This window comes from Nicotiana sylvestris, chromosome 6, assembly GCF_000393655.2.
Source record: "Nicotiana sylvestris chromosome 6, ASM39365v2, whole genome shotgun sequence".
Classification (NCBI taxonomy): domain Eukaryota; kingdom Viridiplantae; phylum Streptophyta; class Magnoliopsida; order Solanales; family Solanaceae; genus Nicotiana; species Nicotiana sylvestris.
In genome coordinates, this window is record NC_091062.1 from 79,999,934 (window position 1) to 80,072,022 (window position 72,089).

General features: G+C 40.0%; 2 protein-coding genes across 5 annotated transcripts; both read right to left on the reverse strand.

Moving 5' to 3' along the window:
• Positions 1 to 20,404: 20,404 nt before the first annotated feature.
• On the reverse strand, positions 20,405 to 25,258 carry LOC104217203 (alcohol dehydrogenase-like 6). The gene is made up of 10 exons (XM_009767385.2): positions 24,948 to 25,258; positions 24,738 to 24,874; positions 24,084 to 24,130; positions 23,299 to 23,621; positions 22,968 to 23,050; positions 22,792 to 22,867; positions 22,626 to 22,687; positions 21,219 to 21,314; positions 20,962 to 21,123; positions 20,405 to 20,847 (listed from the first exon to the last, which is right to left on the reverse strand). Exons 1-10 carry the CDS (start codon positions 25,000 to 25,002, stop codon positions 20,731 to 20,733), a joined length of 1,158 nt encoding a protein of 385 aa, XP_009765687.1. The 5' UTR covers positions 25,003 to 25,258; the 3' UTR covers positions 20,405 to 20,730.
• A 385-nt stretch (positions 25,259 to 25,643) lies between these two features.
• LOC104217215 (uncharacterized) lies at positions 25,644 to 36,475 on the reverse strand. Of its 4 annotated transcripts, XR_011400625.1 has the most exons (6): positions 36,291 to 36,475; positions 33,664 to 33,751; positions 28,734 to 29,089; positions 26,225 to 28,553; positions 25,966 to 26,025; positions 25,644 to 25,829 (listed from the first exon to the last, which is right to left on the reverse strand). XR_011400625.1 is itself a non-coding variant. In XM_009767414.2 (5 exons), exons 3-4 carry the CDS (start codon positions 29,078 to 29,080, stop codon positions 26,225 to 26,227), a joined length of 2,676 nt encoding a protein of 891 aa, XP_009765716.1. In that variant the 5' UTR covers positions 29,081 to 29,089; positions 33,664 to 33,751; positions 36,291 to 36,475; the 3' UTR covers positions 25,645 to 25,829. The 4 variants fall into 4 exon arrangements, 3 of the variants coding, with proteins under 3 accessions (XP_009765716.1, XP_009765702.1, XP_009765737.1); XM_009767414.2 differs by lacking the exon at positions 25,966 to 26,025 and having other exon boundaries at positions 25,645 to 25,829; XM_009767400.2 differs by lacking the exons at positions 25,644 to 25,829; positions 25,966 to 26,025 and having other exon boundaries at positions 26,064 to 28,553.
• Between the last annotated feature and the right edge of the window lie 35,614 nt (positions 36,476 to 72,089).

A 72,089-nucleotide genomic window follows, 5' to 3' on the forward strand; every position in this document is an offset into this window, starting at 1 on the left:
CCGGCCGCGCTCCCAAGTCAAAAATTACCTAAAGGGGCTAACCAAACCATCAGAATTCACATCCAAGATCATTTACTAAAAAGTCAAACCTTGGTCAAACCTTTCAAATTTAAACCTTCAAGCTGAGAATCATTCTTCCATATCAGTTTCGATTAACCTGAAAATCAAAACCGACGATTACATTAGTCATAATACATCATACAGGGCTAGTCATGCCTGAGAACTGGTGAGCGAAGTGCAGATGCTCAAAACGATCGGTCGGGTCGTTACATAAACATTACCCATGATATTACGAACTCAAATATATAATTTATTCTCAATTTCATAATCAATTATGTGTTAAAAACTCATTTTTAAAGAACTGATATTGTTAGAAATCACTTACATTGTGATATTGATGAAAATCCCCCACAAGAGTGCTCTCAATTTTGTCAAAGACCAAGTGAAAATGAGAGAAAAGGGAGCTAAGACCTGTATTAAAATCATGTCTGCCCAGTTCTCCCTCCTTCGCGATCGCGAAAGGTCCCTCGCGGTCGCGAACACCAACTACCCATCTGAGCAAATTTACCCTTCGCGTTGGTGATCTCCTGGTCCCGTTCGCGATGAACCATCTCCCAGCCTTCTGCATTCGCGATCACCCAGTCGCGTTCGCGAAGGCAAAATGCCTTCCAACCCAGCTCAGCTTCTCCCTTCGTCGCGTTCACGAAACTATCTATGCGTTCGCAAAGAAGGACTAGATCCTCCCTCGTGTTCAAGGAGAGTAAAATCCCAGACCTCCCACCAGGCTTCTTCGTGATCACAGGACAACCATCACAATCGTGAAGCACACCAACATACCAGCAAATTTCAGCCATTTTAACTTTGCTCTGGGTGGTCTGAATCACATCCGAGCAACCCGGGGCCCCATTCAAATGTACCAACAAGTCCATTAAAGCATCGAAACACATAAAATAACATAAGAACCAAGAACCGCACCTCAAAACCTAATTATTCAATTTCTAGGCTTCAAACTCATTTCAACTTACTTTGAACACGACGAAACATACTTAAACAACTCGAAATGATGCCAAATATTACTTACAAGTCACAAATAATAATACGAAACTATTCCAAGGCTAAAAATTCTTAACGATCACCGATAATACCAACATCTGCTGCAAATCAAACTTAGGAAATTCTAAAACCTTCAAAATGCTAACTTTCAACAATTAAGCGTTGAAACGCTCCCGGTTCAGCCGAAACTCGATCCGAACATACTCCCATGTCCAAAATAATCATACAAATCTATTGGAATCTTCAAATCCTGATTCCGAGGTCGTTTATTAAAAATATTGATTCAAGTCAAACTTGTTCACCTTAGGCCGCTATTATGGAACTAAGCGTCCCGAATTCAATCCGAACCCTTCCAAAATTAAACCAAATATCCATGCAAGTCATAAAATAGTAAGAGCACATACGGGAAGTATTAAATAGGGGAATGGAGATATAAATAGCAAAACAACCGATCAGGTCATTACACCTTTATTATACAAATTAAGGACTTGGCTATGTTGCTTCATGGTTATCTTGTTATTCTCCCGGATTTTAGTTATTTTGAAAGATTTGGTTGTGTTATTTGAAAATATATGGCTGTTATTTCTCTTTATTGTTTCTTTAATTATTCCTCACACTTCTTCATCTTGAATTTCACTTTTTATCTTACTTGTTATTTCACTTTTTATCGTACTTGTTATTTCACTTGTTATCTTATTTTCTATTTAACCTATTATCTTTACTTGATAGTTAACTTTTTATCTTACTTGTTATTGCATTTGTTATCTTACTTGCTATGTCACTTGTTATCTTACTTGTTATATCACTTGCTATGTCACTTGTTATCTTACTTGTTATATCACTTGCTATCTTACTTGTTATTTCACTTGCTATCTTACCTGTTATTTCCACTTGTTATCTTATTTGTTCTAGCTCTTGTTAATTCTGTATTTATTTAGCTGCACAAGTTTATAGAGTACGTATTTTGTCTTAGCATAGTCACTATCAGTCGGGTTAGGATTGACACTTATTGAGTACACAGAATCGATTGTATCATACTATACTTCTACACTTCTTGTGCAGGGCATTGGCCCTAGCGGCATTAAGAGGAGAGCGTAGCTTGGACTACAAGGAGACTCAAGTTAGTACAGCATTCTGTTCCACAGTCCTTGAAGTCACATTTCCATCATTTATATTACTGTTAAATTATATCAAACAGTATTATATTCCTTTCTGAATATGTATTTAGTAAATATCTAGAAGTTCATATACTCGGTGACATCAAATCTTAGGAGGCTATTTTGACAGTTGTTTGGTTTGGACTCATTATTTATTGTGAAGATTTTACTTTCATTTATTATATCATGTTGTTATATGTTAGTTTTATACCTCTTATTATTGTGAAGTGTTGGCTTTACTAACAAGTAGTGTTAGGCACCATTACGATCCCTTGGTTGGGATTTTGGGTCATGACATAATCACATTACCCCCAGACCATGTGTAGCTTCTGCAATAGGGTTCTATCAGTTTGATAATCTCAGTTGGTAGAGTGAATATCTGAGCTCGATACGAATGAATTCCAAATAATACAGGTTGGACCAACTGAAACCTTCCAGGATATGATAACTTCTTTGTAGTCTATGAAGATATTTTAGCCACTATCTTTGTGATAAGAGGTTACCACATGGTTAATTTCTTTGCATCTAGTGGACTCCTAGATATTTAAATGGACGCTCACCATAGGAGCGGCCCACTAACTGAAGTATTGCCTCATTTTCCATGTTGTCCATCTCACCTGATTATATTTAACCCTTTGTTAAGTCGGTTTGCAGCCTTGAGGCACATTTGAATGTAATAAAGCATTTATGTAACTTCTGACAGATATAAGGTCCATTTGGCAAAAATAGCAGGTCATCAACAAAAAAATTTGAGTGATATCCAGCTTCCCACATCTCATATAGAACATGTATCTCTTCTCATGGTTCAACCCCTTAAGTAGTCTACTCAGGTATTCCATAGCTATAGCAAAGAGAAAAGGAGATGTTAGGTCTCCTTGTCTCAAGCCCTTAGCGGTATTAAAGGGTTCTAGTGATTCACCATTGAGTAGTGTGGAATAATTGACTATTTTGACATAATTCATTTTCCACCTAATAAACTTTTTAGGAAATCCAGTCTTTCCATAACTTGCTCTAAATATACTCACCCCAACAAAATCATATACTTTTTGTAGTTCTACCTTTCTCATACATATGATAAAAATACATTTTCTATTATAGGATTTGACTAGTTCATGTGCCAATATAATATTATCTACTATTTTTCTTCCTGGGATGGATGCAGCCCATTTTCCCGAAATAATATGACTCATAATTTTTTGCAGCCTGGTAGTAATAACTTTAGCAATCATCCTGTACAATACTATGCAATAGGATATAACATGTAGTCTTCATTGTACCTAGATTTGTAACTTAGGTAGCAAAGTGAGTGTAGTGCAACTAATAACTTTGTATAATATCCCTATAATAAAAAATTTATTAACTGCATCACACACTTCAAGTTTGACAATGATCTATGTCACGATCCACAATCCCACAAAAGGATCGTGATGGCACCTAACCCGATCGCTAGGCAAGTCAACACACAACAATAACAACAATAGAATCTAATTATTACGCCATTTACTATTTTATCATATAAATAACAATACAAAATAAATCAGAATTTAATGACAGAATTACATAATCAATTACAAGGTCTAAACATGATCACAAGTATATGGCCAATTTTGAGTCACCCTTTTAAGATTAATTTATTTATACTTAATAATTTGCAATAAATATTTTCAAAATATTTTCCAGTAATAAATATGTAATTATTCAAATTAATTCAGTATTAGTTTCAAAATTAATCATTTAACATTAGTATTATGTAATTATAAATATATTTACTATTTTAAGATTTGCAAAAAGTAATTTCTGTACGTAAGTTCTATAGTTAATTCCATAAATTACTTCTTAAAATAATTAATTAATTTGCTATTTCAATAATTCAAAGTTAATATCCTAATGAAGTATTTATACAAATATTAATTAATTATGATAATTAATAGTTTTTAACAACTATAATTTTTTACTGCATTTTATTGAAAATTATCAAGTTATTTAACTTAATTTTAAAAGGGAATTAAAGACAAAATGCTACAATTACAATTGTTAACTAAAATGTAAAGTGGTTACCATTTAAATGATTTTTAGCCCAAGTACAGGGCCCAAACGGAAATGGCCCAGTCCAAACAACCACATCTCATCTCTATTGGCAATTCAAGTGATCCCATTTGCACCAATCATAACGTGCCTTGTCACCCGTCTCCATCACTCACAAAACAAACACACCCACTTCTAAGACATTGATCCATCTGATCAACGGCTCATATTTATTCTCTAATTTTCCATTTTACTTAAAATACCCATCCCCAAAGACTCAATCTTAACCGTCCAAAATCTTTTAGTCCAACGGCCATAAAAAATTCCCCTAAAATGCAAAATGATTGAATTATCAAGGTCGTTGATCATTAGATCCAACGGCCCAGCTCCTATCTCTCACTCTTAAACCTAGAAACTACCCCACTACCTTAAAACCCTAAATCATTGTCATATCACTCAGTCGCCTCACCTCCCCCTTTCCTCTTCTTCTTTCTTCTCACTCGAACTCACAGACCCATCAATCATCCAAAACTTGCACAAAGTCGTGCAAGGTCATGAACCCATCAAGAAATCATCCATCCTATCTTCCTTTGTCCACGATTCTCGCTAAACTTTTCCCTTTTCACCGATAAAATTTGAAATCCCCAAAAGTTTAACCCTAAACTCAAAGACGAAAGATCAATTCGTCTAGTTTATGTTATGCTCTCTCAAATCCAAGCTCAGAAGCTCACCTACTTTGTCCCTAGGCTGTAAGATCAATGATTCCTTTTCTGTTTTCACTGATTAAATTCAAAAGCTTTCAAGTCTGAAAACCCTAGCATGAAGATATAACTTCAAGTCGTCTAAATCCTCTCTCGCTCCGTCAAATCAGAGCATGCATGAAGATTTTCAGAGGGTTCATTATGAGGATTCTTTACCTAGAGGTTAAATGTAGTGACCTCTGGGTTTTAAATATAATCGATGGTCCTCAGTCTTCAACGATAAATCTCCCTTCACTCAGGTAAAACTCAACAGTGAATATCTCCTTTGTATTCTGATTTTTAATCGATTTGCCATCACCATTACCATAAGTCACTCTCCACTATCCGATTTGAATTCTCTGAACCTTAGAGACTTAATGGCACTATAATAGAAGCCTTTAATGTTCACACAAAAAAACCACCTAACAAGAGAAAAATCATGATCCTACTATCTAAGAGAAATACAAACAATGAGAGGTTTAGGATTCCAAGCCTTAAGTTTCTCACTGCTTTTATTTTCTTTTGCCGAGTTCTATCACTGGTCTAAACTTGAGGTGTATACGGTAAAATCGGAGGGTCCAATTTTTCGTCGTTACGATGCCTCTTAAGCTCGTCGTGAAGGCTTGGAACCATGTTCGAGTTTCATCCCTCGAGGGCCATCGATGCTCGACCTCGGAGCAGTACAGACCGACAGCTACGGAGAGAAAGTGGGGAGTTCCCAAGGCACGTAAATAGGGCTGATTAAGTCTAGTGGGCTAGTTCAAAAATGAATCAAGGCATTAGCTAGCTGTACCATCTTTATATCTTTGTAATAAATGCATTTTGTACTATGTTGGGATTCCCCCTCATATATAAAGGGGATCCTTATCATTTTGTAAACACTTGTTGCTCAATACTAAATATTCAAGAACATTCTCTCTGCTCTCTAACACATTTTCTTGATCTCATCACTTCATTTATTACTTATATTTATTGTGTTCTATTTATTATTCTTCATTTATTGCTTATTATTGGCCACAAAGACCCATCATTGAGTTTATTATAACTGTTTGTCTCCATCGACCGCCCTCGGAGAACATCGGACTCGACCCCGAGGCCTCGAATAAGCAAGCTCGTGGCCTCGATAGACAGCGATTCAGTTTGGTTAACATCTTGTCTTAAGCTCTTATCTTGATTCCAAGTACTTCACTTAGCATCTATTGCCTTAACAACTAGCATAAAAATAGATCACGTATTTTTAAAACCACAAAATCAAATTTAATTGTTATTACCATTTTCAAGGTAAACAGTTTGACGCCCACCGTGGGGCTAAAAATAATAGTGATTATTTTCTTGCTGGTTTTACTACGTAACGCAAGTTATCTTTCATACTTTTTCTTGCCCAAGATCTTTGATTTCAGGTCAAAATGTCTGACTCGGTAAACAACAATCTTGAGAACCATGGAGAAAATGGTGTGGATGTTCCAGGTGTTAGTGTACCACCACGAAACCTTGAGAACGCACCAGAACCAATTCCCGTGGACGTGGTCTCACACGATGCTCAACACGTCGATGTAAGCTACCACACTAACAGGAGCGTGAACCAAGGAGACCAACAAGAAGCTCAAAAAACCCCAGTTGGGGAAGAACAGGAGGTTAGCCTTCACGTTATTTTCGAAATGTTGCAGGCACAACAACTGGTGATTGCTCAGCTGCAAAGTCACCAGAAAACTCCTAGCATGGTAGCACCGGGGACGGCTCCCCCAGCCGAGAAGGTACCGGAAAGATCAAGCAATAATGGATCGGTAGCCGACCCCGCCATCATAAAGATGCACGAGGATCTCACAAAGAGGATCGAGTCGGGCGAGAAGAAGATAGAAGCCAACGACAAGAAGGTAGAGACCTACAATTACAGGGTCAATCAAATTTCGGGCGCACCCCCGATTCTAAAAGGGATAGACTCGAAGAAGTTCATGCAAAAGTCGTTCCTGCAGGAAGGGCCCCAAAATCCATTTCAAAGAAGTTCAGAATGCCCGTGCTTCTAAAAGACAACGGAACCTCAGACCCCAACAAGCACGTCACTGTATACACTTGCGCAGTGAAGGGCAACGACCTAAAGGACAACGACATCGAGTCCATCTTGCTAAAGAAGTTTGGGGAAACGCTCTTGAAAGGGGCCATGATATGGTATCACAACCTAGATCCTAACTCTATAGACTCATTTGCATGCTGGCGGACTCTTAAAGCACATGTTGGTGCCATCAAAGTAGCTATAAGGAAATTCGACGTCTTCAAGATGAAGCAGAGGGAGAATCAGATGCTTTAAGAGTTCGTATCTTGCTTTCAAATGGAGCAAATGGAACTGCTACAAGTCTCCGACAACTGGGCAGTGCAGGCCTTCAATCAAGGTTTGAATGAACGAAGCTCGGTAGCTTCGAAGCAGCTGAAACAAAATCTGGTTGAGTATTCCATCGTGACCTGGTCGGACGTTCACAACCTATATCAATCGAAAATCAGGGTCGAGGATGACCTACTAGGAGCCCCTTCGGGCTCGGTATACCCAATCAGGCTTCTGGCGAAGGAGCCGAAGCTAAACAAAGAAAGGTACCAGCCATAAACCGAAGACATGAGAAATGCCCTGAGGCGCAACATACCCCTCAATGATCGAAGGATGGACCGTGGCCAGAATCCTCTGGGACTCGTCAATAGAGCTGGGTTCGATAGTCATACAGGGCCAATGGAGGCACCTCGCTTGTTAGAATACAACTTCAACGTCGACGCATCAGACATCATGTTCGCCATCAGTAAAATCAGAGATGCCAGGTGGCCCACGCCTATGCAATCAGATCCTTCGCAAAGAAATCATAACTTAGTGTGTGAATTTTACAACACGCATGGTCACAAGACCGAGGATTGCCACCAGCTCTGAGAAGAAGTAGCCCGACTACTCAGTAAAGGTCACCTCCGAGAATTCCTCAGTGACCGAGCCAAGAATTAGTTCCGGGAAAGAGTGGTGACCAAGAAGAACGAACCAAATGAGCCAAAACATGTCATCCACATGATCTTGGGAGGCATCTATGCCCCCACATGAGCCCATGATGAGAAGAACAAAAATATCCATCACCAGAGAAAAGCAAACTCGGGGTTATATACCCGAGGATGCTCTTATATTCAGCGACGATGACATCGAGACCTTGTCTCAGTCTCACAATGATGCATTGGTAATCTCTTTCCTTGTAAATACATTTCATATTAAATGTGTACTTGTGGATCCAGGTAGTTTGGCCAACATTATCAGGTCGAGGGTGGTAGAGCAGCTCCGACTGCTTGACCAATGTGTACTTGGGGTTGTCCTCAGCCTTGAGGCTGTACCATGAAAAGGGCATCTTGGGTTTCACATTCACATTAAAGTTCCTTTTCTCCATATCCTGGTCTTCCAAATACATTGTAAGAAAATTCGGGAAGGGGTGTGATTTGTCACCCTCATTGACCATCCTAGTGATCACCCTAGACATGACATTCCCGACATTGATCAGGAAACCCGCCATAATAGCCGCCACCAATATCGCCCGAGAGACCGACATGGAGTTTTCATGGGTAGTAGGGTCCGGCCTGCTGCATACAAAAGTCTCCCACCCCTTCGCCTCAAAGTTTAGGGTTTTCCTCAAGATTGTAACTGCTGATGTCAACCATGCTGGGGTGGTGCCCGGGAGAGCCAAATGTGATGCCAACCATGGACGGGCTGCCTCATCAAGTGCCAACTTCTCCAAGTACAATGATTCATCTTCCTCATTAAAGCCTAGGTATTCATTTATTATCTTCCCATCAAACTTCACTTTCAAGTTTCGCACTTTAGTCACTTTGGTATCCCTCTTGATGTGGGAGGCATTGGCGTAAAACTCTTTGACTAAATGCTCGTTTGCCTCTGACACCCTGCTAGTGAAGTAATCCCACCCCACTCGTTTATTAAATTGTTGCTTCACGTTGGGGTTGTGCGGCAGGAGATCCCTCTCTATGAACTGGTGCTTATGAATAAGTGACCTTAGAGGCCACCATTCCTGGAACTTGTGATAAGCCAGCTCACTAACGAACCGCTTTTGCCACACCTCGGGGTTTCTAGTTCTCTCCACACCCCCGGGTTGGGGCACACCCCCTCCCTCTTCATCTGGTACCCCAGCATCTACATCCTGTCCAGGTGACTAAGGTATAGGTGAGGTTGAAGCTGAACTATCACTGCTCTCTGCTGAGCCCTCAGAAGACTCAGAAGAAACATGAACTGAAGTACGAGCAGTATGAGAGTCGGGAGGCGTGGGTAAATCTCTCAACCGATGCCTCTCTAGGAAGTCGGGTACATACTCCAGCACTGAATCAAACTCTGAAGCCTCCTGGGAGGGCAGGTACTCACTTCCCTAAGAATGGGAAGCAGCTCTATTTGCAGCTCTGATGAGTTTTATGGTTTCCCCAATTGCTTTCCGAACCATTAGGGTCAATTTAATCATGTCTCTTCCCCTACCCCGGGAGGACTCTGCTATACCCTTTTGTTTGTCACCACCTCCTCTAGATTTAACCTTTGTCTGCAAGTATTAATCAGTTGAAACTTGTTAGTGCAAAGACTAAAAGAAGCAATGCAGGAAAACAGTTGACAGCGCAAGACAAAACAGCAGACTACTGACCGCGAAAAATGCATGGCGGTCGCGAAGGCTGCACCGCGGACCGCAAAAAATCAACCGCGGATCGCGGAGAGGTGGGATTCAGACTACCCACTCTCTAATTCAATAGCACCGCGGACCGCAAAAAATGAAGCGCGACTGCGGTAAATGCACCGCGGACCGCAAAAAATGCCACCGCTGACCGCGATTATCAAGACTTGAAAATCTCTCAAAATATAGATGATCGCGGACCTCGGAAAAACAACCGCGGACCGCAAAGGTCAAATTTGGGCTCAGCACCTAGGGTTTCAAATTTTTTGTGCATTTTATCATTAATCAACACATTATCAATCCACTAGGTAATTAATCACCATTTCTGACTAATTAAAACCTAATCTAATTAACATTATGGAACACTAAGTCAAAATTAAAAGAAAAAAAGAAGAAGAAGATATAATAACTATCAATTTAAAGGAAAATTAAAGACTAAGGGTTGATTAGAATTACCAGATGTGAAATGTGAAACAAATTCAACTCAGTTCCTGTGTTTGTGCAAGTTAAGGCGTGAGTGAACAGTAGTTTATGTCGATTGAAAGTGTAAAGGGCTAAAAGTGTAAAAGGGGGCCCTGAGGTTCTATTTATAGACAAGCCCTGGGGCCCACTTATTCGTACCTACCGTGGCTGCGATAAATGCACCGCGGACCGTAGTTGTGAAACTCAGAAGGGCTGTTGCTTTGTGACCACCGTGGACAGCAAAAAATCCTTTGCGACAGCAGTAAGCCACCGCTGACCGCGAAATAGGCACCGCGGCAGTAGTTGAAACTTCAGAGAGCCTCCACTTTTGACCTTTTAGCACCACTGACCGCGAACAATTTTTACCCCCGCGATAAGGCTATTGCAGACCGCAAAGAATGGAGCGCCGCCGCGGTCCAAACTTCAGAGAGTGCCAAATTTTTCCATATTAGTCCTGCACTGCATCAAACATGCCTATACACATCTCACAACTAGTTAGTTCAAAAGCAAATCCTACACTAAGAAGAAAATCAAATAAAAACAAAAAGAAAAACACATGGGTTGCCTCCCAAGAAGCGCCTGATTTAACGTCGCGGCACGATGCAGGTTACCATCAATCACTTGAGATGGATCATTTCCACCATGTGGTTGTCATCAAACTTGCCAAGATAGTGCTTGACTCTGTGCCCATTAACTCTGAAGATCTCACCATTTTTGTTTTTCAAATCAAGAGCACCCAACGGAGTCACAAGCACCACTTCAAAAGGTCCACTCCATTTTGATTTAAGCTTTCCCGGAAGTAGTCGTAACCGTGAATTGAATAAGAGACCAAGTCACCCATTTCGAACTCCTTGCCACGAGCATACTTGTCATGAAGGTACTTCATCTTGTTCTTATACAAGGACGAACTGGAGTAGGCATGAAGCCGGAACTCATCAAGCTCATTAAGCTGCTTTACCCGAAGATTTGCTGCCACATCTCATTCAAGATTTAACTTCCTCAAAGCCCACATGGCCTTGCGCTCTAACTCAACTGGTAGATGGCAAGCTTTCCCAAACACCAACCGGTATGGAGATATACCAATCGGAGTCTCGTAAGCAGTCCTATAAGCCCAAAGAGCATCATCCAATTTCTTTGACTAATCGGTCCTATTTGCATTGACCGTCTTTGACTATATACTCTTGATCTCTCGGTTGGAGACTTCAACTTTCCCACTAGCTTGAGGATGGTAAGGGATAGAAACCTTGTGATTGACGCCATACTTTGCAAGCAAAGTGTCAAATGACTTATTGCAAAAATGAGACCCTCCATAACTAATGATTGCTCTAGGAGTGCCAAACCGAGTAAAGACACTCTTCTTGAGAAAGGCCACAACACTCTGGGCCTCGTTGTTGGGTAAATCCACGGTCTTAACCCACTTTGAAACATAATCAACGGCCACAAGAATATACGTGTTGCCACAAAAGCTTACAAATGGACCCATGAAATCAATGCCCCACACATCAAATATGTCAACCTCGAGAATAGTGGTGAGAGGCATCTCATCCTTCTTTGAAATTCCACCCGCTCTTTGACATTCATCACATTTCTTTACTAGTTCACTTGCATCCTTGTAAAATGTGGGCCAATAAAAATCACAACTTAACACCTTTGAAGTTGTCCTCGGCCCACCATGATGACCACCGTAGGGAGAGGAATGAAAAGCATCCAGAATACTCAATTGCTCCTCCTCCGGAACACATCTCCGGATCACACCATCATTACAGATTTTGAACAAGTACGGCTCATCCTAGTAGAAGTCCAAGCTATCCCGTTTAAGCTTATTCCTTTGGTTAGAAGAGAGCTCATACAGAACAATACCGGTTATAAGAAATTGGCAATATCCGCAAACCAAGGCATATGATTCACAGACACAGAGAGGAGTTTCTCATCGGGAAATGAATCATTAATCTTGAGGCCATCACAGGGCCTCCCCTCCTCCTCCAAGCGGGACAAGTGGTCCGCCACTTGGTTTTCACACCCTTTCCGGTCCACAATCTCCAAATCAAACTCTTGAAGCAATAAGACCCATCTCATCAACTGAGCTTTGAAATCCTTCTTCGTCATCAAGTAGCAGAGTGTGGCATGGTCGGTATGAACTATCACCTTGGCACCCATGAGATAAGGCCTAAACTTCTCCATTGCGAATACAATAGCCAACAACTCTTTTTTCGTCACCGTGTAATTCACTTGAGCATCATTCATTGTTTTGCTTGCATAATACACCGGGTGAAACATCTTATTCACTCTTTGACCCAAAACCGCTCCTACCGCAACATTGCTTGCGCCACATATGATCTCAAAAGGTAATCTCCAATTGGGTGTGGTAATAATGGGAGTGGTTGTCAATTTGTACTTGAGGAGTTCAAAAGCTTTCATACATTCTTCATTAAACACGAACTTGGCATCTTTTTCCGATAACTTGCACAAGGGGTTCACTAACTTAGAAAAGTCTTTGATGAATCTTTGGTAGAACCCCGCATGCCCAAGAAAACTTCTAACCCCCTTGACTGAAGTAGGAGGAGGAAGCTTTGAGATCACTTCAATTTTAGCCTTATCCACCTCTATGTCGTGCTTTGAGATCTTATGACTGAGGATAATGCCCTCCTCGACCATAAAGTGGCATTTTTCCCAGTTAAGCACAAGATTGGTCTCTTCACACCGGGCCAACACCTTGTCAGGATTCTTCAAACATTCATCAAATGAGTCACCCACAACATTGAAGTTGTCCATGAACACCTCCAATATGTCCTCCACTATGTCAGTAAATATGGCCATCATACACCGCTAGAATGTAGCCGGTGCATTACACAACCCAAATGGCATCCTAGAAAAGGCAAAGGTACCATACGGATACGTGAAGGTGGTTTTCTCCTGATCTTCCAGAGCAATCAAAATCAAGTTGTACCCAGAGTACCCATGCAAGAAACAGTAGAAGGCACGCCCAGCAAGTCTATCTAGCATCGGGTCAAGAAAAGGTAATGGAAAGTTATCCTTGCGGGTCACTTTATTCAGCTTGTGATAGTCCATGCACACCCTCCATCCGGTGATAGTCTTGGTGGGAATCAACTCATTTTGTGCGTTGGTAACCACGGCCATACCACCCTTCTTTGGTAAACATTGCACCGACGAAGTCCAAGAACTATCCGAGATGGGGTAAACAACCCCTGCATCCAACCACTTGATCACCTCCTTTTTCATAACTTCTTGCATAGCCTCATTCAACCTCCTCTGATGTTCCACAGAGGGCTTGGCATCTTTCACAAGAATAATCTTATGCATGCAAAAGGCGGGGCTTATCCCCCGAATATCAGCTAAAGTCCATCCAATTGCCTTCTTCCATTTTTGGAGCACTGCCAATCTGGCATCTTCCTGCATGTTAGTAAGACAAGGGGAAAGAATAACTGGCAAAGTTGAACTAGGGCCTAAGAATTCATACCTGAGGTGTGGAGGAAACGCCTTCAACTTCAACACGGGAGGTTCCTCATTGAGGGCTTTGTTGGTGGAGTCTTCCTATTATCAAGATCCAAAGAGAGCTTCCAAGGCTCATAAGAGTAAGAGCCAATTCCATGTAAAGTATTGACACACTCCACCCGGCCTTCATCCTCATTTATATCAAGGTTCAACAGTACCGCTTCTGGAGGGTCCTCCACATTGATCATTGCATTAGTATCATCAACTATCACTGCCGTGACAAGATCCACAAAAGAGCAAACTTCAGTACTGTTGGGCTGCTTCATTGACTTGCAAACATAAAAGACCACTTTTTCATCACCCACCCGGAAGGTGAGTTCCCCTGTTCCACATCAACTAAGGCCTTCCCAGTTGCAAGGAAAGGTCTTCCCAATATGATCGGAACCTCATAATCAACCTTACAGTCCAAGATCACAAAATCAGCAGGCAAAATGAACTTGTTTACCCGGACAAGAACATCATCTACAATACCAAGCGGCCTCTTCATAGTTCTATCTGTCATTTGCAACCTCATTGAAGTAGCCCTCGGTTGCCCAATACCCAAAGTTTTAAACACGGAGTAAGGCATCAATTTGATACTTGCACCCAAATCGCACAATGCCTTTGCAAAATTAGCGCTCCCAATGGTACACGGGATGGTGAAAGCGCCAGGATCTTCAAGCTTTGGAGCCATCGAGTGCACAATTGCACTTACTTGGTGAGTCATTTTGATGGTCTCACAGTCCATGGATCTCTTTTTAGTCACCAAGTCTTTCATGAACTTGGCGTAACCCGGCAATTGCTCAAGAGCTTCCACCAAAGGAATATTGATTGATAAGCTCTTCATCATGTCAATAAATTTTCTAAATTGGTTCTCATTCTTTTGCTTTGCAAGCCTTTGAGGGTAAGGTAGAGGAGGCCTTGGCAAGGGATCCTTAGCCTTGGGCACTACTGTTTCTGGTATGTCTATTACGTGTTCCCTAGATGGGTTCACATCATCTTGGGTCTCTACCACATCATCATGAACATCAATCCTCACTTTTGCATTCATATTCTCTTCTCTCACTTGCTCATCAACTAAAGGAACATCATCATCTTGCACTTGAATCTCATTACTCACAATTTCCTTTTGCTTGGAGGTATTCACATCACCACCTCGACCACTTCTAGTAATCACTGCCATTGCATGCCCGGTGTTGTTCCCACCCTTCGGGTTTACAATTATATCACTAGGTAGAGCCCCCTTAGGGTGAGTATTCAAAGACTGTGAAATCTGGCCAAGTTGAGCCTTCAAATTCCGGATTGAAGTATTATGGGAGGCCAACTGGGCATCGGAGTTGGTGTTCTTCTTCATCATTTGTTCAAACATCATCTAGATCCTTCCCATCTCATTGTTTGACGAGCTAGGACCTTGGGACGAAAATGAAGGTGGGATGTTTAGTTGTTGATACATTGGAGGCCTTTGAAAGCCTTGCCCCCGATTCCCTTGATTGCCATTGTTCCAACCCCCTTGGTTGTTGTTTCCTCCCCAATTGTTGTTGTTGCCACTCCAGTTACCCTGATTGTTCTGGTTGCCCCAATTTTGATTGTTGTTCCCCCAGTTGCTATTGCCTTGTTGGTTTTGATTCCCCCAATTTCCTTGGGATATCCATTGTTGTTGTTGGTTAGGGGTTGCCCATTTGTCCTTGGTAATTGTTCACATATTGCACTTTTTCATTTTGCTCATCATAACCCTTATCTTGATTGAAACCACCACTACCTTGGTCATATTAATCCGGACTACCTTGACCTTGTTGACCTCTTTGTCGCCTCTTGTTGACCATCATGTTGACACTTTCCATAGCATTTACTTTTCTAGGAGCTTGAACCTGCTGCAATTGCGCTTTCGCTTACTGGTTCATTGTGGTAGTTAACTCTGCTATTGCCTGGCCATGATCATGGAGCTCTTTGTGCAAGTGGATGACATTGGGGTCGCCTTGTGGCACATTGGCTCGACTCTGTCAAGCTGAGGAAGCATCTGCCATCTCATCCAATATCTCACACGCTTGATCCCTCAGACTCTACCAAGCTTGTCCGTGAATCGTGAGACATAACATTGTACTCGCTAGGAAAGCTTAGAGCTTTGATACCAACTTGTCACGGCCTGAATTTCCCACCGTCGGGACCATGATGGTACCTAACATTGTACTCGCTAGGCAAGTCAATGTTACATAATATTTTACCTTTTGCCTTTATCTGTTAATAATTAAAACTTAACTAAAGTAAACCAATGGAAATGAATGAAGAAGAACAGAGTTTAAAAGATTATATTTATGCTAATAACAAAAACCGAAATAAATTCCACCCAGAACTGGTATCACAACTCACGAACAGTCTACGAATACTACAAGTATTGGTCTAAAAGAAAAATATACATCTATCTCGGAGGAAAAGTAAAACAGAATACAGTAAAGGTAGAAGGGGACGCCAGGACCTGCGGATGCCTGCAGGACTACCTTGAGTCTCCTGTGGACTGAATATAGCAACCTCGAACTCTGATCAGCCACTAGCTCCGAAATCTGCACAGGAAGTGCAGAGTGCAGTATCAGTACAACTGACCCCATGTACTGGTAAGTATCGAGCCTAACCTCGACGAAGTAGTGATGAGGGTACGGCGGGGCATCATAACATATACAACATGCAACAGTTTATACTAAAACGGAAAGGACATACAAAATGAAATATAACAGAAACTTGCATTAAATGAATATGGACACCAGCCGCTCCATCAGTACTCAGCTATAACCAATCCTTAGGCGGGTTTCAACATCTCAGTAATGAACTTCAACAGAAATGAATGCTAAAACAATAACTGATGCGGCGTGCATCCTGATCCCACCATATAAACAATAACAGTATCAATATTCACCCTTATTACTCCTTGTTGTGGCGTGCAACCCGATCCCACCAGTCTACCCTTATTACTCCTCAACACGTATCACCATTATTCATCCTGTTGCGGCACACAACCCGATCCCACTTGTCCACCCTTATTACTCCTTGTTGCGGTGTGCAACCCGATCCCACCAGAAAATCACATTCACCCTTATTCCTCCTGTTGCGGCGTGCAACCCGATCCCTATATATATATATATATATATATATATATATATATCAGCACCATATCACAAATATAAAGACAAGTGTTTCACAAGTTAACTAAAATCCTCCACAACACTTATACCTCAATCCACACAACGGAATATCACTACGATTAAAACTACACACACGGAATATCACTACGATCACATTCACCAGTTAAAACTACACATCGCAACCAACCAAAGTATGCCATGAAGCACCAATAAACCAATATAAGCCAAAAGGGTAATAAAACGAAACCATGAAACAAATAAATACTTCAATAAAGAAAACATTATTTAATATGAAACAATTAGACATGAAAACATTTATGAGCAAGTAGCAATTAAGACAGGAGAGCAATATATAGGGAAAACGGGGAAGGGAACAAGCAAAAATGATAATTTGGTGGTGCATAGGTACTCGTCACCACACCTATATGTCACACACATGGAATTTCACATAGCAAATAAGTCGGGGATCCCTAATCCCTCAAGTCAAGGTTAGACCAAGCACTTACCTTAAGCCAACAGGTATTTCAAAGCTCAAACACCGCTTTACCTCTCGATTCCACCACCAATTCACTCGTATCTAGTCACAATTAATTTAATAACATCAATAAATGCTAAATAACTCAACTCCAATGCATAATTATAGGTTTCCCAATATTTTTCCCAAAAAGTTAAAAATCGACCTCAGGTCTGCTTGGTCAAAATCCGAAATTCGGACCAAAACCCGATTACTCATTCATCCCCGAACCCGGATATGCAGTTGGTTGTGGAATCCGACCTCAATTTGAGGTCTAAATCCCCAAATTTCGAAATTCTTAAATTCTACCCAAAAACACCAGATTTTCCCATGAAAATCCTTAGATTTTATGATGAAATCTTGTAAAAAGATGAAATAGATTGAAAGAAATGAGTTAGAAATTGTTTACCTATTATTTGGGGAAGAACTACTCTTTGGAAAATCGCCTCTTGAAGTTTAGAGTTTGAAACTTTGAGAAATGAGATGAAAATCCCGTCCAAAACTCTTTTGAACTGTTGCAGGTATCGCATTTGCGATCACAGGTTCGCAAATGCGAAGCGTGTCCTGGCCTGCTGTTTTCGCAAATGTGAATAATTGTTCGCAAATGCGGCCACTGTTACAGTCGCAATTGCGACGATGAACTTCGCAAATGCGAAGGTCCCCTCCCAGCCTAATGTCGCAAATGTGATGATTCTTCGCAAATGCGACGCTTGCATTTGCGAGCCAGACTTCGCAATTGTGAAGTCTGCAGACCTGAACATACCAGCAGTTTTTCTTAAGTCTCAAAACACTCTGTAGCCTATCCAAAACCCATCCGAGCCCTTTGGGCTCCAAACCAAACATGCACACAAGTCTTAAAACATCATATGAACTTACTCGTGCGATCAAATCGCCAAAATAACAACTAGAACTATGAATTCAATACCAAAACTCATGAAATTCTCAAGATAGTTCAAAATTTCTATTTTCTCAACCAAGGGTCCGAATTACATCAAATCTCTTCCGTTTTTTACCAAATTCAACAGACAAGGTCTAATTACCATAATGGACCTGTACTGGGCTCCGGAACCAAAATACGGGCCCGATACCAACAAGATCAAATCTTATTAAATTTTCAAAAATCATTATATTTTCAATTAAACAATTTTCTTCAAAAATTCATTTCTCGGGCTAGGGACCTCGGAATTTGATTCCGGATATATGCCCAAGTCCCATATTTTACTACGGAACCATCGAAATACGGGTCCGGGTCCGTTTACCCAAACTATTGACCGAAGTCAACTAAAACCATCTTTTTAAGCCAAAAATCATTATTTCTTAAATTTTTCACACAAAAGCTTTCAAGTATCGCGCTCGGACTGCGCACGCAAATTGAGAAGAGATAAAAGGAGGTTTTCAAGGCCTCAAAATACGGAAACGAATTGGTCCGGCCGTACCGAACCAATTTTTAGGGTTTTTTTTTATAAAACCATATGTTTTTATATAAATTTATAACCATACCGATAATTAGGGTAGGTCTTTTATTTTATGAAAATAAATCAAAAAATAACGAACCGTACCGAATAAATTTACATGTAAAAAATATATTTATATATTAAGTTTAAAAATAATAAAACATTATTTTTCCTTAGGCCTTCGAACCATGAAAACAGTTACAAGCCAGCAACTAATTAAACTCAAAATCCTAATTCTCAAACTTACTATGTTATTCCTATTGAAATTAAATTATTTTCAGCATATTTACTAGCAAGATACAAGGTATTTTAGCGATTATGAGTAGCAAACTACAATTTATTGAATATGTTTCCTATCGTATGATTCAAATTTATCTTTTTGAATATCTAATCTATTCTTGAGTCTCATCTTCGTTAATATCTTTCCACTCGTGTGATTTATATTTTCTTTGTATTTGCTTAGTTTCTTTTACGCTGCTGTAGAATAGTTGATGGATCTATACTTTGATCATTTTTCATATTTTCTCGGTTCATTACCTTTTAAAATGTAAAAATGTCTAGAGAGTTTTGACAAATCCTATAAAAGTACTTTTATTGCATTCTTTTTCTACAAGTGACTTTTACATGACATTAAAAAAAATCCAACAATTAACCGAACCGTACCGATATCGAAGAGAAACCGACATGATCGGGATGGTTTCGAAAAATCTAATTTTAATTATACATAATAGAATAACCGAAAAATCGGTATGATACAAATTTTATAAAATAACCGGTCAAATTGAACCATTGACACCCCTAATTAATATACCTTGGGTGGAGCGCAAGGAAACAATAAATTTGTACCTTCTCTCGTAAGGGGGTTTCGTGGACAGAGATTATATAGCCAACCGGTAGCAAATCCCTTTTGATTTCGTCAAGCGAGGAGTGCATTATGACGTGAGTAAGTTTCAGTTAGCTATGTGATAGTAGTATGAGTGTTGTGGGTGAAAGGTGAGCCTAGTGCGGATAGCGTATTAAGAAATTAAGCTCAAATGGCAATAATATGAAATAAGAAAATAGACAATAGATGAAGAGAAAAGAAAGAACTTTCTTATTCTTCAATTGTTCATGTATTTTCAAGTGTGTACAATATGATGCTCAAAACCTCTATTTTATAGGATGACATTAAGATAATACAAAGGTATGTCATGAATATGATATTAATTATTGAGATCACGAGGGAAGATCATGGAGGTATAGGAATTACAACTATAATGGTGAGAAGTAGTGGAGGTTATCTACATAATAAGGAAGAGTGAAAGTTATAGTTGATTAGTGGACATCCATATAATATGTATTTCGTGAACCCCACTTTAGTTCTTCCTCCCTAGGGCTGTCTCAATCTAGACTTCTACAACACTGATGAATTCATATTCTAGGTAACAAATAAGGGGGTAACATAATTTCCATAATTAATGTGCAGTGCTAGCAACATGTATCCTGTCAGTATTCAAGGACATTAAAAGAGATTGGAATGTTATGCAGAAGATCTTTTTTGGTCCCCCCCCCCCCGGTTGTCTAATACACAGGGGTCTGTCTAGAGCCCTACTAAAAATAGATAGAAATGGTTAGGGGGTCCCAGCTGTTAAGGTGGCATAATAACAAGTGAGAGCAATAGTAACAAAAGCAGTGAAAGATTCTGCAGTAGCATATTCGGAATCCAAATTTGCTCCACGTAAGGCCAAAAGGTTTTAAATTATATGGTCTTCACTGGATAATTGCATCTAACTCAGCTAATGATTAGAAATCTCCGAGTAGTTGCCTAAACGGCAAACTGTCTCTGAGGCCAGTCAATGCATTTTGATATGACATCAAACTTTCCTCTGTAAAAGTAGTTTGCACAGCTCAGCCCTCCATCCTGAACAAATAACCGATGGCAGGCAATGATCATACACTACATTACAACATCAAATTTTCTCGCAGTTCATGGTGATGGCTATCTATTTCATTGAAAAACATTCAGCCATTGAAGAACCTTCTATTTAGGCATATGTATGACGCAGCGCAAACAAGTCCCGCTTTTCATCAGATCAAAAGCTTTGTTTATCTCCTCAAATGGCAGGTTATGTGTTATCAAGTCATCTATCTCAATTTCCTGCAAGCAAAAACTCACAATGGCTTAATATTCCAATGTTGAAAGTCCTTTTGGAGTAAATAAACACGACGTCCAAAGGTTTCATCAAGTTGCAAAAACAGTGTAACAGTCTACCTTCCTTAGGTACATTTCAACTAATGAAGGAATTTCAGACTTCGGTTTCCATCCTCCAAATAGGGATCCTGTCAATGTTCTACCGGTAAGAAGAAGTCCATAATGAGCTGTTACCTCTGGCTTCAGCTTGGGTACTCCAAGTGTGACGGTCAAGCCCCATCCCTAACACAAATAGAAGATGACAAAAAATTGGAGGTATAAGAGAAATAAATCTCAGAGAATGCCGGAGAGTACTGAAATGGGGTCTCTATTCTTACATCACAACATGATTGCAATGCAGTGGTAATCATTCCTGTATCTCCTATACACTCAAATGAATAGTCTGCACCTCCATCAGTTATGCGTTTTATAACCTGAAATTAAAAAGTACTCAGAGTTTACGAAAAGAAAGCATAGCCTGAGCATGAACAGAACTGGTCCATTCTGTATGCTATTTGCAGACGATATTGGTTTACTTGACGACGCTACACAAGACGATTAAACAAAAGTTTGAACTTTGAATAAGCATTCTACATAGCAAGGGTTTTAGGATAAGTAAAGATAAGAAAGGATATAGACACGCGAATTAAGCCAGCATAAGACGAACCAAGTAAAGGTGTTTATTAGACGGGATAGCAGTGCATAAATTAAGACAATTCAAATATAAGCTCAATGGTCTAGGTGAATGGTCGATAGCTGAAGATATAAAAAGATAAAATAGAATGTTGAAATTGAGGAGCACTTCAGAAATGTTATGCAATAGGAAGATACCTAAGTGCGGCAAATTCTGTTGGCCATATTTAAGACCATCGATATTATACGGGATTGAATGTTGGGTCTCTTATTCCCAACCCTCCATAATATGAGTATCGTACAAAGCGGATGTTCATATAGATATGTGGTCACACAAGATTGACAAGATAAAAGAAAATTATGGAATATGCAAGTAGCAAAAATAGAGGAGACCTCAAATGTACCATTTTGTAGGTATGATACCAAGAGTTAGAGAGGGTAGAGGTAGATTCAGGATTTAAGCGCTATGGGTTCAATATTTTAGGTTTTTACCATCAAACCCATTATATTTTTAAGGTTATGGGTTCGTATCTATTACTTATTGTAATTATAGTGAATTTTTATACATAAATTATGCTCCACAGCAAAAGTACTGGATTTATATGAACCCCGTGCCTCCAAGCTCTATCCTCCCCTGAGAAAGGAGGCAAGTAGACTTAAAGCCACATAAAAGGAAGTTGTCTTTATAGACCAACAATCACGCATAATCTATGCAGCGGTCATGAAACACATAACATAATAGAGGCAAAAGAACCATAGGCATTAGTGCTTAGTCATACTGGTAAAACATTAGGTCTAGTGTTTGCTAAAAGTCTTTTTAATCTGTTTCGAGATTTGTATGAATTAGAAATTAGAAAATGAAAGAAAACCTCTATAAGACAATCCCCAAATTATTGCGTATTGGAGTGAAACAGGTACAAATAGAAATGAAGGTGAGAATTTATATAGACAGTCCAACTAGCTCGAGATCGAATCATAGTTGTTGTAATGCTCCTGTGTTGTTTTAGACCGCAAACATGATTGGCAAGATTCATGACTAATAATTAGCTGGGAGAAAGAATGAAACTAATTTACAAGCTTTTGCTGTATATATATCATGAAAAGTAAAGCACCTGTGGGATGGGTTCATCAGTATCATTTGGGTTCAAAAAATCGGTCACTCCAAAAGCCTTTGCTGCACCAGAAGAGAAGAACATCAATAAACCAGGGAAACTTTTCAACATAAGTTTAGGAAACATTTCTGGTTTTCAACTTTTTACACGGCGTTTGATGTGATACCTTTTTCGTATTTCTCTTGCATTGTGTCTACACCAATAATTTGAGATGCTCCCCTCATTTTAGCACCTTGTGCAACCTATTAGCACAATATCTAAGCATCTTAGTATTTATCATTGTCAAGTTCTCCAGGAAAACATTTAGCCCATATTATGTTAAGCTTGGATCAATGTACTCACAGAAAGGCCTACAGTCCCAAGACCAAAAATGACCACTTTTGATCCTTCCGAGATATTTGCAACCTTCCAAGCAGCACCTAGACCTGATAATTGCATTTCAATTGTGAGGCTGCACAGTGCTTCATTTGAAATTTTCGGAATAACAACTTAACTTATGGCTAGTTGCGAAGCTATACAGAAATAAATAGGTTAAGAATTAAAGTAACATCTAGAACTGAAGGAGGATTTAACCATTTAGAAAAAATATTTCAAACGATATAACAAATTTCAATAGTAGTAAAGAAGTAAAAAAATCAGCTGTGATTTAATTGAACAGTACTCCATAAGTTACCTGCTGCCGCTCCACAACTGAGGAGGCAGATTTTCTCCAAAGGCGCATTTGAACTAACCTTGACCGCACAACCAGAGTGTACAACCGTATATTCACTAAAACTTGAAACTGCACAATAATGATAAACCGGCTTCCCTTTTATAGAGAACCGCGTCTTCTGATCACTATGCATAACACCTTTTCGTTCCAATCCAAGAACTTGGCAAATGTTGCTTTTGCCTGAGGTACAATGTCTGCATCTCATGCATTCCCCAGTAAATAAGGTTAGCACATGGTCTCCTTCTACAAATTCAGTCACTCCTTGCCCAACACTCTCAACAATCCTGCAAAAATATTAAAGCTTGATTCTATGTTCAGAAATGAGAGAATATTCAATCCATCAACCACTTCTATTGCACTGCAATTGTGGCTCTTGGTGATGCCACGGTCTGTGACGGAATGCTTTTCCTTATAGACAGAGCACCTGATGAGTAAGTTAACTAAGAGTATTTTGGCGATGAAACCATTATGCATCAAGTGGGTGATGAAACCATTATACATGCTTGACAAATTCGGAAATTTGAGAAATCCAACTCAAAATAACATTGGCCCCTCCTTACAACATGACCATTAGCCTCTTGGAGAGACGCATTATCACGCCAAGACATGTTTCAAGGCTATGCATTATATCAGAAAATTTTGTGTTAGTATTTTGACGACTTCCTATCAGCAGCAAGATACATGTTTAAACTACTGACCAAAAGCATTATCATTCAAGTAGAAGCTGGACGAGATATAGAACTGACCCTGATGCTTCATGACCAAATATCCTAGGATAAATAGAAGCCTGAGCCTGAAAATAACAAGAACTTCATCATTGGGCGCAAAATATTTGAAGGATAAGAAAATAATTCTGGTAGATTCATCTGAAAAGAAAAATAAAACAAGAACCAGATTTTGCCAAAATGATAAAGAAAGACAAGATAAACGAATAAAGAGGGCCCAAGATTGAGTCTTTTCTACTGTATAATGTGCCCGCATCCCCCCTTCCTACATAAGTTCAGATTTTACTTTTGAGAACACAAAATAAGATTGGATTTAGCTAGTTTTCTTTGGGAAACAAAATGAGATTGGGATGAGTACGAGTGCGAAGCGCTTTTGTCAGAAAAAAGTGCAATCTTATACAGTATAACTTGCTAGTTCTTATTTTAGGCACCTCTACTGTATCTCTAATAAAAGCAGTCCATCTCCAGTTGGTCCAAGATTGAGCACCTAATAATTCAATGCCATATTTGTAGAACTGGTTTATTATGATGAACAAATTTTAAAGGACTAATTCATGTACATGATCGATTCCAGCATTTGTCGTCCTAGTACATGACATAAAAGGTATGGTTGCCCAGTTTTATATATATAAAAAAAAAAAAAAAAAAAAAAAAAAGATGAAGTAGAGACCAAACCTGTGACAACCAAGCAGTGACATCACTGCGACAGAGAGAAGTAGAGACAACCTTAACACGAATTTCCATAGGCTGAGGTGGACTCAATTCCACCTCCTCAATTACCATTGCTTCTCCTGGTCCCCATGCCACAGCAGCTGAAAATTAAAAAATCAAGATTCTTGGTAAGAAGGGAAAATCAAATGAAGGGTATTGAAATTAGTTACCAACCTTTGCAGGTGATGACACCAGGCTCTTTGTTTTGCACTGAATCAGTAAGGGACATTTTCTTTGAATCTTCTCACTTGTACTGAAACAATGGAGAAATTTATAAACCAATCTATCCCTTTTAGTGACGCGATCAATGCAATGAGCAGAGAAGGAATTTGGACTTAGTTTTTTTGTTGAGAGAAGTGAAGGAGAAGGAATGGGGGGAAGTAGGTGGGGTGGATAGCAGGATAGGTAAGGAAGGCAAACTCTGGCTTCTTGTTAGGTACTTTGGGTTGGTTGGTAACAACAGCTATTGCTCTCTCCACATCCCAAATGACAATTTGACTCGAGTCTTGATTTAAAAATAGTCTAATTATGGTTTAAATTTTTAAATAAATAAAATATACTTAATGATTATAGAAAATTCATATACTTGATTCCTATTAATGAAGAATTAGGGCATAATTGAGTTGAGTTGAGTTTGAGTTTTGATTTGAACGATGTTAACTGTTATTGGAAGAAGTAGCCTGAAAATTTACTTTTCTTAATAGTCCCGTTGAAATTAACTTATGTCAACTTTGGAAGGTAAGGATAGAGTGCACTTGTGGTAAGATTTATTAACTTATTAATGTTTGTTTCGACTCTTCCCTAGGATCAGCATATTAAAGCCACCAAATAACATTCATTTGCATAACTTTCAACTCACATCTTTTTTATATACAAATTTTGAAAAGGCACTCTGCATTCCACTGTAAATCAACCTTTGTCTTTTGTTGTCCACTTCAGCGTATTAAGAATGAGACGCTTGTGTGTCGCTCTGAATGGTTCTAACAGTGCAAAACAGTACCAAGAAATCGTCCGTCCAATCCGAGAACCCATCATTATTCTCTCACGTCGAGTAAACTGAGAATTTACCATCACATATCATGTAATGTAACAAGACGATTCAAAAATTCATAGTCTGAAATATAGAAAATCATTTTTGCAACAGACAAGCTACGGGAACAGCTTTATACCCTTTTGAGGCCAAGAATCTTACCATCGTCTTACACCTTGCTTTCGAGTTCAAAACTCATAGCTTATGGATTTCCAGAAGGTACTGAGAGTACAGACACAATGAGGAAGAAATTACCCATAGATGAAGAAATATACCAGCTTTTACCAATGGAAATAATGAGAGTCTTCTGTGAAGTAGAAATGCAGAGCGCAACAAATTACAAAGAAGAGCAATACATCACAAGTCATTAAGATGTAATTTTAAGAAATGTACAAGATGCAAACAAGGAGGAAGCAAGGACCTATAAAGTGGCCTTGCATGAAGCTTTATTATGTCCTGGTTCCTTGCACCTGCTGCAACTTACTGTCCTCTTATCCGGGTCTACAGTTTTGGTCTCCTCTGGTTTTTCCTCAATCTGCGATTCTGAAGGGCAAGGGGGTAACACATCCGCAGTATCTGACTCACCATCTTCTTCAACTGGTGCTCCAATCCCAGGTATCGGGTTTACAGACACAGAATATGTAGAACAGTAACTTTCAACTGTAAAGTAGCTCGAGCAGTAATCATACACACATTTACCAGTAGATTTGAACACAGCAACCGCATGGCAGCAAGGCAGCCCACTTTGTTTCCACTCCAGGCATGTGCACTCACGGTTTTCAATATTCACAACATGAGTCATCTCATCATGAACTTCAAATAGGACATTAGATGAGAATAGAACTTTTAGACCATCAGCTTTAACAGCTTCTTCCTGTATCTTTCTCTCTTTTGACGGAGTAAGTTTAGTGGACCAATTACTTGACTCCAATTTACGATGATCTATTAGATCACCGAGCATACATATTAAGGCTTCAATTTTTTGCATTATTGTTGATCCACGAGAATCCTCAATCAACTTGGAGTATGGTTCTGCAACATCCTCTGTTACATAATTATAGTGCTGACCCTTAAATAACAAACTTGTCCAACACTCTGGCTCAATCTGGATCACCCAATCGTATGCGTGTGAACTAATCTGTTTGATTTTCTCAGTCGAATTTTTAAAACCACCAAGTCGGACTGCATGAGCAACGGAAAGGAAAATTTCAGGTAAAACATTTCTCCCATCACCACTGAATGGACCCTTCAGATTTCTCTTGAAGCTTTCCAGAAGATGAAAAATGGAATAGCCATGACAAGCATTCTCAAACACCTCAAGAACAGAGTTCTTTAAATTCTTCTCTCGATCTGAGATAAAAGTTATAGATTGAAGAGTTGATAATGCAGATTTTAGTTGCTGCAAAAACCAACGCCAACTATCATCATTTTCAATATCTATTACTGCAAAAGCAACTGGAAAGAAACCATCATCTGCATCAACTGCAGTTGCTGTCAACAGAGTCTCCTTGTACCTTGATCTTAGAGATGTAGCTTCAAGGAAAATAAGAGGTCGGCAACCGTGCTTGAAACCATGTATTGAGGCATGAAGTGAGAAAAAGAAGCGCTGTAGTATTTTTTCATCGTTTATCATAAGCTTAGCAACAGTACCAGGATTAGTATTTACTACCTTTTCACAGAACCAAGGTAACCTGTTATATGACTTTCTGTACGAACCTTGAAGTTGCTCCTTGGCATCTTCCATCCCTCGCCGTACTTGTCTATATCTCAATTTAATCCCAAAGTCACGCAAAATGCCTTTAGCGATTTCCCTAGGTTTGTCATTTGGAGAATCTCGTAACCTTTCCTTAATGATACTTACCAACCAATTCCTTGTACGATGACCAGACTTCCACGATTCGCCTCCACATGTATGCAAATAATTAAACTTTCTGATCCTAAATGTTTGAGCAGCAGGGACCCTAGATGCATGAATTCTCCAAGAGCAACCCTCTACGGTACATCTGCCACTTACACGGGAAGCATCATTTTTCTTCAACTTGTAGACAAAGCGATTAGCAACAGCATACTTTTGCAGTGCAGCCCGGAACTCTTTCACACTCTTAAAATCCTGACCGACACCAGTTATACCTTCTTTCCAAGTGGCAACTAATTTCTCTGGCAGATCTTCATCACGAAGAGCAACTGCAGAGGAGCTGTCAGAATCATCAGGTAATTGAACATAATCTTCATCCTCCACCGTGTCATTACTGTCCATTACACCAGTTGAACTTCGACTCTTCTTCTTCCGTGAGATTTTCTCCTTAGAATCATTACCGGTCACGACAATGGTTGGACCGTTGGCACCAATTGTCCATGAAGCAGTGCGCCTGCGCTTCTTTACAGTATCAGCAGGGGTACTATCATAGTCAAAGCTGATTGGGCTCTGAGCAGTAGTACCAACAGCAGCACGTGAGCGTGGAGCATAGTCAGAATCATCCTCAGCAACATGGCCAGAAAAAGGGTTTGACGAAGTAGTGGCTTGACTGGAGCTATCAGCTGTTGCATTAATAGCTGGTTCCTGGCAGCTGATATGTACATCGACCAGACAATCACTTTGAATAGCTATAGGAGAGGCAGCATCAGTATGAACAGTCCTTAATGGCATAGCTTTTGAAGGTGTTATACTCAGACCACCAGAATCAGCTGCTGTTGCAGGCGTGCCATGATGATTTACGTTCTCAGCCAGTTTTAACCCAATTGTCCTGGAACTGTTGTTAATTGAGATACAAAGCAGAATGTCAATTACATATATACTACCAGTGACATGCAAGTGATTAACCAATTTGCTTTAGCCGTAATAGACATTGGCTGGCAACGGACTCGTCTCACTAAATCATGTCAATAAGGTAATGAAAGTTTATAAGTACTTAAAATAATTTTGTTAATACCTGTCAGTGTATGTGTTCAATGCTTCGTGATCAAAACCTTCCTTCCCGCTGACAAAAATCTCAGCTGTAACAGAATTAGCATGAAACTCAACCATTCTTTTGAAGTCCCTTTCGCTCCTTAAATTAATAAGAGTTTTCCTATTTCCTGGAAGAAAGTATTTAATTGACACTGTTTTAAGCTCCAGATTGCACATCTCTGCCAATTTTATCTTCAGATGATCAAATGGAGTATCTTGGTTGATATTTACAGCATTTGCCTCTCCTCGATTATATGACAAGGTTCCATCGGCATCACTCACAAATTCACCACCAGACTGGCAAATTAAAATAAGCTTTCCCTTCACCATGGCATAAATCTTCAAAAACCAACAGGAAAAAAGGTCGGCGTAAATAAACCTTAAAATGGCTATTGGCAAATGGTCCTCTATTAAAGTTCATCTTAATTCTATCATCGTGTGAGATACCCTGCAAGTAAGCAAGGATCATTCTAGAGAATATGATGCATCAGCTCTCATTTGAGAAACTGGGCTCATTTGAATTTGCAAATATTCAAGAAACGTAATTAAGGCCTAATTTGTCTGCACTTAATGCGATCTAAATATTAATCATTCAGATCTCAAATATTAAGTGCATTTATTTTTTAAGTCTGAATCTTAATTATAAAGATCTTAATCATTTAGTGCGTATATTTTTTTTTATTTCACAACCACTTAATAGGTATGAATAGCTCTAAATAATTAAGATTTATAACAAGGACTTAATTTCATTAAGATGCTATCATCCACATTCACTACTAACCGCCGCCACTGCCCACCATTATCACCTACCACCATGCACCACCGACCACCACCATCCTCATCATAGTCGCCACCACCATCATCATCGACTACCATCACCCACCAACCTACCATTATCGCCTACCACTACCTACCACCCCCACCATTATCAATCACCTCCACCACCATCATCAACCATGGTCACCATTGTCCATCATTATAAACTGCCATCATCCACCACCACCTTCCTCAACCCCAACTACTACTACCAATTACCACTCGCTACTACCCACAACCACCATATAGTCACCATTGTCCATCATTATAAACGGCTACCACCCACAACCACCTTTCTTAACCTCAACTACCACTACCAATTACCACTAGCTACTACCCACAACCACCATCATTAACCAAAACTACCTCCAACCACCTTCTCCAGTTGGCATCCACAAGCACCACCGTTGGCCATCACCACCACCAATTACCATATTATTTTAAAAAAAATACTTTGTTTATAGAATATTAAATTAAATTGTATTTTATTTGAATTTTTTATTTATTAATATTTAAATAAAGATAAATTTTATACATTCAAAAAAACAAATAGTCTTAATCATTTAGTATTCACATATTAATACACATCTTAAAATTCAGATGTGTCAGATTCACACGTTTTAATCTTAATACACATCTTAATATTCAGATGTGCATTCATATTCAGACATCTTAATCTTTAAAAAAAGAAATGAGGCCTTGTCTGCACATGGATTATTTAATTCTTTATCCAAATGACCACTTAAAAACCAGAAGATTTTGTTGTTGGATAACTCGGTGTTATCAAAGGCGAAAAGCGCAAAAAAGCTCTAAGGTCCATTGGGACTTTAATCGCAAAGCGCAAATAAAGCGTGAGTTTTAAGGAAGAAAGGCGCAAATAGAGTAAAACTACAAATATGTATGTGTAGTCCAAAACTAATATCTATAAGCATGGATACCAAATATATGGACAAAAACATTGAATAGAATTTACGTTAAAGTAAAATATCAATTGTTTAGTGTCCCCTCTTCAGGATTGTGCTTATTGGCAAGGAAAAGCATGTCTTAGCGCCTTGATGACAACACTGAAGCGCTCGTTAAGCGAGACGAAGCGCTCAACGTGTTTTGAGTCTCGCTTTAGGGCTTAAGCGCGCTTTAAGCACGTCTTTGATAACACTATGGATAACTACTTAAAAACCTAAATACTCTGGTGGAGTGACTCAATCAGCCAAAAGATGAAGAAAATTGGCATGCATCCACTCCTTTTGGAGACTAATAAAAAAAATTACATGTAGAATGATCAGGAGGTTCAGTATCAAGCAGAATTTTAGTGGTATTCTAATAAAAATAGTTTTACAAAACCATAATCGTATTACTCCTAATCTAGAGAAGTATGCTTCCTACATAACTGCCCAGAGGTGTTTAGAGGGATAACCTAATTAACAAAGTTCAAATCTTGTTTATCAACATAAGCATGCCAAATGAATAATGGAAAGTTATGTATGCCTGAACCTATTCTTTTATTGTTTTTTTATGAAAAGGTTACATATGCTCGAATTTTTAGCTCCCTTTTTTTTAATTATTACTTTTTAGCTCCTTTAAAGGGACAGATTAGTTTTGAAAAAATGGCAAGCTTACAAAATGATTGGGAGTAGATAATATGTCGAATCCATACTCTCTTGCTTTTTTATGAAGTACAAGTAATAGAGAATCTAAACCCTTTAAATTTCAGTTGTCGCAATATAGTATTAAAAGGAAAAGCAACATCATACAACAAAAATTAGAAAAATGCTAAAGCAACAAAGAGGATTAAAATGCACAATGTATATCCATTTGTTTTAGTATCGTGAATTATGATAATGAGGTCTCTAAGTAGCAAAAAGTTAACTTTTTCATATAACTTTTTGCCTTTAATTTTTAATGAACTAAATCAAATGTAGAAGTAAGGTTTCATGAGTGAGTCTAGAATCTTGAGAAGTCTGCAACACTAAACTACAAAATCCAAATGCAACATGATGACATTTTCAACAGGTTCTTATTATTTGTTATACATGCCAAGATTTAACATTTTCTTAGTCATTGGCATTCTAGTGCCATAATGTTACTCTCAAAGTTCTCTCTATTTTCACCTCAGTTACTAAGGACTTACGTAACTATATCCGGGACTCATTAGACTTGTACACTAGGTTAGGATACCACATGGACCATGGCATTTTCAAGCCTTTCATTAGAAAAATAGGAGAAAAAGTGTGGACCATGAATATCTTATACAAGCAAGTCTATAATTTGTTGCAATTTTCAACTTTTCTTTCTGAAGCTAAGTTGGTTTCTGTAAAAGAGGTGTGTGTAGTGAAAGCCTGAAAGGTAGACTATGTGACCATTAGCCTAAGGAGTGATCACAGTACGCAGAAACAACTAGGGATTTCAGGAAAATTTATAGGACAGTACGACCGCACATGGTCAATAATTATTCCTTTCTTTTCTTTTATTTAAAGAAAGTACAGCATCCAGGTAGAGCTAGAACTACAGTGAGCCAGCTCTTTTACATTGTAACAAGACTGAGAAATTTCAACACTTTTATCTACTTTTTTTAATCCTTTAGCAAATAATGTTGTATCTACTATCTACTGTATTTACATTCTCATTTCACACCAAAAAGCTAAAAGACATATATATGTGTATTATAATATAGGCCAAATACATACGAAGATACTTAAAGTTGGCACGATTTTTCATTTAGACACTTAAACTAAGCTTAGGACCTATCGAACACTTAAACAAGGTTAAAATTGTACCCATTGAGCACATATTTTACAATTCTAGACAATCTATAGTGCGTGAAAGTCACTTACCCTGATGTGTCAAATACAACCAATATTAAAAAGACACCTCAGCACAAAAACTCAAAATATTTTTAAAAAAAGAAAAATCAAAATCCACCAGGTTTCTCAACCACCGTCTTCCATAGGCGTTCTGAATAACTTCTTCATGCTCATGTTGTATCGGAAAAAGGAGGCAAGCTCATTGCTAATGTCATAACCCAGAACCAATTGGGAGCTTGTCGGATTTCTCATCTTCGAGCTTTCTGGCTCATAGCTTTGGTTGCGCCAATGTCCGCTTTGTTTGATCTACTAGGCGTTTGGAGCTTCCCCGTGAGTTCCTACAAAGCTTTCTTGCCATTGTCTAGCTCACTGAGAGCATGACATTTTATAGTTTGTGTTTTAAAGCTGTTAAGTTCTAATTTGAAGGCTAATTAAATTTGAATCCGCATTTGTTGGGTTGATCTCAAATATTTTTTGGCGAAGACGACGAAGGCAGATTTGGGTCTCCATGAAGAAGAAAATGATTACAGCTCATCCAAAAAATTTCCGGTGAAACTCTATTTTCTCCTACAAGAATTTTGGCTTTGAAGAAGAAAATGACTGTGAGAATGGAGAAGAAGAGGGGGATCGTTGGTTTTTTGGAGAGGATGAGGCCGCCGGTTTCTCTCGCCGGATTCCGGCAGTGAAGAGATGGGGACTGCCTAAGATCTGTTTTGTTTTTGAGAGAGAAGAAGAAGGAAATAAAAAAGAAAAAAGAATCTATTTTTTGGGGTCTTCACGGGCCTATATTGGGTGAAACTCACTTTATGTGCCAACTCAGTAAGAAGTGCTTAATTGGAATAAGTTTCGGGTAGTATAAGTGTTCAATAGGTACACCCTTGAGTTTAGGTGTCTAAATGAAAAATCGTGCCAACTTTAAGTGTCTTCGTATGTATTCGGCCTATAATATATGTTGTTCTCCACTTTGCCGTCAAAGCATAAGTTCCATTCTTTCCGTATTACCCATCTTATACACAAATACAAGCTGCGATGATCTCCCGGGAAAATTTCAGCCACAATTTTTTACTTTCTTCCTTTTCATTTTAAATTGCTGGAAGCTTCACAATGATGTTTTACCATTTCATTAAAAGGGTCGCGAGAACCAGAAAATACTAAGAATTCATTTAATGGAAATCTGGCACCTAATCTATAAATAAAAATAACTTTTAAAGTAAAATAAAATAAGCAAAGCACAGTAGCTTAGCTCTTCAAGAGGAGGGAGAGCAAAAGTGATGCAAGCAGAGAGTAGAATAGTACCAATAATCACCATTCACCAAATGAAAGATTGGTTAATCAGTGTATGCACAAACAGCAGGCTACTGCCTCCTGCGCCCGAGCATTGGAACTGCAAGGAATTCAAACATTTTGAAATAATTCCCCTTTGGCAAACAAACAAACAAATAAAAGATAAATTTGCTAATCTCTAGCTACAACTTCCTCATATTCCAAAACTTAATTAAGACAACAATTAGTTGTAGAATGAATCCAACTCGAGACACCAAATTTTTTGTGCTAAATGAGCCTATATCTCAAGTTAGAACGATACTCAAAGGTAAGTTTTATAGAGCGGCGGTCAAACCGGTCGGCTATGTTGTATGGGGCAGAGTGTTGGCCAGTTAAGAACTCACATATCCATAAAATGAAAGTAGCAAAGATGAGGATGTTGAGGTGGATGTGAGGGCACACTAGGATGGATAAGATTAGGAATGAAGATATTCGGGACAAGGTGGATGTGGCTCGTGTGAATGACAAGATGTGGGAAGCGAGACTTAGATGGTTCGGGCATGTGCGAAGGAGAAGCCCAGATGCCCCGGTCAAAAGGTGTGAGCAGTTGGCCTTGGCGGGTTCGAGAAGAGGGAGAGGGCAGCCTAAGAAGTATTGAGGAGAGGTGATCAGGCGGGCTTCAGATTTCCGAGGACATGGCCCTTGATAGGAAGGTGTAAAGGTCGAGCATTAGAGTGGTAGGTTAGGAGGTAGCTGATAAGGTTCGTCCGGGTGGGAGGCTGGTCTGATAAGGTTTTGTCCTAGGCTGCTAGCGATTATTGTTGCGTCAATTTGTCCACACTATTCTTTTGTTTTTCATAGTATCGGGCCTTATTCACTGGTTTTTGTTATTGTTTTTCATATATTTTCTGGTTCTTATGCTGTTGTTATTACTCATATGGTTCTATTGATGGTACTGATATATTGTTTCTTTTCGTTTTCTTGAGCCAAGGGTCTTTCGGAAACAGCCTCTCTACTCTCCGTGGTAGGGGTAAGGTCTGCGTGCACTCTACCCAGACCCTACTTGTGGAAACTCACTGGGTTGTTATTGTTGTTTGTATCTCAAGTTAGAACAAATCAGACAAGAAATGTGAACTCTACCCATATGTAAATAAGTACTACTCATAGAAAACCATGTAACTGATTTGAGTAACACAAGTCACTATACAACACACCTAAGATTATTACAGAAAAAGAAGGGAAACCCCTTAGTTAATCCAATAATTTTGATTTAGTGAAAAGTTCACTAAACATTGCAACAAATAATAGATATGAACCCATAATTTTAAAAACACAATGCGTTCAATGTTTAAAACCTTTAAGGTTGAACCTTTAAAGCTTAATCCTGAATCCGCCCCTTACTGCACCTTCTACTTTTGTAATAATGGGTGAATCCAATATCTTAATTTAGTCAATACTGCGTACCACTACACCTACCACTCCTACAGTGATAATAAGTGTGGCCAGTCTAACCCCCTGTTTGGATAGTTGTTTCCCGGGGTTCATTATTGTATTGTTTTCATAAACACCATGTTAGTTCCATAGTTCTTAAAATTATATTGTATAGTGTTGTAAACCCATTGTAACTTTGTTGTTATATAACCACGAAAAAGCTCAATAGTCGGTCAGTTCCTCCATTGGTGAACTCCTTCTGTGGCAAAATTCAACTGAACTGTAAGTTCTCTTCTTTGTCTTACTGCTCTTCTGTACTTTGTTTTTGATAGCACAAAACGTAGAAATATTAATATGCAGTGCTAATCTGATATGCAATTAGGACAGATTATCTTGAAACCGTGGGGTAGGGGATGCTGATATGGTTAATATGGTTATCCAGGTAATTGTTGCTATTTTTAATAGTTATAGTACTTAAGGGATATTTTAGTAAACTTACATGTTATTATACTGATACGATTTAAAATGGGAAAGGTTGAAGCTACTGGTGGAGCTTGTACAATGGGCTTGTTAGGTTGTACGGTGAAATTAGAGAGAGGGGTCTGCTGATCAGTTAACAACTTTTGCTTTTAGCATTTAAGTCCACTTTAACTAGTTTACCTTATCATTTAATTACCAATGTAAGTTTACTTTATTATAGTTTAGTCCCTAGCTCCTAATTCACTATATGCAGTGAGTTTTGCCCTTTCAAAGGCTTATGAAGGAAAACCTTGTCTTTATTTTTATTTTAGTGTTCTTAGCTTAGCAGTAGAATTTCTTCCTTTCTCCTTCAATTCTCCAACTTTTGTAACATATACAGTCAAACCAAATAATAAAAATGTTATTAAACCACAATAAACGACGCAATCTATCCAAATATTGTATTCATTAATACAATACAATGATATTGTACACTATGAAACCATAGATAACAACCATCCAAACAGAGTGTAAATATTTGTATCTTTCATAAAACTTTAAAAAAAAAAAACTCGAGCTGAAGGGTGCCATTGCTTGAATAAACATTCAATCCCATAGTAAATACATAACAAAAACAATTGAAAAGTAGTTAACTCTTCAATGTAAGACAGGTAAAAAAAGAAGCAATTGCAAATATACTGCAGATATGTATATCAGTCTGTATAAATTAAATCGATAAAAAGAGAGTTAACATAATGTGAGAAACTTACCTGAAAGCGTAATTGAGGAGAAGGAATATGGAAGTGGGAAGGGAAATTGAGAAGAAGGAAGCCGGGACTGAGAAGTGATAGAAACCCTAGAATTGGGGGAAGTTTTTGAATTACGCCTAAAAGGGGAGAGTGAATGAGTGATTGAAAAAAGCAAAGGGCGAGGGTCTTCCGATAAATGTACTAGTTACCGGGGCGAGATGGATAAATTAATTAAGTACATGAAAGGAGGTTTATAAGGGGTGGTTCGCTAGAATGTGTTGGTTTGGTAGGATGCATTAGATAAAATAATGTTTGCAATAGCTTTGTGTATTAATAATACCTTGTTTGGTAAATATTTTGAATCTATGCACTAGTTATGCAAGCATTAGTTATACATCTCATTTGGTATTATCTTATGCATAATTAATGCATAGAAAACCATGGTATTAGCAATGCAATGGGTTTTAATGCATGTATTAGCTTAGTTAAAGACAAAATTATCCTTCAAAATTTATGCTTGATTAAAATATGCTAGTTATTATATTAATGCAAGTTTAAAATAATTCAAACAGTGAGAAATAAAATTATATCTCTAGTAAATAAATAAATACTTAGCATATTTCCTTTTTTATAAATAAATATTTAGTTCTATTTTACAATATAGGTAGACAAATCAAATAATTTTTTAAAACTTTTTCATATAAAAATATTTCTCAACATATATTTCTTTTAAAAAGTTTGAGTGATGGACTAGTTTTGAGGGTATTTTTGTAAATAAGCAATTTTTTTAAGAAATTGTGCAATGCGTTAATACATCAAACCAAATAATGGATAAGAAATATGTCAGCATAACTAATACCAGCATAACTAATACCAGCATAACTAATATCAGCATTACTAATACACCATATTCAGCATTATTCTTATGCACCCTACCAAACGACCCCTAAGGAATTTAGGAAAAGCTCAAGATTTTGATAAAATGCCTAGTCAACGCTCGTAGTACTAGATCATTTGGATGCTACAAACCTACTAGGACTCGAATCTTTTCTCGTTATTTTCTCAAAGTAAATGTCTTTTTTTTTTGTTTTTCACCCGGTGTCCGGTACCCATATTGGAGCCCGACTAAATCCAGATTCTCTTGTCATTATTCTCTTGTACACGTACCTTAAGAAAAATTAGTTAAGATATGATTTTGACTATTTTTTCCTTATTCATATCTTAATATTTGATCTTTCTTCGTTGAATTTTTTTCTCAATTTATGTGTCATCTCCATTATATTAATTGTATTTGTGTAAAACATGATAAAGTGTTTAAGAAAACAAAGTTTACTTATTGATATTTGAACAAAGTTATCCATAATTGAGGTATTTATAGTATTCAAGGATAATTATTACTAAGGGTAAAAAAGAAAAAAAAAATTGGCTTAAACTTCTAAAATGACAAATACCCCGAGACAATTATTTTAATAACTATGAGTAATAATATGAGACAGGTGGAATAACTATCTATATATAATAAAGGCTGAATACATACGGAGACACTTAAAGTTGGCACGATTTTTCAGTTAGACACATGAACTTAGGGGTGTTCCTAATTAGCACGTACATTACATGAACTTTGTTCCAATTAGACACTTCTTGCTGAGTTGGCACATAGAGTGAGCTTCACCCAATATAGGCGTGTGAAGAGCCCAAAAAATAGATTTTTTTTATCTTTTTTATTTCCTTCTTCTTCTTCTTTATGTCCACAACTATTTCCACCATTGTCTCCTCCATTTTCACCATTGTTGTGCCTCCACCATTGATTTAGCTCGAAAGTGTCACGACCCCGGTTCACCCTCCATGAACCATCGTAACGGCACCTAGTCTCTACGACTAGGTAAGCCTAACAATGTGAAAAAGAAACTAATTTGCGGAAAAAATAATTAAAAATCGAAATAGTGAAATAAGACAGTATTTTAAAGTACCGCTTGGCATACATAATAACAACTCTCGAAAACTAATAACATTTTCCAAAACCCGGAATCTCATGATCACAAGCCTTTGAATTTTATTCAAGCATCTAACTCCAGAATATCTACAAGGAAAACGAAAGTACAGAAGGGCTAATACAATAAGGGGAGTAGAAAGGGACTCTTCGGTCTGCGGACGCGGCAGACATACCACGGAGTCTCTACAGGGCCTCGTCTCATGAGTGATAAGTCTGAATGGAAGTACCTGGATCTACACATGAAAAACATGCGCAAAAAGGGGCATGAGTACACCACAGCGGTACTCAGTAAGTGCCAAGCCTAACCTCGGTCAGGTAGTGACGAGGAAGGTCAGGGCCCTACTGAGATTAAATGAAATTTCAGGTATAACAGAATGAGATAAGCAGTACAGTTAAAAACTAACAGTAAGAATTAATACAGGATAATAAGGATAACAACAACTGAAACACAGACAAAAACAATCACAAGGAAATACCACTCTTCACAAAGATAATAACCGGGGATCTCTTAGTACCCTCAATATATGTCAGGGATCTCTTGGTATCCCGAGGATCTCTTGGTATCCTCAATATATGTTAGGGATCTCTTGGTATCCCGAGGATCTCTTGATATCCTCAATGTATGCTAGGGATCTCTTGGTATCCTCAATATATGCTAGAGATCTCTTGGTATCCCGAGAATCTCTTGGTATTTCAATATATGCTAGGGATCTCTTGGTATCCCGAGGATCTCTTGGTATCCTCAATAAAAGCTAGGGATCTCTTGGTATCCTCAATATAAGCTAGGGATCTCTTGGTATCCCGAGAATCTCTTGGTATCCTTAATATATGTGCTGGGGATCTCTCGGTATCCCGCACTTCAGCTCAAATCATAAATACGTACAAGGGATCTCCCGAAATGTCGTCCCGTAGTCCCAAAGTAAAACACACAACAATGGCACAAGGAATACTCAAATAAACTCAACTTCATACCAAAGTAACACAGGCAATTATGTTTCACGTAATACAAACAAGGCAGTTAAAGAAAATAAAGCAATTAAGTCAATTAGACATGATTCTCTAAGCTAACAACAAGTTTAAAAGTGCAAGTATAATAAATAGGAAGGGAAAACGCAATTAAAGTTGCTTAATGAAAACAAGATTTTCAATAATTAGCACAAGCACGCACTCGTCACCTCATGTACAAGGCATTTCAATTATCACAATACCAATCCTAAGGGTAAAGTCCCTCACACAAGGTTAGGCAAGCCACTTACCTCGAACTGACTCAAAATCAACCCGAAACCACGTTTTTGCCACGAGTACTCGACTCCAAATTACCCAAATTTAATCAATTCAATTGCATAATGTAAATAACACTTCAAGTAATTGATTCTACAAATATATTCTAGGCTAATACGCGAAATTAGGTAAAATGACCAAAACGTCCCTCGGGCCCACGTCTCGGAATCGGGTAAAATTTATATTTTCAGAATCCTCATACTCTCATGAGTTCATGCATACTGAAATTATTCAAATCCAAGGCCAAATTCCCAATCAAAAATTGAATTCTAGGTCTAAGAACGTTTTTCCAATTTTTTCCCAATTTTCATCTCAAATCTGAAATTAAATGACAAAACTAACAATAGATTAATGGAATACAACTAGAAAGGGTTAAGGAATTGTTACCCACTAATTTCCTCTTTAAATTCCTCCCAAAATCACCCTCTCCCGAGCTCCAAATCAATTTTTCCAACTTTTGAAACAAACCCTCGAAGTTCCTATTTCTACCTAGCAATTCTGCTTTTGCGGTCAAGGTACTGCATCTGCGGTCCCTCTTCTGTGGAAGAATGACCGCTCATGCAAAAACTCATTAATTCCCCAAGTCCGCACTTGCGACCTGTTCACCGCAACTGCGTGAACTCGTCCGCACCTGCGACTCTTCGCCTTTCCTCATCTGGCTGCTTCTGCAGCTAAATTCCGCATTTGCGGCCTCCCAACCGCAGATGCGGTTATGACGGCACCCCAAAGAACTTCAGCTGCAAACTCCAAGTTCCAACTCCCCGTTAACCATCCGAAATCATCCCGAGGCCCCCGGGACCTCAACCAAAAGCACAGACAAGTTATATACCACTACCCAAACTTATACAAATCTCCAAAACACCTCAAACAACATCGAATCAATCAATTAGCATTGGATTCAAGCCTAAGAACTTCAAAAACTTCCAAAATATGTTTTCGATCAAAAAGTCTATCAAACCTCGTCCGAATGACCTGAAATTTTGCACACAGGTCACATTCAACACTACGGAGCTACTCCAACTTTCGGAATTCCATTCCGGCCCTCGGATCAAAATCTCACTATCGAACTAGAAACTTCAGAAATTCAACTTTCGGCATTTCAAGCCTAAATTATCTACGGACCTCCAAAACACAATCCAAACACGCTCCTAAACCCGAAATCACCCAACGGAGCTAAAGGAACCATCAGATTTCCATTCCGAGGCCATCTTCACACTGTTCCGGCTATGGTTAATTTTCCAAAACTTAAGCTCTCATTTAGGGACTAAGTGTCCCAAAACTCTCCGAAACTCCAAACAATTCCTCCCGGCAACTCACAATAGCAGGAACAAACACGGGGAGAGCAGTTAATAGGGGATCAGGGCGTAAATTCTTAAAACAATCGGCCGGGTCGTTACATCCTCCCACACTTAAGCATTCATTCGTCCTCGAATGAGCATAAAGACATACCTGAAGTGGTGAAAAGATGAGGCTAACAGCTGTGCGTACCCTGCTTGGTCTCCCAGGTCACCTCCTCGACCGTCTGACCCCACCACTGAACCTTTACTGATGCAATGTTCTTGACCTCAACTTTCGAACCTGCCTGTCTAATATCGCCACTGGCTCTTCAACATAAGATAGATCCTTGTCCAACTGGACTGAACTGAAATCCAACACGTGCAACTGATCACCGTGACACCTCTAGAGCATCAAAATATGAAATACCGGATGAACTCCTGCCAAGCTGGGAGGTAAGTCAAGCTCATAAGCAACATCCCCAACACATTTCAATATCTCAAAAGGACCAATAAACCTCGGACTCAACTCCCCTTTCTTCCCAAATCTCATAACGCCCTTCATAGGCAAAACCCGAAGCAAAACCCGCTCTCCAACCATATAGGAAACATCATGAATCTTTCGATCCGCGTAACTCTTCTGTCTGGACGGGATGTGCGGAGTCTATCCTGAATCACCTTAACCTTCTCCAAAGCATCCTGAACCAAGTTTGTGCCCATTAATCTAGCCTCACCCAACTCAAACCAACCCACCGGGGATCTACACCACCTACCATATAAAGCCTAATACGGTGCCATCTGAGTGCTGGACTGATAACTGTTGTTGTATGCAAACTCCGCCAATGGAAAGAACTGATCCCTAAACCCTCCAAACTCAATCACACATGCACGGAGCATATCCTAAAGAATCTGAATAGTGCGTTTGGACTGTTCATCCATCTGAGGGTGAAATGTTGTACTCAACTCTACCCGAGTACCCAACTCATGTTGAACGACCCTCCAGAACCGTGATGTGAACTGAGTACCTCTATCCGAAATGATAGAAACTGGAATACCATGTAGATGAACAATCCCCCGGATATAAATCTCCGCCAACCGCTCCGGAGAATAAGTAGTACACACAGGAATGAAGTGTGCAGACTTGGTCAGCTGATCCATAATCATCCAAATAGCATCGAACTTTTTCAAAGTCCATGGGAGCCCAACTATAAAGTCCATAATGATCCGCTCCCACTTCCACTCCAGAATCTCTAGCTGCTGAAGCAACCCACCAGGCCTCTGGTGCTCATACTTCACCTGCTGACAGTTGAGGCACCGAGCTACAAATCTAACTATATCTTTCTTCATCCGCCTCTACCAATAGTGCTGCCTTAAATCCTAATACATCTTCACGGCACCCGGATGAATGGAATACTGCGAATTATGGGCCTCCTCTAGAATTAACTCCCAAAGCCCATCAACATTGGGTACACAAATCCGACCTTGCATCCTCAATACCCCGTCATCACCAATACACACATCTCTGGCATCTACGTGCAGAACCTTGTCCTTGAGGACAAATAAATGAGGGTCATCATACTGATGCTCCCTGATACGATCAAATAATGAAGACCGAGAAATCACGCAAGCTAGAACCCGACTGGCTTCGAAAGGTCCAATCTCACGAACTGGCTGGCTAAGGCTTGAACACCCATCGCCATGGGCCTCTCCGCTGCTGGTAGATAAGCCAAACTCCCCAAACTCTCTACCCGGCGACTCAAAGCATCGGCCACCACATTGGCCTTTCTCGGGTGATATAAAATAGTGATATCATAGTCCTTCAGCGACTGTGGCCACCTCCTCTGGCTCAAATTAAGGTCCTTTTGCTTAAACAGGTGTTGCAAGCTTCGATGATCAGTATAAATCACACAAGGAACACCGTACAAATAATGACGCCAGATCTTCAGGGCGTGAACAATGGTAGCTAACTCGAGATCATGGACAGGATAATTCTTCTCATGCACCTTCAACTGTCTGTACGTGTAGGCAATCACCCTACCGTCCTGCATCAAAACCGCTCCAAGGCCAATCCTCGAGGCATCACAATAAACGGTATAAGACCCCTAACCTGTAGGCAATATCAAAACTGGGGTTGTAGTCAAAGCTGTCTTGAGCTTTTGAAAGCTTGCCTCATACTCTTTCGTCCACTGGAACAGAGCACCCTTCTAGGTCAGTCTGGTCATAGGGGCTGCAATCGATGAAAACCCCTCCAAAAAAGAAGGTAGTAACCCGCCAAGCCAAGGGAACTGCGGATCTCTATAGTTGAGGATGGTTTGGGCCAACTCTACACTGCTTCTATTTTCCTCAGATCCACTCGTATACCCTCACTCGATACCACGTGACCCAAGAAAGCCACAAAATCTAACCAAAACTCCCATTTTGAGAACTTGCATGTAACTTCTTTTCCCTCAAAGTCTGAAGCACTGTCCTCAGGTGCTACTTATGATCTTCCCTACTCCGGGAGTATACAAGAATATCATCAATAAAGACAATGATGAATGAGTCAAGAAATGGCGGAAACATATTGTGCATCAAATGCATAAAGGTCGTTGGGGCATTGGTCAGCCCGAATGACATAACAAGGAACTCGTAATGACCATACCGAGTCCTGAAAGCAGTCTTCGGGATATTTGGCTCCTGAATCTTCAACTGATGGTACCCTAAACGCAAGTCAATCTTAGAAAACACTTGTACACCCTGTGGATGGTTAAACAAATCATCAATACGAGGCAAAGGATAATGGTTCTTCATTGTAACTTTGTTCAACTGCGATAATCAATACACATACGCATAGAACCATCCTTTTTTCTTCACACACAAGACAGGAGCACCCCAAGGTGATACACTAGGCCAAATAAAACCCTTATCAAGCCATTCATGTAACTGATCCTTCAACTCATTCAACTCAGGAGGATCCATACGATACAGAGGAATAGAAATGGGCTGAGTGCCCAGTAACAGATCAAAGCCAAAATCAATACCTCTATCAAGCGGCATGCCTGGAAGGTCAGTTGGAACACATCGAAAAAATCTCGTACTACTGGGACTGAATCAATGAAAGGGGGTATCAATACTGACATCTCTCACATAAGCTAGATACCCGTCATACCCCTTCTCAACCATACGCTGAGCCTTAAGGAAAGAAATAACTCTACTGGAAGTGTGATCTAAATCACCCCTCCACTCAACATGCAGTACACCTAGCATAGCCAGCGTCACGGTTTTGGCATGATAATAAAGAACAACATAATGGGACGACAACCAGTCCATGCCCAAGATAATATTAAGATCTACCATGCTGAGTAATAACAAATTGGCTCTGGTCTCAAAACCACTAAGAGCAATCAAACACGATTGATAAATGTGGTCCACAACAAGAGAATCTCCCATAGGAGTAGAAACATAAATAGGGGAACTTAAAGAATCCCGAGATATACCCAAATGCGGAGCAAAATAAGAAGACACATAAGAATAAGCAAAGCTTAGATCAAATCGAACTGATGCACCTCTATGATAAACCAGTACAATACCTGTGATGACAAAATCGGAGGCAACAACCTCGGTATGGTCAAGAAGGGCATAATATCTGGCATGGCCTTCCCCTCTAGCTAGCTGAGTAGGTGGGGTAGCAACTGGTGTTGTGGTCATAGCCTGAGAACTCTGCGGAGCGCGCTGTGGCTGAGAAGTCTGTGGAGGTGCACTTCTCCCAAGTCTAGGGCAATCCCTCACCACATGGCATATGTCACCACACTCAAAAAAAGCTTTGGGAGGATCTGGCAGTGGGAACTGTAAGGTACGGGTACTCCAAGACCCCTGAACACCTGAAACACTATGTGAAATCTAAGATGCAAACTGAGCTGGCTAACCCACAAAACCTCTACCATGCCGTACTCTTCTTCCAAAATAAGGACCAGTGGGTCTCTACAGTCTACGAGGTCTCCTCACTTCCCTATACTCTCTCTCCTGGCCTCGTCTGTCCTCTCTTTCCTGGACCCATCTGTCCTCTACTCGGTGAGAGGTCCTCACCACCCGCTGAACCGGGACCACAAGTTGTGTCGTTATGACACCTGGAACCCGACCAATGAGAACTCGCTGCTCTGGAGTGGGGGTGGCGGAAGTCTAGGTCCCTTGCCCGATCTGTGAAGTAGTTGGTACAACCTGAATCAACCCCGCCTGAACTAATGTACCAAACATGCTCAGAAACTATGCTAATGTCTCCTGAAGTGCTGGAGTAGTAGTAGCAGTAGGCGTATCCGGTGCCTGGGCTCTAGCTGGAACTGCTGGTGGCTCCTCAGTGATAGCTTGCGCGGGTGCTCTGGCTGCACCGTATGCGCGTCCTCAGCCTCTACCCCGGCCCCGACCTCTAACGGCTCTCATAGGGGGCGCAAGTGTCTAATCATCTCTGGTAGCACGTGTCCTCACCATCTGTGAGAGAATGAAAAATAGAGGTTTAGGATTGTGATGTCAAAAATCTCGCATGACAGGAAAATCAAATGAAGTGGAATTTTCCTAACGGTTACATAGCCTCTCATAGATAAGTACAGACGTCTCCGTACCAATCCGTGAGACTCTAATAAACCGGCTTGTGATTCATGACTCCTATTAATCTAAAGCTCTGATACCAACTTGTCATGACCCCGGTTCGCCCTTCGTGAACCATCGTAACGGTACCTAGTCTCTACGACTAGGTAAGCCTAACAATGCGGAAAAGAAACCAATTTGCGGAAGAAATAATTAAAAACCGAAATGGTGAAATAAGACAGTATTTTAAATTGCCGCTTGGCATACACAATAACAACTCTTGAAAACTAATAACATTTCCCAAAACTCAGAATCTCATAATCACAAGCCTATGAATTTTCTACAAGCATCTAACTCCAGAATATCTACAAGGAAAACAAAAGTACTGAAGGGCTAATACAAAAAGGGGGAGTAGAAAGGGACTCTTCGGTCTGCAGACGTGGCAGATATACCTCGGAGTCTTTACAGCGCCTCGTCTCACGAGTGATAAGTCTTAATAGAAGCACCTAGATCTGCACATGAAAAACATGCACAGAAAGGGGCATGAGTACACCACAGCGGTACTCAGTAAGTGCCAAGCCTAACCTCGGTCAGGTGGTGACAAGGAAGGTCAGGGCCCTACTGAGATTAAATGAAATATCAGGTATAATAGAATGAGATAAGCAGTACAGTTGAAAACTAACAGTAAGAATTAAATGACAAAATTAACAATAGATTAATGGAATACAATTATAAAGGGTTAAGGAATTGTTACCCACTGATTTTCTCTTCAAATTCCTCCCAAAATCGCCCTCTTCCGAGCTCCAAATTAATTTTTCCAACTTTTGAAACCAAACCCTCGAAGTTCGTATTTTCTGCCCAGCAATTCCGCTTCTGCGGTCAAGGTACCGCACCTGCGGTCCCGCTTCTGCAGAAGAATGACCGCTCCTGCGAAAACTCATTAATTCCCCAAGTCCGCACCTGCGACCTGTTCATCGCATCTGCGGTCACGCATGTGCGTGAACTCATCCGCACCTGTGGCTCTTCGCCTTTCCTCATCTGGCCGCTTTTACAGCTAAATTTTGCATCTGCGGGAGTCGCATCTGCGGTTGGGAGGCCGCAGATGCGGTTATGACAACAGCCCAAAGAACTTCAGCTACAAACTCCAAGTTCCAACTCCCCGTTAACCATTCGAAATCATCTCGAGCCCCCCGGGACCTCAACCAAAAGCACAGACAAGTCATATACCACTATCCAAACTTATACAAATCTCCAAAACACCTCAAACAACATCGAATCAACCAATTAGCATCGGATTCAAGCCTAAGAACTTCAAAAACTCTCAAAATACGCTTTCGATCAAAAAGTCTATCAAATCTCGTCCGAATGACCTAAAATTTTTCACACACGTCACATTCAACACTACGGAGCTACTTCAACTTCCGGCCGGCCCTCGAATCGAAATCTCACTATCGAACTAGAAACTTCAGAAATTCAACTTTCGGCATTTTAAGCCTAAATTAGCTATGGACCTCCAAAACATAATCCAAACATGCTCATAAATTCGAAATCACCCAACGGAGCTAACGGAACCATCAGAATTCCATTCCGAGACCGTCTTCACACTGTTCTGACTATAGTCAATTTTCCAAAACATAAGCTCTCATTTAGGGACTAAGTATCCCAAAACTCTACGAAACTCCAAACAATTCCTCCCGGCAACTCACAATAGCAGGAACAAACACGGGGATAGCAGTTAATAGGGGATCGGGCGTAAATTTATTAAAACGACCGGCCGGGTCGTTATAGAAAGTTTTAACCAACCCTTCTTCTTCACACAAAAAAGCAGCCCCAAGCCCCTTCTCCAAACAACCAGCCGCCGCCAAGCTCCCCCCTTCTTACCATCAAATCCTCTGCCACCCTCATCTCTATCCCCCATCGCCTAACCCTAAGGGTGTCAATGGTTCGGTTTGGCCGGTTATTTTATAAAATTTGTACCATACCAATTTTTCGGTTATTTTATTATGTATAACCAAAAGTAGACTTTTCGAAACCGTCCCAATTACGTCGGTTTCTCTTCGATATCGGTACGGTTCGGTAAATATTCGGTAATTTTTTAAAATGTCATGTAAAAATCACTAGTAAAAGTAGAATGCAATAACATACATACTTTTATATGACTTAGCTCAACTCTCTAGACATGTTTACAGTTTAGTAAAGGTGATGAATTAAGAAAATATAAAAGATGGCTAGAGTATAGATCTATCAACTATTCTGTATCAACGTAAAAGAAACTAAGTAAACACAACGAAAATATAAAATCACACGAGTGGAAGGATATTAATTGAGTTGGATTCAAGAATAAAGTCTATAGAAGATTAAATATTCAAAAAGATAAATCTAAATTATACGAAAGGAAACATATTGAATACATTATAATTTATTACTCATAATCTCTATAATACCTTGTGTCTTGCTAGTGAATATGCTGGAAATAATTTAATTTCAATAGAAGTAGCATAATAGGTTGGGGAATTAAGATTTTGAGTTTAATTACTTGTAGACTTGTAACTATTTCATAATGAAAAGGCCCCAGAATAAATTTAATGCTTTATTACTTTTAAACTTAATATATAAATATATTTTTCACATTATAAATTTATTCGGTACGGTTCGGTATTTTTTCGATTTATTTTCATAAAATAAAAAACCTACCCTAATTATCGGTACGGTTGTAGATTTATATAAAAACCTACGATTTTAAGAAACATAAAAATCGGTTCGGTGCAGTAAGGTTCGGTCGGTTTAGTCGGTTTTTAAATATCCATTGACACCCCTACCTAACCCTTCTTCTTCACCCCACCCATCTCCAGCTGTCACTCTTCTCCAAGAGCAGCTCCCCCCCCCCCAAAGAAATAAGTCCGAGTTCTTCATTTCAAATCGAAAAACTATTAATGGGGTCTTTATAAAGCTTGAAGGTTTAAAATGGGTTACTTGCTTTGATGAAAAATTGAGAAATTAATATTGACGTTGTCTTCGAATCTTGGTAGGGAATCTTTAGTTGAAGTTATAACAAATTTGGAGGAGTTTCTCTTGAAATTTTGGATTAAAATCGTGGTTGGAACAAGAATAGACATGAAGATAGTGAAGAACACCAAGAACAATGATTTCAAGAACGCCAATGTGTCCTTTTTTTGTCTTTTCTTTTGTTAATAATGTGTTATTCTGTGATTGGGCGTAAATTAAGTTTTTCTTTTGAGAATGTTATTTTATTTTGTTTACTAAATAAATTTTAAAATAGCTTTTTCTTTTTTTTAAACTCAAAATGATATATATCCTTTTTTTATTTGTCATTCACCACGTCAGCCGCGAGTGCATTGTACACTTTGTAAGTTTGGCTAATTGTCAAAAAAGTGCCTAATTGGAACAAATTTAGTATAGTATAAGTGCTCAATAGGAACAACCTTCAGTTTAGGTGTCTAAATGAAAAATGGTGCCAACTTTAAGTATCTCTAGATGTATTTCGCCTATAATAAAGGGAGAGACAAAAGCATATTATTAAGACAAGTGGCATAACCACAAAAAGTCAAGTGGCATTGTTAAGACAAAATAAACTATATTTTTAACTAAAAAATCTTTTTAAATTTTAATTAGAATTAATAAATATAGATATCTTATAATTAGCTATATTAAAAATATACATACATATATATATATATATATATATATATATATTCATTCAAATTGGGGAGTAGTTTCAAGCTGGAGTTTTAAAGTTATTTTAAAATAAAAAACAAAAAATAATAATAAATTAAATTTTCTACAATAATATGTGTATATATGTATACCTATTCAAGTTGGGGAATAGTTTCAATTTGGAGTTTTAAAATTATTTTAAAATAAAAAATAAAATAAAGATGCCAAGTGGTATAACCATAAGATGCCAAGTATAGATTTTTAGGACAAATCTCCAACAAAGTTGGTGTTTTAATATTATTTTAAATAAAAAATGAAATTAAAAAAAATAAAAAATTGCCAATTCAAATTTATGAGTAGTTTCAAGTTGGAAATTTAAGACAAAATAAACTACCTTTCTAACTAAAAAATCTTTTGAATTTAAATATTGAATTAATTGGTTACTCTATTTGATTTAATAAATATAGATATCTTATAATTAGCTATAATAAAAAGCGAAAAACAAATTACTCATTCAAATTGGGGAGTAATTTCAAGTTGGAGTTTTAAAAATATTTTGACATAAAAAAGCAAATGAAAAAAATAAAATTAGCTATAGTAAAAAACGGAAATATATAAATAAAAGAAATACCCATTCAAATTGCGGAGTAGTTTCTGTAGCGACCTGACTGGTTGTTTTGCTTTTTAGAACCCCATTCCCTTAAATAAAACTTTCCACACTTGCTTTAACTAATTTACGACCTGCAGGGACGGTTGGTTCGGGATTTGGAAGAGTTTGGGTTGAAAATGCTCATTTGACTCCTTAAGATTTTCTAAAAAGACTGAGTTTGACTTTGGTTAATATTTTTAGCAAACAAACCCGGATTTGTGTTTTGACGGTCCCGAAGGGTCCGTAAGAAAATATGGGACCTGGGCGTATACTCAGAATCAAATTCCGAGGTACCTAGCCCGAGTAATAAATTTTTATTAGAAATTGTTAAACTGAAATTTTAAGAATTTAAAGAAACGATTAATGATTGATCACGTTGGTATCGGGTTCGTATGTTGGTTCTGGAGCCCAATACAGGTCCAATATAACATTTAAGATTTGCCCGTCAAATTTGGTGTCAATCCGAGTAGTATAAGTACGTTTCGGCATGTTAGGAGTGCAATTAAGAACTTGAAGTTCATAAGTTTGATTCCATTGGGTTTAGGGGTGATTCATAGATTTAGCATTGTTTCGGGTGTTCCGAAGGTTCGAGCGGGTCCGTTTCATGATTTTAGACTTGTCGGTATGTTCGGGCGGGGCCGGGAGCCCCGAGCGTCAATCGGACGAGGCTCTAGTGAAGTTGGAAAAGTTGAAAAGGGCTTAAGCATCTGGTATCTATCATAACCGCACCTGCGGTTGGACGGCTGCAGGTGCGAGACCGCAGAAGCAGTAGCCCTCTCGCAGATGCGGCCAAGGCAGGCCAGGCCAGAAACTGCAGAAGCGGCTCTTAAGCCGCAGAAGTGGCTTCAAGACCGCAGAAGCGGTTTCGGCCCGCTTGGCCTATTCCGCAGATGCGGCCTCTTCCTCGCAGAAGCGGGACTGCAGATGCGGAAATCGCTGAAGCAGTGAGCTTCATTTAATACAAGTTCTAAGTCATTTTTACACTTTTCATTCCTCCATTGGCGATTTTGGGAGCTCTTGAGAGAAGACTTCCACCTAGCATCTTGAGGTAAGTTATCCCACTTATTCCTAATCTAATACTTGTGTCTTAGATAGATTAAACACTAGGATTAAGGTAAATTCATGGGGTTAGAGCAAAACCTAGAGTTTTAACAAAAGTTATATTTAACCATGAAATTTGTTATGAAATGAATTAGAAATCGTATATTATTGGCCCTTAGGTTATAGAGGACAACTTTCTTCGAAAAACTTCAGAATCCGGGCACGTGGGCCTGGGGTCGAATTTTAGGAAACTTGTGTTTAAGGGTGGGAAATTGCTTAAATAGTTAGAATGCGATCTTGTGAGCTTATATTGACTAGTTCCTACCTCGTTTATCTAGTTTTGGATTGTTCGGCTCCAAATTGAGAGTTTGGGCTCGTTCTTGGTATTGGAAGTGCACTTTGGAGCGAGGTGAGTCTCCTATCTAACCTTGTAAGAGGGAATTGTCCTCATAGGTAATGTAATCTAATAATTTGCCATTAAATATGGGGGCTACGTATGCACTAGGTGATGAGAGTCTGTGCGTAGCTACTATTATGCTAAGTCCGGGTAGTTTAGGGCCCAGAAGCATGCTTTATGTAGTATTCTTGAAATGCTATGTTTAATTTGGATTGCTTAAATCATGGTGATTATGATAAATGAGACTAGTTAAGAGGAACATGATCCTTCTTGGCCTTTTTAAAGAGAAGTTGACAACTCAGTGAGTAATATCTCCCCAGTTATGTGTTCTTGTCTGCTTGTTGCTGTGTTTAATTTCATTGACCGCGTCGCATGGTTGATTCACGAGTGGGGTAATAGATGCATCTATGGTTCATGCCATTCGACCTTCGGCAGTGCACCATTTACTTTTATGTTGGATCGGGCCATACGACCTCGGCACTACTTGCACATGCTTTACTCAGTATTATTTTATGACTTGAGTTTATTATTTGTCCTGGAGTGGGAGTTGCTAGCTGTGACATTATCTAGGAGAGGACTTGTTAGTTCTTGCTATACACTACTAATTATTTGTTTTATCCATGCTTAGTATAATTCATCTCTCATATTATTTGACCCTAGTAAGTGTCAAGTCGACTTCTCGTCTCTACTTCTTCGAGATTAGACAGGATACTTACTGGGTACATATTATTTATGCACTCATACTACACTTCTGTACTTAATTGTACAAGATCTGAGGCATGTTCATCTGGCTATCAGACCGGTGTGCGTCCCTGATCATAGTCCGAGACTTCCACGGTGAGCTGCTTCCCTTCCTGTGCCGATCAGCAGCTGGATGGAGTCTTCCTTACTTTTGACTGTCTATTCTGTTTTAGACAGTAGGATAGATGTATTATTTTGTATATTCTACTAGTTGCTCACAGCTTGTGACACCAGGTCTTGGCACACACATTAGTAGACGTTTCTTTTGGATTGTATAATTATTATTGAATGTTGCATATTATCACCAGCTTTTAATTGCAGCTTAAGAAAAATGTTGTAACTGTTTTGGGTAAGTAAAATAATAATTCACTAATACTTCCGCATTGGCTTGCCTGACAACAGTATTGGGCGCCATCATGACTTATTATGTAAAATGAGTCGTGACAGTTTCAAGTTGGAGTTTAAATTATTTTAAAATTAAAAAACTTTCTGACTGGGTACTTACTGGGTACATATTGTTTATGTACTCATACTACACTTCTGTACTCAATTGTACAGGATCTGAGGCAGGTTCATCTGGCTATCAGACTGGTACGCGTCCCTGATCATAGTCGAGACTTTCACGGTGAGTTGCTTCCCTTCCTGTGCCGACCAGCAATTGGATGGAGTCTTCCTTACTTTTAACTATATATATTCTATTTCAGACAGTAGGATAGATGTATTATTTTGTATATTCTACTAGTTGCCCACAACTTGTGATACCAGGTCTTGGCACACACATTAGTAGACGTTTCTTTTGGATAGTATAATTATTATTGAATGTTCCATATTATCACCAGCTTTTAATTGCAGATTAAGAAAAATGTTGTAACTGTTTTGGGTAAGTAAAATAAGAATTCACTAATATTTCCGCATTGGCTTGCCTGACAACGGTGTTGGGCACCATCATGACCTATTATGGAAAATGAGTCGTGACAGTTTCAAGTTGGAGTTTAAATTATTTTAAAATTAAAAAACTTTCAATTTAAATGAAAAATACAAAAAGTCAAGTGGCATTGTTAAGACAAAATATTTTCAAGTGGCATTCAAAATAGGTAATAGCTTCAAGTTAGAGTTTTAAAATTATTTTAAATTAAAAAACAAAAAATAAGAAAAAATTAAATTAGCTATAGTAAAAGATGAAAATATTTTTAAAAAAAAAACAAAAGAAAAACTACATATTCAAGTTGGGATGTAGTTTTGGTTACTCCCTTTCTAACTAAAAAACCTTTGAATTAATTGGTTACTCTATATAAATTAATCAATACTGATATCTTATAATTAGCTATAATAAAAAACAAAATATTACTCTTTCAAAGTGGGGAGTAGTTTCAAGTTGGAGTTTTACAAATATTTGGAATAAAATAAAACCAAAAAATAGCTATAGTAAAAAAATGAAAATATATAATAAAAAAATATCCATTCAAATTGGGGGAGTAGTTTCAAGTTGGAGTTTGAAATTATTTTAAAATAAAATAAAAAATAAAGAAACTTTCAATTCAAATAAAAAATACAAAAATATAAAGATACTGCAAGTTTATATATAAGATAAGCGCGCATATATATATATATATATATATATATATATATAAATGCTTATCTCTTTATACTTTTGATGAATTCAAATTATAATTTAGTAAAAAATATATTGTGTACCGTGAAAATAGTAACAACAATAAAATTTGTAAAATGGGATTCTAAAAATATGTGATCTTTCTTTATGCTAGTTGTTTAGAGCAGTTGATGCTAAGAGTATGAAGTTTAATGAAGAAATACGAGCTAAAGTGGGGCAGTAATCAAACCGAGGGGCTTGCAGCCTGAGCCTCGGACTGGTCGATGAAGGACCTCGAGGTCGATATCTGGCTCGAGCTCGAGCTATCGGAGGTAGTCGGGAATAGGATAATAGTTAAGGTATGATCAAACAAGGCTCTTTATGGCCAATATCAAGCAATAAATGAAGAACATATATGAAAGTAATAAATGAAAGAGTGGCCTCGAGCTAGTAAGAACGAGCAAGTTAGAGAGAAGAAAGAGAGAAAGATATTATTGATCTTGTGGAGAATAGTTGGAGCAACATCAGCCCTTTATAAAGTAGTGTGGGTTCCCTTTATATAGGAGGGGAATCCGGTTATAGTACAACATACATTAATTGTAAAGTATGGAGATGGGATCGCTAGACATGACGTTTCGATATAGGCTCTGGATAGGCCGACTCTGTCAGACTGAGCCGCGTGCCTTGGGAGTTTCCCCCTTTGCTCTAGTCTCGGTCTTCGTCTTCTTTGAGTCGGGCCTCGATGAGCCCCGAGGAAGGGGACTCGGTCGCAACTCCACGTCCTTGGGGTCTCAAGATATTCTTCCGAAGTGGCTTGATAGCGAGAAATTAAGTCCTCTGATTTCGCCGCATGCAGATAGTCTCCGCATTTCCCAGAACGAAGCGATGGGAAATGATTCTGATACCTAACTCCACGAGCTTCTCATGGTGATGTCATACCAATGATGCAACCTGTGGCGCGAGCTTTTACGGCAACCGGGGTGTCCCACGGACTTGTGTATTTGACATCATTCAAATATTGTCGATTCCCGTTCTCCAAGATGAATGTACCGCCATCGATTCAGTTCTTCAGGAACGCAATAATTGCGTCTGCCAGTCAATCTTCCAAAGCCTCGATGATCGTGTCATTACCCATTATAATGGGGGTGCTTTGGCATTGTTTTTCTATCCAAGTACCTTCATTAGCTCATTTGCCCATTTCTTCTTATCATCTTCCTCTATCCTTGAACATCATGTTTGGGGCTCGTAGCCTCAAGGCCATTTGACAGAGCTCCCGTAGGATGTGTTGTGGCCTCTTGCCGGAGCTTCCCTTTGTCGAGCACGACCATGCCATCCTGTCGCTGCTGTGGTTGCTGTTATCATTGGCCCGAGACGATGATAGACGGGGAATCGGTTCTCTCCTTTTGTAGACAGTCATTCGGACTATGCACCGCTGCTCACTCTCTTACCTAGTCCTGGTGTGGCACTTCATCCCTTGGGATTTTCCTTTCCCAAGGGATAAAGTGGCATTACCGGCCATCGAGGATGGGGCCTGCCGAATCTTCAACCTTTGGCTTCGGCGGGCTATGTCTCCTTTCTCTACCTCCTCTACATCCCCTCCTTTTCCTCTTCTTCGTCTTTTCACTCGGTGAGGCCCTTCCGCGGGGTTGAGCTGGGAACCTAGAGGAGATGGCGGCCGAAGGAATTGCCTTCGAGGATGCGAGCTCGATGGGGCTGCGCTCGAGGATGCAGATACCGGAGATGGACCTCTAAGAATGGACCGGGTTTTCGGGTTTTCATCACATGTACATCCTTCTGCTTCTCCATTTTTGTGTAGATATCCTTTGTAGGCTTTTGTAATTGTATATAAGGACCCTTTGAGGGCTGTTGTACATGAATATACATGAATATAAAGATACTTCCTTGACTCCTATTCTCGATACTTGCCCTATCATTGTATGTTCTTATGCGCTTCGAGGCTTTTGAATGTTTTCCTTTGTCGTCGACCGCTGATATCTAACTAGGATCCGAGCATTCTTTCTGATCTTCTATCGATTGGCATGGCTCTTTTCCGAGCCCATTACCATACCTCGGACCAAGCCTGAATTAGTTTGATGGATTCGCGTCGTCGGGTCCATCGAGTTGCATGGAGGTAGTACACTGAGTTTGAAAGTTATTGAGAGCGGTATCCTGAGCGAAGGTCAGCTTCGGGTACCTGGGGGTCTACTTTGAACTTGATGTAAATAGCCTTTTAAAGCGTAGTGGATGGACTTCTGTTGAGGGGTTGCCTATATTTAGACGATGCCTTGAGCCCTCCTTGAGTCTTCATGGGCAGAGCTTTAAGTGCTTACTTTTCTTTTCAGAAAGGAAAACCACGAGATCAGGTACTGCCTCGAGTTCTATGATGGTGGTGAAGGCTTTCTGAAGCCTGACTTCCTTTTGCTGGAGGTCCTCGAGGTCGGGTGCCACCTCGGGGCTGGAGATGATGTATTTGTCTCCTTGAAGCCTAACTTCTCGTCGATGAAGGTCTCGGGGGTCGGGTACCACCCCGAGATCTGTACCGAGGCCATTGGCCTCCCGGGGTTTACTCTGGATAGGCAAATCGTTGATGTTTCCCACACATATGTGGGGAAGCTTTTGCTTCTTTGGAAGATCTCATTATATTAGATAGCTATCCTTTCGCCCTGGCATTGGGTCCTTCGTTTCTTCAGGCGCAAAAAAGTGTTGGCATACGTCCCTGCTTTAGTTAGTTAATTCTACCATAACCATGGCAGCTACTTCGGGGCCGGCCCGACAGGGAGGGGAGAGTTCTGTCACACCTCCTTTTTCTGCCCCCGCGAGGGTACAAGGGAGTTTTTCCAATTAAAGGACAATCGAAACGGGATTTGTTTATTTATTTCAGAGTCGCCACTTGGGAGATTTAGGGTGTCCCAAGTCACCAATTTTAATCCCGAATCGAGGAAAAGAATGACTCCATATTACAGTCTGCGCACCAGAAATCCGGATAAGGAATTCTGTTAACCCGGGAGAAGGTGTTAGGCATTCCCGAGTTCCGTGGTTCTAGCACGGTCGCTCAACTGTTATATTCGGCTTGATTATCTGATTTTATACAAATATGAACTTATGTGCAAAATTTTATCTTTTTACCGCTTTCTTACTTATTGTTATTATTTTACGAGAATTGCAACGTCGTGGAAAACATATCTCGAACCACGTTACATCAATGCACCCGTAGTTGTTTGGCATATCTCGACTCGGTTGAGATTTGGATTTGGGTCACATAAATGTGCACCCGAGTTAAGGAAAATAAATTATTAAAGGCGCGCCTAAAGCAACTAGCGTCTTGTTATTTTGGGGAAGGCCGTAAAATTCGCTAAACGGCCTGTCCTCGAATTCTAAGTATTTTAATATATACATTTAGAGGGCCCCGCAGCTTGTGCATTTTTTGTTTGTCGAGGCTCGTCTCATTCATTATTAAAAAGAATTTGCAACGTCATGGAAATGCATCTCAGACCACGTCACAATCAATGTACCCGTGATTAGAGACACATTTCGATTTCGTTGAGATTTGGATTTGGGTCACATAAATGTGCACCCGAGTTTAAGGAGATAACATTATTAAATACGCGCCTAAAGCGACTAGCGTATTATTATTTTGGGTAGGGCCGTGAAATTTGCTAAACGGCCCTTCCCGACTAAAAAAAAATCTTAAACCTTTACTGAGGGTCCTGCAAATTTTTTATTATTATTTTTTATTTGACGAAGCTCGTCTCACTTATTTATTTATTTATTTTTAAAAGGAAAGTAACTACATTTCTATTTTTATTTGTCTCTAAATAAAGAAAAATCCTAGTTAATTACATGCTAAAAAAAACCGTAACTTATTTAATTAATAGATTACAACAGATGCTAACGAAAATTATACTTGAACTTGTAAAAATGAAAAATTATTTCGCGCCTTATTCCATAAGCTAATATTACTAAAAATGGAATTATGTATATAAAAAAACGTACAAGATTGACTAACGTTACTACAATTAGCCATTTTTAACTGTGGTGAGGTTAACTAAATGATCAAAGCTATAGACTAATTCATTAACCCTAATGGATTCGCAATTTAACTATACTTTATTGAAACTACTCTACATTAGTGTAAGTATACTTAATTATTAATACATAAAATTATCGACTACGACCTTTATTTATTTATTTACTTTTATTATTATTATTGGAGCTATAATGTTGACACTACCCAACCACCTTATTTTTACATTTTTATCAAGTCCACAATCTATCTATGTGAGATTATTTGTAACATGAATTACTGCCAATACTGATGAGAGTATAATCACTTAAGAGGACTAATGGAAATTAGTTTTAACCATCTAAACGAAATACTAATTGGGTTTTGACTAAGTACTCTATCTCATTTATGGACTACTTGAATATATGCATGGAAACAAACAACTAACTAGAGATATGCTACTTATCATGATTTACCCCATTAATCTAATAAAATTGAAAGGTTCATGTTATATCAGCGCATGACCATTTATACGATTCCTTCTCTTTTCAATCCAATTATACAAAAAAAATAAAAAAATAAAAAATAAAACAGTTCATAAAAAAAACTAAATAGACCAGATTGTCTACTATCTGCTTTATTGAAGCGGTTCGATTTTATTGCTGCATTTCAACTTCAAAGCTTTATCACTACAAGATTCGAATGTGTACCTGGAATTCGAACTACAAATAGAGAAAAGAGGTCAGGAGCAACAATGTACAGCAGTAGCACAACAACAGAAATCCCACAGCAAATAACAGCAACAAAACAGCAATAACCAATGTAACAATGGTCAGAACCAAACTGAAAACCCCAGAAAGCTTGACTGAAAATCAGTAGTACTAAATGCAATCCAACAGATGGCAGTAACAAAGTTCTGATTTCAGCAGTAAAGAAAAGAACCTCACTTTCAGTTTTTAGCTCTCAAAGACTGATTTTTAGTTCTGAAAAATTAGTCTATCTCTCACTTTTAAGTTCTGAAAATTTCTGTTCTCTCAACTTCCAGTCTCAATCCTTTTTTTTCCAGTCTTTCCAGTATATCAACTCCCCTTATTTATAGGCTAGAAATAAACATTATTTATTCAAAGCTTTTCACTTTCAGCCTGTATATTCCCTCTCATGTGCATCTATACACTTTTATCATTAATCTCATGCTTATTTTCTGATTTTTCACCCTTAAAGATACCAGACAGGGTGTATTCTGCACTACTAATTCCCTTTTCATTAAATAATTCATTAATTATACACTGAATATTAACTGGCAGGCTACTAACACTAATCATTTTAAATCTTTTAACACCCAAAAATACCCCTGAAAAATCCCCTATTATTATTGCCTTGCCCTCACTCTTAGCAATACGTATTTAAACCTCTCTGATTTACAACTACATCAAATCACTACACAGCTACAACCAATCCTTAAGTCAAATTCACACAAAATGATTCAAGTATCAAAACATACCAACGAGAATCAATAAAAGGTCTTGATAAAAGTGTATCTTATAACTCAAACAAACAGAAGAAAAACCTTGACCAAATAAAAAGGTCTTGAAGAAGAAGGAGAATTAATGAACAAAACAAGATTACAAAAATAACACTTTAAACAAAGAATCAATAATCCGAAAAATAGAATGAACCAAACAAGATTACAAACAACACTTAAAACCAAAAACCATAACAGAAAATAAATCAAATGAACTAAATAATCTTGAAAGAAAAATCTGACACTTGAACGAACCCAACTCGAACTCGGAGTTGAACATATTGGAGGTCGAACGGACTGTTTTGTGGACGTTAAAAAGGGACGAAGCAGCAGCTTAACGTTTTGGACTGGCGACGCAAATGGAGGGACGAGGGTGGTGATCGTGAGGGGGACAGCAGCGGCAACAAAACTCGGCAAGGCAGAATCGCAACAACCAACAGCTGCTCGCGAAATATGAAACAACGACGACAGTAGTAAGGTCGACGAGAGGGGGGCTGCTGACGGGCCTGTTTGGTGATGGCATTACTGGTTCACTTCCAGGGATGCGAGGGGTCGTTTGGGCAGTGGACGATGGGCAGTGATGGGTGGTGGAAGGGTCTGTTTGGTGGTGGTGTTTGGTGGTGGTGCTTGGACGTGGTGTTTGGACGTGAGGGAGTAGGGTTATGGGATCAGTGACGACGGTGAGGGAGCTGGGGCGATGACCGGGGGGGTAGGGTGCGAGTGGTTTGGGTGAGGGTTTGTACAGTAGGGTTGCGGGTGGTTGACGGAGGTGGAAGGGTCGTTTGGTGGTGGTGTTTGGTGGTTTTGGACGTGAGGGAAGGTGACGCAGCAGCAGGTTGGTTTGGGTGGAGCTGGAGCTCGTAACGGGCAGCAATGGTGATTTCACAGAGGGAGCTGGTGGCGGGCTTTGTTGATGGTGGTCGTGAGACGGAGAGGGAGTCGGACGCAGGTGGTCGACGATGGTTATGGCGTTTGGACAGTAGGGTCGTTAGGGTTTTCTCTTGTTCCTTCTTCTTTTGGAAGAAGATGAACAGTGCTCAGTCTTTTTAAAAAATCCAATCCCCCTCCTCCTGTGTTTTCCCCGTGCATTTGTAGCTCTTGCCAAGAAAAATGGACCCCACGTGTGTAGGGGTCCAAGATTTGTGTCCCCCATGCGCGGTGGGGTTCCCCGTGTATGGTGTTCCGTCCGTGTTCCCCACGCGTGTCCCCCATGTGTGGTGGACTCGGATTATTATGGGCTAGGTCCGAAAATTAGGCCTAAAAAACGGGTAGTTTGAACCCGAATATTATTCTTTTCCCCGGACCCGAGAATAAGAACACGACGTTGCTCAACTAATCCTATGTAAGCAAAATAACTACCAAAATAAGACTAATATTTAAAACAAAACTATATTTTTTTAAAATATTTTTCAAGATTAAAATAGCTACAAAATATTAATAAAACTATTTTTTGTAATTTTCATTTTTATATAAAGATAAAATATAAAGTAATATTTTTGTATTTTTTTCAAAATTAAAATGACTACAAAACATTAATAGAACTATATTTTTTTTGGTAATTTTCGAAATTTTATAAAGTACAAAAGTAAGGTACAATTTTTTTGTATTTTTTCAAGTTTATGAGAAATACACAAACTAAAATTTATATATATATATATTTTTGTAGTCTTCTTTTGCGGCGAAATAAGATAAAATAGTCAAAATAGCTATATTAGACTCAATTCAAATATTAACGTCTTGTAGCCCTCTTTTCTTTTTCTTTTTTTTATTTTTTTATTTTTGATAAAACTAAAATTCTAAATTGAGCTACAAACTAAATTGACTCCAAAAATATTAATTAAACTTCTAACAAAAATTATCATACACAATTAAACACCAATTAAAACAAAATTGCATAATTTGACATTAAATGCTAACAATGCTAACATATTCCTATTTTTGTGACTTTCATTTTTTGTAAAACAAACTTAATTAAATACTAAATGAAAATGTGATATATTTTATATTTTTATTAATTAAACAAATAAACATGCACTCATAAAAATACAAATAATTATACAAAAATACCACAAAAATAACAAAAATTGCACACAAAGAAAAATTATTTTATTTTGAATTTTTTTTTTGGGAGTAACTTTCATAGGGCAAAAATCACGTGCTTACAGCTGCCCCTCTTTGCCCGAAAACACGAAGGGTTTTCGTGCAAAGATAAAGTGAACGATTTTTGCCCATCCGAGTACTCCACGTGAAGAATTTTTTGAAAGATTTGACCGAACCTTTGCTCCAGAGGTTTCCTACATATCCTGGGCTAAACAGGAATCAGGTCAATGTAGTTCGGGAAGTCTTGGTAGCTGGGACTACCGGGGAACTGTGGTTCTGCTGTTACTGCTGTTGTATATTGTTACCACTTCCTTACTGATCTCCTTATTACACCGTATCCAAAAAGAAAACAAGAAAATCAAAAGCTAGGCTAGCCTATGGATCACAAGATCTTATTTATTTTCAACTTGTCTTTGCTACCTTTCTTTCTTGTCGGATTGTGTTTCTTCCGGTGCCTTTCTTCCGTGAATTTCTGGCCCTTTGCTTTTCTGAATACCAATTTTCATCATTTTGCTCGGTTCGCTGGGGATATGGCTTCCTTCATTAAGCTTTTCGGCGGTTCCTCTAGGGATACGGCTCTCTTCATCAGATCTGTTATGCTGGGCATAATTTTAATGTTCACAGGACGCTTCTTTCAAGACGCGTCTTTTCTTCCTTTTGACTCATGCGCTTGAACTTGTGCTGGGACCTCTTGTTGCAACCTTCCGCTTTCTGGTGCTGGGGATTTTTATTGTTTTCTGCTGGGGATTCCTGTTGTAACCTTCTACCTTCCAGTGGGTTGCTGATTTCAAGATCTGCAGTATAAGACTCAAAAGTATTCCTCTCGTTATACAGGTGGGCGCCTGAATGCAAAAATATGAAATGTATGCCCGCATTATACTAGTGGGCGACCTAGAACAGAAATGAAAAGACAGAAATGTATTCCCGCATTATACTTGTGGGCGACCTAGAATAGAAATGTATTCCCGCATTATACTGGTGGGCGACCTAGAACAGAAATGTAATCCCGCATTATACTGGTGGGTGACCTAGAATAGAAATGAAAAGACAGAAATGTATTCCCGCATTATACTGGTGGGCGACCTAGAACAGAAATGTATTCCCGCATTATACTGGTGGGCGACCTAGAACAGAAATGTATTCCCGCATTATACTGGTGGGCGACCTAGAACAGAAATGTATTCCCGCATTATACTGGTGGGCGACCTAGAACAGAAATGTATTCCCGCATTATACTGGTGGGCGACCTAGAACAGAAATGTATTCCCGCATTATACTGGTGGGCGACCTAGAACATGAATGTATTCCCGCATTATACTGGTGGGCGACCTAGAACAGAAATGTATTCCCGCATTATACTGGTGGGCGACCTAGAACATAAATGTATTCCCGCATTATACTGGTGGGCGACCTAGAACATGAATGTATTCCCACATTATACTGGTGGGCGACCTAGAACATGAATGAAAAGACAGAAATGTATTTCCGTATTATACTGGTGGGCGACCTAGAACAGTAATGTATTCCCGCATTATACTGGTGGGCGACCTAGAATAGAAATGAAAAGACAGAAATGTATTCCCGCATTATACTGGTGGGCGACCTAAAATAGAAATGAAGAGATAGAAAATGTATTCCCGCATTATACTGGTGGGCGACCTAGAACAGAAAGTATTCCCGCATTATACTGGTGGGCGACCTAGAACATGAATGTATTCCCGCATTATACTGGTGGGCGACCTAGAACAGAAAGTATTCCCGCATTTTACTGGTGGGCGACCTAGAACAGAAAGTATTCCCGCATTATACTGGTGGGCGACCTAGAACATGAATGTATTCCCGCATTATACTGGTGGGCGACCTAGAACATAAATGTATTCCCGCATTATACTGGTGGGCGACCTAGAACATGAAATGTATTCCCGCATTATACTGGTGGGCGACCTAGAACATGAATGTATTCACACATTATACTGGTGGGCGACCTAGAACATTAATGTATTCCCACATTATACTGGTGGGCGACCTAGAACAGAAATGTATTCCCGCATTATACTGGTAGGCAACCTAGAACATAAATGTATTTGAATTTGTTTCCTCGTTCCTCTGAGAATTTTTTTGACAACGACAGAAATTTTTCTGCCCCGGTTTTGGTGACCTTTCTGGCATCGCGTCCTTCTGCCATCATCAACCTTTATTTTCCTGCAGCAGACAAAAGTACTTTGTTAGTTTCAATCCTAGTGTTAATTTTCCGGTTTTCTTTTCTTGCTCTGTGCCCCCACCACTGGTTGGGGAACAAAGTTGCTTGCTGGGGGTGACCTGTCTGATGGGGATGGTTTTCCATTTATCCCTTTTTCTGCTTTTCTCTTTACAGAATCAAACTGTGGGAGTCCGCTTCCCTCCAGAAACCACTCCTTTAGGAGTTTTACTTCCTCCCGGAATTGCAAGGCATAGAATTGCATTGCCTGGGGATATCTTGCACCGGATTGATTTCCCTTTCTCGTGGCGTCTAACCACTTCAGATTTGGGTCCGGTATTTATCAACATTCTGCGGGGAAACCTTCTCGGAGCTTGGTCCACAAGTCCTTCACCCGTCATTTTCCGCTCTCTTTACGTCACCCTTCTTTCTACACAATTCGTCCTTTGGTTTTGCAGCAGATGCTTTTTGTCTTATTGCCTCGGCTCTTTGCCTATCCTTTCGTATTTTGCTTTTGTACCCCTTCAGCCTCTGGTAGTAAACTTTGAAAAATCTTTTTCAAAACGAATTCTTAGCAAGAAAAATGAAAAAGATAGAAAAGGAGGAAAATCTCTCTGAACCAATACTTGGTGGAAAAAGGAAAAGAGAAGAACTTATCTGGAAGACATGACTGGTCCTTGTGATCATGACATGCACCGTAGATTCCTGACCCAGTCTATTTGTTTCAATCAACATGCCTGATGACCTTACTTGCTGGGGATAAATGGGTGTCCATTTCTTTGCGAACGCGGACCCTTTTGTTGATCTGTCTTGTCGCCTCATAGTGCCCTTCGAGGGGTTTTCACTAATGAGACTCTCTCTTTTCTCTCAGCTCCCGGCGCCTTATGGTGCCTGTTACGGTTTTCACCGATAAGACTCTTTCGTTTTATATCTCTCATCTTTCGTCGCCTTGTGGTGCCTGCGAAGGTTTTCACCGCCAAGACTCTCTCATTTTATTTCTTCAACGGAGAATTGGAGTGTTGTCGATATGACCCTCTCTTTTGGAGATTCCTTTGGACTATCAATTCATTTCCAATTTTATGATCCTCTTCTTCGCCGGGGATCAGTGTATTATTCTCGACTTTATTTGCTTGACTTGGCACCTCTTGGATATTGATCGGGAGGTCTTTTGGACGTCGATGTTGGTTTTGGTGTGGGGCTAAAAGAAAGGCTATCAAAAAATGAAATAACTTTGATGGGTGATCCGCTACAACTTTTGGAATCAAACCTTTGTTGGAACTTTAAAACATAACCTCTGCCCCAGTTTTCTTGCTTGGGGGATTTTATTTTTTACACTATGTTGAGCTACGTGCGTTACGCACACTGTGCCTATTATGCACACTATGTACACTATGCACACTATGACCGAGCCGTGAGGCGCCTACGTATCCTCTTTGAGGAATCAGGTCAAACGTAGTTCCCACGGTTTTGTTTTTCTTGTGATTTTATCTTCTTCTTTTTTATTTTCTTTTACAATTTTCTTTTCCCTTTTCTCTTTTTTTTTCTTCTTCTTTTCATATCTTTTCCATTAGTGATTCCAAAAGAGGGATATGAAAGAATAACTTAAGGCTCAAAAGGGGGAAACAAGGGTAAAAAGTGTTTGGATAGAAGAAAGAATTGCCTCCGTCATTTCATTATCCAATAAGTACCAAGTACAAACAAACGAACCAATAATTGCCATAATCAAAGAAATTACGCATAATATCTCTTGACTGCATCCGAATTGATAGCCATGTCAACACATCTTCCCTCGATATCCGTCAAACACAAAGCACCGTTGGACAATACTCTGGTCACGATATAAGGCCCTTGCCAATTTGGGGCGAACTTGCCTTTTGCCTCGACCTGATGTGGGAGGATCTTCTTCAATACCTGCTGCCCTATTTCAAACTTCCTGGGGCGTACCTTCTTATTGTATGCCCTTGCCATTCTCTTCTGACATAGCTGACCATGGCACACTACTGCCAATCTTTTCTCGTCTATCAAGCTCAACTGTTCTAGTCGAGCTTTAACCATTCATCATCATCAATTTCGGCTTCAGCGACAATCCGAAGGGACGAAATTTCGACCTCCGCTGGTATTACGGCATCAGTTCCGTACACCAACAAATAAGGAGTTGCACCTATGGAAGTCCGGACGGTAGTGCGATAACCCAACAAAGAAAAGGGTAATCTTTCGTGCCATTGTCTGGACCCTTCCACCATCTTCCGCAGTATCTTCTTGATGTTCTTATTGGCTACTTCGACCGCTCCATTCGCCTTGGGACGATATAGGGTGGAATTGCGGTGTGTAATCTTGAATTGTTGGCATACCTCTCTCATCAGGCTGCTGTTAAGATTTGCACCGTTATCCGTGATGATTACTTTTGGGATCCCAAATCTGCAGATGATATGGGAGTGCACAAAATCCACCACTGCCTTTTTAGTTACCGACTTGAAGGTTTTAGCCTCAACCCATTTGGTGAAGTAGTCAATGGTTACTAGAATGAACCTATGACCGTTGGATGCTGCCGGCTCGATAGGTCCAATGACATCCATGCCCCATGCCACAAACGGCCAGGGTGCTGACATCGTATGTAACTCTGTTGGCGGAGAATGAATCAGATCTCCATGTATCTGACACTGATGGCATTTCCTTACGAAAGTGATACAGTCGTGTTCCATGGTGAGCCAATGATACCCTGCCCTGAGGATCTTCCTTGCCAATACATATCCGCTCATATGTGGCCCGCAAACTCCAGCATGTACCTCTGCCATAACCGTCGTGGCTTGACCGGCATCTATACATCTTAACAATCCCAAATCCGGGGTTCTTTTGTACAAAACTCCTCCGCTGAGGAAGAAACCATTCGACAAACGCCGAAGGGCTCTTTTTGGTCTCCAGTGGCCTGTTCCGGATATATCCCCATTCTGAGGTACTCCTTGATATCATGAAACCAAGGCTCGCCATCTGTTTCATCTTCCACCGCGTTGCAATAAGCGTGCTGATCACGAACCTGGATGTGCAGAGGGTCAACATACATTTTGTCAGGGTGGTGCAAAATTGATGCTAAGGTGGCCAATGCATCCGCAACCTCGTTATGAACTCTCGGGATATGTTTGAATTTCACCGATCGAAATTGCTTGCTCAGATCGTGCAAGCATTGTCGATAAGGTATGAGTTTCAAGTCTCGTGTTTCCCATTCGCCCTGAATCTGATGTACCAAGAGGTCCGAGTCTCCCAAGACCAAAATGTCTTGGACATCCATGTCCGCAGCCAATCGCAGACCCAAAATGCAAGCTTCATACTCGGCCATATTATTGGTGCAATAGAAGGGTAGTTGAGCCGTAACAGGATAATGGCGTCCTGTTTCAGAAATGAGTACTGCTCCTATTCCAACCCCTTTCGCGTTTGCAGCTCCATCGAAGAAAAGCTTCCAACCCGGTTCCTCGGGTAACGCCAACTCACTTGTATGCATCACTTATTCGTCGGGAAAATACGTTCTTAAAGGCTCGTATTTTTCATCAACGGGATTCTCTGCCAAATGGTCGTCCAACGCTTGGGCTTTCATGGCTGTCCTTGTCACATAGACGATATCGAACTCTGTGAGCAAAATTTGCCATTTTGCCAACCTCCCTGTGGGTATAGGTTTCTGAAAGATATACTTCAATGGGTCCAAACGGGATATGAGATAAGTAGTATACGAGGACAGGTAGTGTTTCAACTTCTGAGCTACCCAAGTTAGGGCGCAACATGTTTTTTCGAGTTGAGTGTACTTGACCTCATATACTGTGAATTTCTTGCTAAGATAGTAAATGGCCTACTCCTTCCTTCTTGTGTCATCGTGTTGCCCCAGTACACAACCAAATGAATTTTCCAGGACCATCAGATAAAGAATTAAGGGCTTCCCTGGCTTAGGCGGGACCAACACGGGTGGATTAGACAGATACCCTTTGATTTGGTCGAAAGCCTCTTGACACTCTGCCATCCAACTTACCGCAGCATCCTTTTTCAGCAGCCGAAATATGGGCTCACAAGTTGTTGTGAGTTGAGCGATGAACCTGCTGATGTAATTGAGTCTACCCAACAGACTCATTACCTCTGTTTTGTTCTTTAGCGGTGGCGAATCTCGGATGGATTCGATCTTAGATGGGTCCAGCTCAATACCTCGTCGACTGACGATGAATCCTAACAGCTTTCCTGATGGAACCCCAAATGCGCATTTGGCCGGGTTAAGCTTGATATCATACCTTCGGAGTCTTTGGAAGAATCTCCTTAGGTCTGCTACATGGTCTTCCTGACGCCAAGACTTTATGATCACATCATCTACGTACACCTCAATTTCTTTGTGTATCATGTCGTGAAACACAGCAGTCATTGCTCGCATGTACGTTGCCCCGGCATTCTTCAGTCCGAACGGCATTACCCGATAGCAGTAAGTTCCCCATGGCGTGATAAATGCTGTCTTTTCTGCATCTTCCTCGTCCATTAGGATCTGATGATAACCCGCATAGCAATCCACAAAGGATCCGATCTCACGCCCAGCGCAATTATCGATCAAGATATGGATGTTGGGCAATGGAAAATTATCCTTGGGACTTGCTTTGTTGAGGTTACGGTAGTCGACGCACACCCTGATTTTCCCATCCTTCTTTGGAACTGGTACCACATTGGCCAACCACTCGGGATATCGAGTGACCCGAATGACCTTCGCCTGCAACTGCTTAATCACCTCTTCTTTGATCTTTACACTCATTTCTGTTTTAAATTTCCTTAGCTTTTGCTTGACCGGAGGGTATGCCGGGTCAGTGGGCAATTTGTGAACCACTAAATTGGTGCTTAATCCCGGCATATCATCATATGACCATGCAAAAACATCTTTGAATTCCACGAGGGTTTTGATCAATTCTTCCCTGACATTCGGCTCAATATGGATGCTGATCTTGGTTTCTCGGACATTATCAGCGTCTCCTAGATTCACAGCCTCAGTGTCATTTAGGTTAGGTTTGGGTTTTTCTTCAAATTGGCACAGTTCTCGGTTTATCTCTTCGAAGGCTTTATCTTCGTCATATTCAGATTCATCGTCACAAACGACCTCTTGCATCATTGAGTCGGATTCAGATTGATTTATTAGACTAGGTCGAAGATCCGCTGTGCATGCCATGTCATTAGAACCAGTAAAAAGAGAACTGTTCAGAAAGAAAAAGAACAAAACAAAATTAAAATGAGACAAAAGAAGAGAACTTTATTAAACTTGCGGGATAAAAGGGTTCACACTTTTACAAAACAAAAGTAAAATTTGGATTACACCCTGGAATAATCCGAACAAAACAAAACAAACAAAAAACATAAATCAAAGCCTACTACCAAGACTCCCCTCGGACAGGAAGAGGAGTAACCGTCCAATTGTTGGTCTTGGCCTCAGGCCCCACAAATTGTATCTCCGCTCTGTTGGAACTCTCTCCAGCTTCTACCATACTGACATCAGCGAATAGCCTCTCGAAACTCTGATTCAGGTCCCCATCCATACCAATCAATGGTCCTAGAATATTTGGGACTGGCGGCCCCTTGGCGCTTGCTCTGAAAAAAGACCTTGAGAGACGTGGCACCGACTTGGGCAGAAACCAAACTCTCTTCTTCATTTTTCGCGCTTGCTTCCTATCTGCCGCGGTTGGTTTGAACCCCAAACCGAAGTTTTCCAAGTTTTTGGGCAGAGAGACAGGTTGGACAATCCCCTGAAGCTCAACTCCCAGGCCTTTTCCCGGCACGAACCCGTTGCCCAGCATTTTCGAGACCATCATGATTGTTGCGGAAGCTACCCTATGGTACTAAAGGATCTCACCCTCAGAAATCTTGTTTGCCGACATTGTATCGAAAATCTGGTAGACCCAAGGACCTTTGTCATCATCGGTCTCTATGAATGGCACAATGGCGCCACCCATGGTGCATGACGTATCCTCGCCGTGTAATACGACCTCTTGTCTATCCCACTCGAACTTGACCATCTGATGTAGGGTGGAAGATACTACTTTGGCTGCGTGGATCCATGGTCATCCTAGCAGCATGTTATAAGATACTGTGGCTTCTAATACCTGGAATTCCATGGTAAACTGGACCAGACTGATTGTCAATTCAAGCACAACATCCCCCACAGTGGCTGTTCCATTTCCGTCAAATCCCCGGACACAGATGTTATTCTTGTGGATTCTTCCGTGGTCGATCTTTAACTGGTTCAGAGTGGATAATGGATAAATATTGGCACTCAAACCGTTATCCACCAATACCCGAGCAACTACCGAGTTTTTGCATTTGACAGTTAGGTAGAGAGCTTTATTGTGCTCCATACCTTCCACTGGTAGATCATCATCTGAGAATATTACCCTGTTCACCTCGAAAATCTTGTTGGCAATGGTTTCCAGGTGGTTTACAGAAATCTCGTTGGGTACATGAGCTTCGTTTAATATTTTCATCAGGGCCCGACGATGCTCCTCAGAATGGATTAGTAATGACAGCAGCGAGATCTGGGCCGGTGTTTTCCTCAGCTGTTCGACCACGGAGTAGTCCTGTACTTTCATCTTCCTCAAGAACTCCTCAGCCTCTTCTTCGGACACAGGTTTCTTAGTTGTAGCGGGGTTGGTTCTTCTCAGCTCCACCGGAGCAAAACACCGACCAGATCGAGTCAGCCCTTGCGTTTCACAACTAACTTCCTCCACTTGTTTTCCTTTGTACATCACCACTGCCTTCTCGTATTTCCAAGGCACATCCTTGCTATCAATCATCGGCAGCTGAACTACAGGCTTTATGGTGACCAGTTCCCTGTATACCCCTTTCAACACAACCGCAAGTGTGGGCGGAGCCCCTGATATTACCAACTTGTTTGGCTCGGGATTGCTTGTTATGGCGGACGGGCTCTTTCCCAATATCACTACCGGCTTGATGCCTTCTCCCTGGGACTGTACCCCCATTCCTCCACTGGTCGGTCCTTCTTTCGGAGCGGCCTGGATCATCATCACTGTTTGTGAGGGTTTTCTCAACTCTCCTCCCTCATACACCAACTCAATCATGTGAGTCTCGTGGTGCGCTGGCAGTGGGTTCTGGTTGATGTTAGGAGCCTCCGGTGTCTGGACCTCGATCTTATTGGTATCAATAAGATCCTGTATGGCATGCCTCAACTTCCAACACTTTTCGGTATCATGCCCCAGCATCCCTGAGCAGTACTCACAGCTTACTGATCGGTCCAAATTCTGGGGTGGGGGATTTGGTTCTCGAGTCTGGACAGGACTAACCAAACCTAATTGCCTCAATTTGTGGAACACAGCGGTATAGGTTTCTCCCAACTCGGTGAAAGTTCTGTGTTTCCGCAGCCTGTCATTCCTAGCATCCGGATTTCCCCAAAAGCCTGCCCCTGGAGAGTTTCTATATGCCCTCGGTGGAGGATAGGTGTTTTGTGGTGGTGCATATGTGTTCTGGGGAGCTGGCGCGCGCCATTGCGGGCGAACCGGAGGCTGAGTGTATGTCTGGGCTTGGTGTATGGAGAAATGTGGTTCTCGAGGTGGGTAATAGTGCTGTGTTGGGCTGTATGGGTAGTTTGGCCTGTGGGGCCTGGGTTGGTTGTAGTGGGGTTTGCCAGACCTAGGCCAACTGCTTGCCTCAATCGTGGCAATTTCTTCTTTCTTCCTTCTTCCCAGCGCACCTCCCGTGCCGCTCTGAATAGCCTGGATTGTGGCCTTGAGTGCCGAGTAATTTAGGATTTTGTCAGACCTCAAACCCTCCTCTATCATGACCCCTATCTTTACTACCTCGTTGAAGGATTTTCCAACCGTCGCCACCAAGTGACCAAAGTAGGTTGGATCCAGTGTTTGCAAGAAGTAGTCCACCATTTCTCCCTCTCTCATGGGAGGATCCACTCTAGCTGCTTATTCTCTCCAGCGGAACCCGTACTCGCGAAAACTTTCCCCGGGCTTCTTCCCGGTCCTCAATAATGTGAGACGGTCAGGGACTATCTCGAGATTGTATTGGAAATGACCTGCGAAAGCCTGTGCCAGATCATCCCAAGTGTACCATCTGCTGGAATCCTGCCTGGTATACCATTCTAGTGCCAATCCGCTCAGACTTTGGCCGAAATAAGCTATCAGCAGCTCATCTTTGCCACCTGCCCCTCTCATTTTGCTACAGAATCCCCGCAAATGCGCCATGGGATCACCGTACCCTTCATATAAATCAAACTTAGGCATCTTGAACCCAGCTGGGAGTTGGACATCCGGGAAAAGGGCATAGATCTTTGTAGGCCATGCTGACCTGGTTTCCCAATCCGTGCAGGTTCCTGAAGGACTGCTCCAGGCTTTTGAATTTCCTCAATACCTCATCTTGTTCTGGGGCTTTAACCGGCTTTTCAATTTCTGCCGGTACCTCCAAATGCGGACTGTAGGCATGTGGTTCGGGGGTATGGAATGTAGGCTCAGGGGGATAGTATTGCGTATCGGGAGCCTGAAACAATGGCTCGCTGGCCGTTCTCTGCAGGGTGGCTGATGTGGGTCCCACAAAAGTGGGAACATTTGGTGTTGGGAGAGGTTGATGCGGTGGTGGAGCTTGGGAATCGTGGGGGCTTCTTTCTTGATGATAACGGGGATTTGTGAGGCTTGTTGAAGGGCCGGAGTGATGGTATTCCGGCATGTGCCCCAGTGGCTCAGGGTTCTTTTGTGCTTTGGCTAAAGCTAGCTGCATTGCATTCATCTCTAGTCTCATCCTTTCAATCTTTTCCATCGCTTCTTTTAACAA

What these genes read in the sequence shown, in the direction of transcription:
- LOC104217215 (XM_009767414.2), bottom strand. Translation starts at nt 29,080, where the DNA reads ATGGTGAAGGGAAAGCTTATTTTAATTTGCCAGTCTGGTGGTGAATTT. An exon ending in TTGAACACATACACTGACAG is followed by an intron (nt 28,554 to 28,733) that starts GTATTAACAAAA and finishes AATTAACAACAG; the next exon opens with TTCCAGGACAATTGGGTTAA.
- LOC104217203 (XM_009767385.2), bottom strand. Translation starts at nt 25,002, where the DNA reads ATGTCCCTTACTGATTCAGTGCAAAACAAAGAGCCTGGTGTCATCACC. An exon ending in TCACTGCTTGGTTGTCACAG is followed by an intron (nt 24,131 to 24,737) that starts GTTTGGTCTCTA and finishes TGTTATTTTCAG; the next exon opens with GCTCAGGCTTCTATTTATCC. An exon ending in TTTGGTCATGAAGCATCAGG is followed by an intron (nt 23,622 to 24,083) that starts GTCAGTTCTATA and finishes ATATTTTTGCAG; the next exon opens with GATTGTTGAGAGTGTTGGGC.